Source organism: Mesoplodon densirostris, chromosome 5 (assembly GCF_025265405.1).
Source record: "Mesoplodon densirostris isolate mMesDen1 chromosome 5, mMesDen1 primary haplotype, whole genome shotgun sequence".
NCBI lineage: Eukaryota > Metazoa > Chordata > Mammalia > Artiodactyla > Ziphiidae > Mesoplodon > Mesoplodon densirostris.
The window spans coordinates 15,911,344-15,983,432 of NC_082665.1; the positions used below are offsets into that span (position 1 = coordinate 15,911,344).

Below are 72,089 nucleotides of genomic sequence, written 5' to 3' on the forward strand. Positions count from 1 at the left end.
TTTCCTACTTACCTCTGAGAGCAGCCAAGGGGGGGGTCACACAAGTTTCTGCAGCTCAGACACATCCAGCCGGGAGTGGATGTCAGACTCCCCTTCCACCAGACACCATATCTCTGTGTGAGGTTCGCCCGGCAGCCTCTTCACTTGACTTGTAGGATCAGAAGCTCCCCTTACACACTCCACAGCACTCTCTGATGAATTCACTGGAAAGAATCTAGTCTCTCAGGGAACCCTGAGGCTTCTCTTATCCAGGCTGGAGACCAGAGATTGTCTGGCCAAAAGCCTCATTTGGCCTCCGCTAGTAAGCCCTGCACAAATGTGTCTATGCTAACCTCTTTAATATGTGGGAGCACTTGTCTCCCACTGTCCTCAGCTATGAGGCTTGAACTGAAATTCTAAGACAGCAGAGTCCCATGACACTCCTGTTATATATAAACCTGTATTTTCTTTGATTTATCACCGTTAGTCTATTTAGCACTATGCCATAGAGCTTTCTACAATGATAGAAATGCTCCACGTCTGCACTGTGCAAAATGTCAGCCACCAGCCACATGTGGCTATTGAGAATTTGAAATGTGACTAGTGAGACTGAGAAATTGAATGTTTAACACTACTTCATCTGAATTAATGTAAGTTAAAGTAGCCTCTTGTGGCTAGCACGTACCATATTGGAGGGCACCAGTCTATATAATAAGAAGACTAAAACTTATTACATGCTAGCTACGTACTAACTGGTCTTCTGAAAGGAATTATTCCATACATTGTTTCATTGGATTTTTTACTATAGCCATACTAGATTGGTATTTTCTCTATTTTTTCTTTATACCTTAAGCCAAAAATAATCTTCAATGTATAACCAACTAAAACTCACTTAATGCCCTTCAGTTCTTTTTTCAAATGTCATCTTCTCGGATGACTTTCCGTTGTCAACCTGTGCAAATCTGCCACCCTGCTCTTCCTTCTGTGCTTATTTTTCTCATGCCCCTTTTCATCATCTAATATACTCTGTGCTTTATAATTCTGCTTATTGTCCATCTATCTGGACTAGAATGTAAACTCAGTGAGGACAGAGGTTTTCATCTTTCTTTAATGGATCCCTGGAGCCCAGAACAATGTTTAGTCGTTCCTGCCGGAGCTTACTAGGATTTTGTCGGGTGTATGAATGAGCTGCCCTCTAGACGAGACAGATCCCGCTCCATGAAATGCCCTCTGTTCTGCTGAGCCCTTGTGTGGTTTTGTAAGTGGAGATGGTCCAAAGCCATCCTCAGAGGCTGAGACTGGAGAGAGCTGAATGGGGGCTCCCCAGGGCAATCAGGAAGAGAAGGAAAGAGAGGGGAGCCAGGGGTGGCATGAGGCTGAGACCCAACAGGAGGCTGGGCAGACTGTGAAAATCTCCCAGTGGTGGGGAAGACCTCAAGACAGAGCTATCTCACAGCGTTCACATTGAAGCTGTCTGTATTGCTGTGAAGTAAATATATTTCCCAATTTTTCAATAAAGCCTACTCTACCCATACAAGTCTAGTGCTAGAGGTAATTTTTTTATTGAAGTATAGTTGGTGTGCAATATTATATGCTACAGGTGTACAATAGTGATTCACAATTTTTAAAGGTTATACTCCATTTACAGTTATTATAAAATACTGGCTATAGTCCCTGTATTGTACAATATATCCTTGTAGCTTATTTGACACATAATAGTTTGTACCCCTTAATCCCCTAGCCAAGAGGTATTTTATTTGTTTGTTTGCTTACTTACCTGCTTATTTATTCATTTGGGTGAAATTAAAGGGAGTTATTGAGTTTAATGGCTCCATCAACAATGTGTAAAATGCAGCACAAGAAAAGATAAGCTGAACTATTTGGTTGGAAGCAGGTGCCTAAGACAGGGTGACCATGAGACTCTAAGCCAATTCAACCACAAATACCCACGCTCACTCTCGAGAAATCCACCCCTCCTTCCCAATTTAGGGAGAGCATTTAATAAATATGTGTTGAATAGCTGATGAGGACTTCCATAGGGTGTGAATGAGTTGGAGTCAATCTGACTTTGATCTCAAGGGCCAGAAGACGCACAGATAAGGAAACTATGGGAGAAATGAAGCGCAATTTCCTATGGCTGTTCAGTGATGAAGTGTCAAAACCAGGCTTCAAAACTATGTGTCTTAACTCCAGGTCCATAATCTTTCTATTCGTCCCCATTGTCCTCTTTCTGAAAAGGCCTGGATTTGTGCCTGAGTCATTGCCTAACTTGTGCAATTCCTTTAGTCCTTAAGTGCATACTTCATTTTTTAGCCTATTTAAAGTATGTTTGCAGCTGTCGGCTCTCCCAGACCCTAGTGAACACAAGGCCAGTCTATGAAGTGCTTGGACTAGCCAAATTCTCTTGCTTATCTTAGCAGCTTGATCTCCTTAACTTATATGGGCTCCACTCCTCATTCTTGTAAGCTTCAAACCCCATCCTTGATTCCACATCAAGCTCCCCTCCCAGAGGCTACTCAATTTATCTGGTTGGCTGAAACAGGGCTGTCTGAGCAGATACCCAGATTTCTAGGAATGGTATGGAAGACTTCTTGGCCTGTTAAATTTTCCACAATTTCCCACAACAGACATCTCAAATATCAGGTGTTGAGCACAGTAGGTGAGGTCTTCTAAAAACACAGATAAAAATCTCTGACAAGCCCAAAACACAGTGTTTAAAAAGTTATTGTTTTTGGAAAAATTTACTTTAAAGGTACTAGTACTGGTCCTGTTCATTTAAGATTATCATTTAAATCAAAGCAAGCAAAACAGAGTATACTTATTTCACAGAGGAAAATTCTTTGAAATTAATAGTCTAAAGCAAAAAGACTCTAAGTTTCTGAGATGGATCAAAGAGGTATTACTTTAGGAAGATTAAATTATAGTGGATATTTCCATATTTAATAGTGCTCTGGGTATTATTCACAGGATTTCCTCGCAAGAGATTAATACCACACCAGAAACTTGCTTAACAAGACGGTATCTAGAAAATTATTAAGGTCTAGTCTCCTCAAAGAAGGAAATTAACTGTTTAGAAAACAGCTGGCTTTCTGGACAGTGAGTAAGTGTAAACTAAGCGGGGAGAAGGAAAACAGTGTCTGCTGAAAAGACAGTTATTTTTAAATGAAAAAGAAATATGCGATCATCAATTTTTTAAATGTTTTCCATTCTCTTTTCTTTTAAACTTCTAGAACTGTGCAAATAACAGAGGTGAAGGAGAGGAAAAAGAAGTGTTTGGGCTTAAGCACAAGGTAATACTTTGTTTTTATTTTTTTTTATTTTTTAACATCTTTATTGGAGTATAATTGCTTTACAATGTTGTGTTAGTTTCTGCTGTGTTACAAAGAGAATCAGCTATACATATACATATATCCCCATATAATACTTGGTTTTTAAACCTGAACCTATGTTCCCACTAGGGGCAGAGTGGGAGGCTGGGAAGGCTGGGTTCATGACCTCATGGCAGCCTGCTCCTCTTTTGAATACCTTGCTGTTTCTCTCCTTGTAAGCTTTCCAAAGCCCGGATTCACTGCCTCCATGTAATTCCTCTCCACATTTTCCCCTTAACCTCCTACGCTCTGGCTTCTGGGAGATCCTCCCTTAATCTCTCTACTCACTCTGTCCCTGGAGAGGTGGGAGCTGATTGATGAATTTGGGAAAAAATAACTGGCTGTTCTCCACTCGGCATGGCCCTTCTCCCTCTTGGGATACACCTGTAGCACCACTTGTACTCATCCCTGCCACCATGCTGATAAGAGTAGAGGCAGTATAGGTGGTGTGGTGCTGCTTAGAGGAAAATCTCTCTTCACGGAAACCAGGAGTAGGGAAACGTTAATTCCCTCCAACAGGAAACAAACTGATAACATAAACGTGCCTCATTCTGGAGTTCACATCAGGCTTTCTAAGCTACTCGTTTGACTACTCTTTACTGAGATTTTATTTTGGTTTTCCACCCACCATTCCTTCATTTTATTTTTCTAATTGCTCATAACCCAGGAAGGGAATATGAAATGCTCCTCTGGAAACCCAGAGGAGCAGGGCAGGGGGTTGGGGGGGGCAGTGTTTAGAGATACTGAGAAATCAAAACCAGAACAGAATTTGGTAGTGAAGTATACATGTGATCTGGAACCTCGTGGCCCCATGGTACACACTGGAAGCCAGGGAATTTTAACTTTGGTGTTGCCTGGAGGCTTGGACTAGGCCCAGTGGGTTTTCACAATAGCACAGGTAGCCTAGGTGAGAGGTTTTAATCCAGTCCGTGAGCCTTTTGAACCTGGAGGGTCATTGTGGCTTATGGTATTTTACTCATAAAACGTGACTTTCTGTGGAGTCCCAACTGCCCTTCTTGGGCTTTTGAAAAGGCTGAGTGGGCATCTTTAAGCCACAGGTGCTAAGGCCTCAGCAGAGGTGTGGGTTGCCCCTCACAGGGTTAACGGCATTCCTTCAGGGACTCAGAAGTAATGGCTCCATGCCAAGAGCCTAAAGTGACTCAGGTAATAAGGATACACACAACATTATCACAGTACTTTGCCACAGTGCCACCTGGTTTTGAAAACGAGCCAACATCCAACCATCAGAGCAGTTATCCCAGGAAAAGTCACATGCCCAGAACACAGAACCCAGTGTACCCAAAGGCCGTGGTAGACGCTCAGTGGCCCGCATAGATTCCTTGCGTCAGTTTTCCTGATTCCAGTCAATGCCCACTTGCCAGAATCACCGCCTATGAACTTAAATTCAGTTGGCAGAAACACCCTCACACACACACTCCAGTGGAGTGCAAGAGGCCTTGGAAAATGGGAGCAACGTGGCATAAATTAACTTGCAGGCTGCAGGCCTGTGGGTTCCTCTCCAAACAGCTGCAGCACTGCAGCCTTACAAGCAAAAGCCCAGCAGCAGCCAGCCTTCAGCCCAGGCAGGTAGCCTCAAGGCGCCACTGCTCAGTTTCCAGGGAAAAGGACTCCACAGCGCTGTTAGGCATAACTGGGAAGAATATGTGTTGCTTTGCTGCTCTTTTCAAGGCCTCTGGGTCCCAATGCCCTAGAGAGTAGTGGTATGGTTCTAGCTGTTAACTGGTAGTGCCAGGCCAGTGTCACCCACACTGCACTTACTGCCCCAAATTCCATTCTGCATGCAGGCCCAAGGAGGGAATGCAGAGGGACCAGCTTTGGATCCAGGTGGCTTATCTTTAGTTGCATCTGGATTGCTTAAGTCCACGTGAAGGAAAAATTATCCCTGGGAAGCAGCTTTCTTAGGTCTAAACATTGCTTTGCAAGAGGCAGCCTACACATCACTGAGGCTCAGGCCTGAAAATCCTTGTTCACACAGGAGTGCGGCCCCGGAGCCCCTAGAGGGAGCCCTCACTCAATCTGTCCTGGGTGCCAGAAATACCACTGCAAGGGGAAATGTAAATGAAGGCACTATGCAATGGTGAAGTCTCTCCCCCAGAAACGATCAATGCATAAGGCCAAAATTAAGCCTCCACTCAGGATGCAATATCACCCCCAGATGAGACTCACAATTATTGGATCAGAAGACCCTGATCTGGATGCAGACAGCTCTGGGCAGCTGCTCGAAGCTTGATTACAATGGCCTGGTTAGAAGTTGAATGTAACATGGTAGAATTGACTCCACAGATAAATTTTTTAAAACTGAGGACTGAAAGAGATACTACCCCTTACAAAACCCTACAGCTCTAGCCAAAGACTAAAATTAAATCAGAAGCAAGGCTAAAATCTGTGCTTCTTTGAACACCTGACTGCTGGGAACTTTCTTTTCAGGCATGATAATCAACTAATGAAAGACTCTCTCATACAAATGCCAGAGTCATACTGTTTATTGATCAAAAGACCAAAATTAGTAGACTCATTATGAGAGATGAAAAAATGGAAATGGAATGTACAACTCTAGTCAATCAGAAGCAATTTCAGAGAATTTTATTGAACTGTCATTTTATTACCAACATTTAACATTTCTAGCTTTGCTACATTTGGATAAGCACATTAGGAAGAAAATGTAAATTAAATACTATGAAAGTTCACTTTTAATGAAACATGATCTTAACAGATATGGATATATTAATTTAGTGGTTTCATTGCATTGTTAGAAAATTATATTATGAAAGATACAAAAAAATCAATAGCCGTTATTATTTCTGTTTATTTTACAATCAGTATGCCATCTTTGCCATTACGGCTTTGAAATTTCATTCTGCCCAACAAGTTTCAAAGAATAGTTTATTACATGCCTTAATAAAACAGTTAAAATATTTACAGATTCAAAATAGATGTTTCATAACTGAAAAAAGTTCACCTGAGAATTCATTATAACATTGCCATTTTTTGATTTTTTTTCCAAGTTGTTAATGTGGCTGAGTGTCCACATGCAACCTGTATCGTCTACTGCACCAAATATATTTGATTCCTTATTTTAAATTAGTTAAGCATTAAGCTATAGTAAATTATGTTATAAAATGTACAGATGGAGAACTTAAATTTATATCCATATTTGTTTTCAATATAACAACTTAACGACAAAATATTTGCTATAGCTGCAGGATTCAAATAATGAAAAAAAATTTAAGGTATGGTTATTTTATCAAGTTAGACCTAACAGCTTTTTAAAAATCATCAAGCAGTGAGAAGGCTAACTCATAAAATAAGGAACAATGATCATGTAAATATGCAATATACAAACTGAAAAACACTTTGCCAAAATTCTGCATGAAGGAAAAGATATACACTGTATACACATAATCCTGTCATTTGTCTTCGGCAGCCTCAAAAAAAAAAAGAACTTAAAACAAATTTTCTTAGAAAAAACTTCTTTAGAAGTTAATGTTAAAATAGGCATAAATGCGTAACGCTATGCAATATATAAAAACTTCCCCACTTTATGGCCAAAAGACAAAGATAAAAAATTTTTTATCTATCTGTCCCTCTGGATTACAACTTGAAAATGATATAGGTATGAGGTAGTGTAGTTACTTGTATTACATGCTGGCTATTAAAAGTAATGCTATATTTTATGAAACATTACACTTGGCCAATAATCAGAATATCATTAAAATAAACCCTTAATGCTAAACTGTTTTAATGTAGAGAGAAATTTAAACCAAGTGCCCTAAAAATCGTATTTAAACTCTGGAGACAACTAGGTTTATAAAATAGAAAGTAATCTTTCAAAGCAGTTATTTACAGTAGCAATTAAAGCAAAAGATTGACATTTGCACATACACAAACTGATGTGACAAACAGTTGAGTGTACACTGAGGTAGGAAATCAAGGAGTCCATTGGCTTGTATAAGATTTTGCATTTTGTAAACCAGAAAAGGTTTTATATTATTTTAATATTTTGAAGTTAAAATTTAAAATTACAAGTATCAAAGAAATAGCTACATGGGGGTATATATATATACACACAAACACGTACACATTATCATTCTTTTGTAGTACGGGATGCATTACCATTGGATTATCATTCTCCCTGACAAATTCTTGAGTGTACTTATAAAAGCCTCTAGAAAATAAACAAGGCCCAACCAGTTTTCTCTTACAACAACTAAGCTGATAACAGAGATAACATACAAACCACTGAAGATACTAGCAGTATCTTCCCAGCGCCACCCGCCCCCATGAAAAAGGGTAACATTTGACAAATTGCTCTGAAATATGAAGTCTGGTCCCCACATCCCCTCACAGCAGAGGCCTACTGGCTTGCGACTCATTCCTACACGGCAGGTGACGGTCTCCCACATCAGCTACACAAGCCCTTCACTAGCCTCAGGATGCAATCTACAAAAGTCTCCTCTCAGGTGTCTCACGTTGGTGAAATGAAGTACTTTCTAATCCAAACACTAAAAATCACTCTCTGTACCCTTTCAAACTGGATTCTGCAAATGTTTCTGTGAATGTGAATATGAAATTTTGTTTTCGTCATTGAGAGGTTCATAGCTTTCGTGTGACTCCCAAACAAGCCTATAACAACAGCAGAATGGCTAAGAACCATGGTAAAATGTTATGGGGTAGGGGCTCAGATGATCAAAACACTATTGTAAAACAGGATTGAATAAACACAAAGACTGATTTTAAAATGCCCAAGTCCAAAATGATTTGTGTGCCCTTATATACTAGATTTGGGGAAGAGAACAAGATTAAATCTGGCTTCCAAATTCAAACCCACAATGGAACAAGATCAAGTTTCATCCTATTTCACAAACCTGCATGGTTGCTGTAGATACATTTTTTTCTATCATAATGCTTTTTACAAAGAAATCATAGGACTTCAAAAAATAGGATGGAAAATGAACTGCCACTCCTGATCAATGTAGGCAATCTTCTTACCCCACGATATCTGGTTTCCTTGCATGGGTGACTTATGGTGGGAAGGCCGACAGCCTTGTATCTGGGGAGCTCTCCACGATTCTAGGGAGGCTAAGACAATGCTACCAACACATGAGCTCATGCCACTGTATCCTGAGTCTTATTTCTTCTTCCAAAGTGACAAGAATGTCAGGAAACAGAAAGATCATGATGGACTCAGATGTGGAAGAGACTGAAAAGAGAAAAGAGGGAAATGACACTTATCTACTGCTGACGCAGCCAGAACTCCTTGAGAGCCGACACTGAGGAGCAGCAGAAGCCTCTGCCTTAGCCCACCGACTGCCCGTTTCCTAACCATTCCCAGCGTAGCTCAGGACTCACAGTGCAGGCCAACCAATCTCCGGTTTTAACAGGAGCTGAAGAGCAAAGTGCCGGGATTCAGGCAAGACGATTACGTCATGTGTTCACGCCGCAGTTCTACACCAATGTTTCCAAGGAGCTGACACCCTACTTCTCAGTAGCACTGAACCCTATCAGCGTTACTTGGGGAGAAATTTTCTTTTAAACCAGTATGTTGTAAGAAGGTCAGATTATTAAACTTTGGCAGGCTACTTCTTGATAGTAAGAACTATCTGCCGATGTTTCAAGGTGTTTAAATGTTGTTTGATACGCTACAGTTTTCATTTTCTTATTTATTTTTAATACTGGGAAGAGTCATTACTAATAGTTATTACTCTTTAAAACATGTGAGTTCTCAAAGCCTTACTACATTTCCACATATGATTTTTCGGTATCCAGGAGGCAAGTCATTTCTGCATCTCCTGTGGAAATCAAGGAAAAGTCAAGGGTTGACTTCAGAGGAATTCCCTTAACAGCAAACTACAAGGGGAGAAAAACGATATTGTTAAGAGACAGATGGCTACGGCTATGCCAGGCTTCCAAGACAATGTCAAAACTTCAGTAGAAAATGAGACGGTCTGAAGGAAGTGGAAGCAAGTTTACTCATCAGTAGTACATTTGTCGGTCATCTGCTGACAGAAATCCGAGATGCCACCACTCTGGCGACACTGCTCCCCGGGCCCAGCCTGCTCCGAGGGGGCGCTGGCAGCTGCCCGGGACTCCGGGCCCCAGGCACCACCCGCCTCACCACCCTTGGCACTGGGATAGCGAGGGCTCTGCTCCCCAGCAGGCGGCCCAGCTGCAGGCCCTTCAGGCAAACTCAAAAGCGATGGTAACGTGAGCTCACCATCGGGAGTACTCTTTCCTTTGTCAGAAATTAAAAAGGAAAGTGGGCAATCGGAGGCCGAGTACTTGGCGAGTATCTGTATTTGTTCTTGACTTAGAGCTGCTTCTTTGCAGACTTGCTGGCAAAGTCCAGTTAGGTTCTGCTTTGTCTCGCCCAGAGTGGACAAAATGTGATCCCTTTCCTTCAACAAGCTCTCCTTTTCGTTTTGCTGTGAGGGTGAGAAAGAGAATACAGTGAATTGTGTTTATGAGCTCAATCAACATTCCTAAGGTGAGCAAACATTGATATCCACAGTGTCTTCTCATTATATAAGATCATGGGGAATTTTTCCTGTCAATTCAATTCAAAAATATATTTAATATCTCAGGTCCATAAGCCCCCATCCAAAACTCTTAGGCCTACATGTATCTTGGGATTCAGAATTTTTCAGATTTTAGAAAGAAAATACAGATGCACACACAATTCCTCTAGCAGGGTCTGAGGTAGCACCCCACTATCAAATGTCTTCACATTTCTAAATAAAACACATGAAAGTATCCATGCACAAAGTAGATTAAATATAGACTCTACATACCCTGTCAGCTTGTGTCAGTTTTTGGGCCAAGATAGTTTGTGACAAACTTACATGATTTTCAGAGCTTTTTGGATTTGTGGATTGCAAGTAAATGACTGTGAACTTTTTGGATGGAATGCAACCAAAAAAAGTACAAGCACAGTGATCATAACTCCTGCGAGATTCTAATAATGACAGACATTAGTTGGACATTTACTTTGTGCCAGATATTGTGCTGAATGTTCTGAAATACGTAACCTCAGCTACGTAATCCTCACAATGACTCTGTTGATTTCAGTAATATCAAACCCATTTTATAGATGGGATTCAGAGTTTAATATGCCCAGAGTCAGAAAGCTAGTGGGTGAGTTACTAAAGTGTGAAGAAAGGAGAAGGGGAGGGGACTTGTGTTTGTTAATTATTATTACTACTGGTGTTGTTATTATTTTCATTTAAATGTTTATCCCTACAGGAAAGTCAACCATGGAATTTTGTCCAAGTTTTCCTGGTTCCAGTCTTTCTGTCCGCCATCACTAGTTGCTGCTGACGGTGTGTTTTTTTTCTATCAATGCCCCACCTCATCCTTCCTACTCTACCACTGCATTGCTCCTAATCTAGTATGAGCTAGAAAACCAAATAATCAAGCTGTTTATAAGGTAAGAGTAAATAAATATTGATAGAGGGTCAAAGATTTCTCTTGTGAAATTTATGACAACTCTCTTGGCCTTCTGCTCACTGGCAGCTTCAAGAGAGCTGAGCTGTTAAATGTTGCCAGTTAACATTTAGACAGGTTATTTCATAGTAATCATCTACAATGGTCAACCTTTAAATAGATGCTTTTCTGGGACAAAAATAGCTAAAAGGTTAAAAAGAAATCTGCTTTGCACAAAAGTACTGTTGTGGTTTTATGTAAAAGTTTTTCTAAAAAACTGTGTGTGACTCCAACTATTGGTAGTTAGTTTTTAAATATTTCAAGGCCATCTAATAATTTGAGAAAATCTGCAATGAATACAAAACACTAAATTTTTATATTGCAAGGTATTCTCCAATTTGTTGTGGTTTGAAAACATAGGTATATGCCAAGAAAAGAATATATTTATAAAATAAATAAAAGCAAGATCAATGTTCAGGAAGTACATTTTTTCTTACAGTAGGTTTGTCAGTTGTAGCCTTCTGATAAAAATGAGTCTGCTGGTGCCTAAAGAGAGAACAGTGCCTACCACATGGCCAGAGAAAGAACACATTTAAAGCAATCAGCACCCCCTTCTCCTTATGGCCCTTCAGAAGCCAATCCAAATGAGTATGGAAACAAAACTTTCAGAAGAAAATGAGAAACCTTTTTCCTTAGTCATAACAATATCAGCCATTGACTCCTCTATCAAAGTTAAGATAAATCTCTGTTCTAAACAGCAACAGACAAAATTTCAACTGTTGGCTGGTTTTTTAAATTAAATATGGTTAAGGAAAATAATGAATATTTGACCTTCCTCCCAGAAATTAGAACTACTGCTTGACCTACAGATACTATGAAGATGACAAATATTTTATAACTTCCATATCTTTTGATAAATATCAATACAACCTTAAATATTCTCACTATTACCTCACTAAATAAAGGCTGACAGGACTATAAGTACGTCCCATACAAGATGGCTTGCTTCTTTACAACAATTAAAACCAATAGGTACAACCCAGAAACTCTACCATGATTATTTCTAGAAATTAAATGTTCCCTTTCTGTTCCTCCATACTTTGAGCTAACTCCTACATGGGTAAGTTTCCAGGCAATTAGCTGATTTTTCCATTTCACTCTCATTTTAAAACACAAATTTACTTCAATAGCGCTCAGTTTAACTAAAGCAATTCAACTTAAGAACTTCATGATATCATTATTAAAGATACCTCCCAAACATACTACCAGTGTCCTGCTACCTATTTCTTCAATATACTTTAATTTTCTTATAATGCAACTCTATAAATCATAAGTGTGAAGTGCTATGGCTTTAATCACAGATCTATTTTTGAAAAATGAATCCTGGTAGTATTCTGCATTTTATGGGAAGAAAACAAATTTACATCCAAATCCACATTTTCAACAGCTGGTGTACAATATTCATTCAATATAAGAAGTAAAAAAAAAAAATCAAAATATAACTCACCCAGTAAAGATAAGGAGTGGAAGAATTTGGCACCAAAAGAGCCAGGTGACAGTGACAATTTACTTTAGATTAAAGGGTACTCACTGCTAGAAAATGGTGACTAATAGTCCCTTATGATGCAAAACCTCTGAATAGACAGTTCATAGATATATAAAAATGAGCCTTAAAAATATGAATACAAGTGCTCAGTTTCACTCATGAGAGAAAAATAAAAGCTACCATGAGATATCAATTCTCACAATCAGATTGGGAAAAAAACAAAAGCTGACAATAAACTCTCCGCTGAGGCTGTGGGCAGGCAGACACACATATTACTGCTGGTGGGAAAGCAAAATGCCATAACCGCTACTGAAGGGAATTCAATAATATCTAACAAAATTGCATATGATATTGATCCAACAATCCTACTTCTAGGAATCTATCCTGAAGACACATCTTCTCAAACATTAGAGAAAACAATGTTCAAAGTTCTTAACTATGGCATCCCAAATGTCCACTAATAAGAAACTGGTTTGGATTAACTGTGTGTGCTACAGACAGCCACAACTGAGTACTATGGAGCTTTAAAGCAGAATGACAACCACTGTGAACTAAGAAAAATATTTCCTGGAAATCACTTCTTGAGCAAAAACAGTAGAATACAGAATGGTATATATAGAATACTTCTCTGTAGCAGAAAGGGTAATAAAAAATACATACAAAACATGAACCCGTTTTTAGAAAAGAAACACAAGGGAAAAAATCTAGAGATTAATGGTAATAGTTGCCTACAGGAAATAGCTATGAATAGGGTATAGGGAGAAAATGGGATCAAGACTTTGGAGTAGTTTTTTAAAACATAGTTTTAACTTTTAAACCATACAGATGTTTTACATATTCAAAAATTAAACTTAAAAAATGTGAAGAGTAAATCCTAGAAACAGATAGAAACAAATTAAGTTAATTGTATATCAAATTGCTAACATAAAGAACTACTTAGAATAATTTCAAATTTTAAACTTCAGTAATACGGTATATATTTAAGGGCAAAGAAAAAGCAAAGAAATTTTAAATTTTACTCAATCTCTTTATTATTGATAGTAATATTGACATTATAATTTTATGACATATTTTATATGTATGTATTTATCAAATAGTCAATATATTAATATAATTGGAAGCCAAGATTTTCCCTATAATGAAAAGAGATAAAATATAAATACAGAGGGCTTCCCTGGTGGCGCAGTGGTTCAGAGTCTGCCTGCCGATGCAGGGGACACGGGTTCGTGCCCCGGTCCGGGAAGATCCCACATGCCGTGGAGTGGCTGGGCCCGTGAGCCATGGCCACTGAGCCTGCACGTCCGGAGCCTGTGCTCCGCAACGGGAGAGGCCACAACAGTGAGAGGCCCACATACCGCAAAAAAAATATTAAAAAAAATAAATAAATAAATACAGGGACTGCCCGGGTGGTGCAGTGGTTAAGAATCCGCCTGCCAATGCAGGGGACACGGGTTCGAGCCCTGGTCTGTGAAGATCCCACATGGCGCGGAGCAACTAAGCCCATGTGCCACAACTACTGAGCCAGTGCTCTAGAGCCTGCGAGCCACAACTACTGAGCCCGCGTGCCACAACTACCGAAGCCCGCATGCCTAGAGCCCGTGCTCCACAACAAGAGAAGTCACTGAAATGAGAAGCCTGCGCACTGCAACTAGAGAAAGACCGCGTGCATTAATGAAGACCCAATGCAGCCAAAAATAAATAAATAAATAGGGCTTCCCTGGTGGCGCAGTGGTTGAGAATCTGCCTGCTAATGCAGGGGACACGGGTTCGAGCCCTGGTCTGGGAGGATCCCACATGCCGTGGAGCAACTAGGCCTGTGAGCCACAACTACTGAGCCTGCGCGTCTGGAGCCTGTGCTTCGCAACGAGAGGCTGCAATAGTGAGAGGCCCACGCACTGCGATGAAGAGTGGCCCCCGCTTGCCACAACTAGAGAAAGCCCTCGCACAGAAACGAAGACCCAACACAGCAAAAATAAATAAATAAATTTAAAAATAAATAAATAAATTTATTTTTAAAAAAATATATATATAATCAAAGCAAAAAGACAAAAGTTCTAAACTACTAAATTTTGACTAGAAATATCTGCATGAACTCATAATTTCTAACATTTTTTATTTATTGAAGGATAATATACATCTTGAATGCACTCATGATTTTACACACACACACACACACACACACACACACACACACACACACTTCCCAGAAGAAGCAACACTCCAGCAGCAAGCATGCTTTCTACAGTCTAATACCTGCTATAAGAAACCAGGGATTTTTAGAGAAAGGGGTGATTCCCAAATCTTTGAACAAGAGAGGTACAAGGTGAGCCTATGACATGCTGTTCTAAATGGCACAGAAGCACTAATGGGGTCATGCCAAAAGCACACAGCACCTGGCAGAGGAGGCTGGCTCTCCCCAGGCAAGTCTGAAAAAATGTCAACATCAAGAAGACCGATGACTACTATGGGTTCTAAGAAATTAAATTAGAAAAAAATTAATCCATGAGTCCACAGTGATACTAAAGAGCTGTGGTAGGAGGGAGGGAAACAGGAGGGAAGGTAAGTTCTTTTTATAGAGGAATACCAATAAATGTAAGTGCAATTACAGAATTAGAGAAATCATGATTTTGCAACACCCATTGTAAAGGCCATCAAAGTATGCTTAAAACCAAAGGGCATAGGAGTGCTGGGGAAGTGGATATTTGTAAAGTGCCTAATAAACACTCCACAGATTACTAAACAATTACAAAGGCAAAAAAAAAAATTGGAAATGATCTGGCAATTCCCATGCACTCAGGTGGGACACCCTGACATTGTGCCTCCCCAGCTGACGCAGTATGAAGGACACAAGGACGAACGTTTAATCTCAACCTAAAAACTCACACTTTCACAGTTTACGTGAAATACAAGGAGTGAAGGAAGGTGTTAAATAAAACCAAGGGGAAACAATCAGACAAACTTTAAGAGTAGACATTTTATGAGAACACTGGCCTAGACTCTTCAAAGAGTTACTGTCATTAAAAAAATAAAGGAGGGGGCGAGAAGGAGTTATTTGTTCTAGATGAAGAGACTAAAAAGACAGAACCAAATGCATCATGTGAGGATAGGATCTTAGTTTGAAAAGGAAAAAATAGCATATAGATGAAATATGTTTTGGGAACAATTAGGGTAATCTGAATAGGAACTATATATATTGTTTAAGATTTATTAATTTTCTCAGGTGTGACAAAGATATTGGTAAATATATGTGATAAAGATATATAAAAATGTCTATTTCTAGAAGGTTCATGTTTAAGTGTTTACGGGTGAAATGTCATAATGTGGTAGGTTTCAAATGATTCAGAAAATAAAAGTAGAGCAATAGAGACAGAAAGACACTGAGACCAAGATCACCCAACTGCAGTTAGAAAGAGTCCAAAACTGACTAAGAGGGACAGAGAGAGAGATAAAGACCCATAGACCAACCAAGCAGAGCAGGGGGACACACACCTGGCCAGAGAGACAGAGACTAAGACCCACAGAAACAAGGAGACAGCAAAGGCGGCAAAATGTCAATAACTGTTGAATCTACCCAGGGAGTATACGGTTGCTTATTGTACCATTCATTTAACTTTTCTGAAAGCTTGAAAGTTTTAGAATGGGGAGGAGGAAAATGAATCTCAAGAAAAAAATGAAAACACATAAACCTGGCTCCCTAGGACACTACAAGCATTTTACTGACAAGGACTATGTCTCATTGATCTTTGATTTCCTGGTACCCAGTACATTTAATATGGAGTGACCAGCAGATGCTTATAGAAAAGACAACTACTACTATTTCTTGAGCCCTGAACACATGCTGGGCAGTACAAAGAGCTTTCCATCCTTGAAGGTATCAGATCCTCGCATCACACCTGAGGGAGGTACTATTCTTATCTCCATGTTATCAATGAGGGAATTGGGTATTGGAGGTGAAATTATTTCTCCAGGCCACAAAGCTACCAGTGGCCAGGCAGAGTTTCCAGCTGTTTGACTCCAAAGCCTCCAACTGACTTTTGTGTGCTAGTGCAGTAGGTTCTCAAAATTTAATGTGCATATAATAAAGATTTACCCAGGAAACTTTTATAAAATGCATGTTCCTGGGCCCCTCCCACAGGTCTGGGATGGGGCTAAGGCAGGTGCATTTTGAGGGGGCACCCCCGGGTAACTCTGATGCCAATGGTAAAACCACATTTCAAGACAGGCTGCTAAAGGGCCTTACAGAGTGGCAGAGGGCTGGTTCCAGAAACCCATGGGAGGGTTTGGAGACGACAGTGCACACGTGACTAGAGCAGCCAGTAAAATGTGACTACAAAAGTTTTTTTTTTCTGCGGTATGCAGGCTTCTCACTCTCCCGTTGCGGAGCACAGGCTCCAGACGCGCAGGCTCAGGGGCCATGGCTCACGGGCCCAGCCACTCCGCGGCATGTGGGATCCTCCCGGACCAGGGCACGAACCCATGTCCCCTGTGTCGGCAGGCGGACTCTCGACCACTGCGCCACCAGGGAAGCCCGAAAAGGTTTATTTTTAATAAAATACAATCTTCACAACAAAATTCAAAACACTAAAGACAGATGAGGTCATTTTACTCCTACACCGTCATAATGGACAAGGGAAATGAAACAAAATGGTGTGTGAACACCTCAACCCTGAGTTCCAGAGCTTTGTGAATATTGTGATTTCTGATCACTTATAAGTTGATATCAATCAACATTTAATATCTTCTAAGAGAAATTACATTTTGGTAATTTAATTTTTTTTCTTTAAAGAGCAAGTTTCATTTCAAGGTTACCTTTGTTTCAGACCAAAATGGTATCAGAGACACATTTTCTAACTTCTGAATTAATCTTACAGAAAAGCATAAACATGGACCTTGTCAAGAATCCTATAGAGACAAGAGCCTTGTAAGTCAAACACATAACAGAAGTTGAATGATTTCTGAACTTTGTTCAAGAGCTTATATTTATTGGTAAAAAGAAAAGTTATGTTTTTGGTTTATAGATTATGCATATTAAATTCTTAGAGTCAAAGCAATACTGAATTAATGCCTAACCTCTAACATGTTATCAAATTTAAAATACACATTAAAAGTCAATGTCATCGATTTATCAACCAAATAAATACACACCTTTCCTTTTCTTCAAAGGTTTTGTTTTTGACTCTGACAGAACTTCTTGTTGAGAAATACAACTCATTAATTTATTGAATTCGAACTAACATCTCCCTTTGGCTTTCCCAGCACATAAAGACTATAAAAGCACCCTTTACACATGACAACTATCCTACTGACCCACCCTAAAGACATTTTCGAATCCCTATCCTTACTGTAATCAAGTACTTTTTTTCATGTGCTGATCCATCCACAGTCTATTAGGCTATTACTTTTAGGACCAACTACAAAAAGTTCACAGTCAATAGCCAAAGACCAAAGCTTACAAAAATAGGGGACCCTTCACTTGAATATTAATACCAAATGGGCATACTGTGAATTTATTAATATTTAATTCAATCAATCATTGGCTATATTAAAATGGATGTTTCATTATGAAACATGTAATTTCCCTTAAATAGGTCTGCTAATTCCACCCAGACCATGAAGACTGGAAAACACTGCTTGTCTACTGCTTCCAAAAAGTGACATCCCGATTAAAAAAAAAAAAAAAAAAAAATCTGTCCCACTCTACCACATTCTTAACTCTCCATACTACTAATCAGGAATGTGTGATGGAAGCGTGGGGGTAACCTCTCTCTCTACAAAAGACAACAAGGTCCATAGTATCACCAAAAAACCAGGGTCTAAGTTCTAAGTAAACTTCTTAATGTAATAAGTATCTTAAGCATCAAACTCTTTTACTTCTGGAAAAGGGCCAGCCAGCTTGTAATTCTAATTAGCTAATAAGTAGCATATGTTCTGCTTATTTTCATCTGAGACAAACATCTGTGGCAGGACAGAAATTTATAGCATGTCTCTTATAATTTGCAACTGGAGTTTGCCTGTATAAATCACTAGAACCGAGAGCTGTATGAAGGACGGAGCAGAATTCAAGGAAGCTGAAACACAAATTAAATCATTCTGATTAAAAAAAAAAAATTTACTGTGTCTCCCCTGGAGATTCTAGAAGAGGAAAGAGACCGAGTTCAGCCTGGCGCACATCTGGGTAATGAGACCCCTGTCGGGCTGTCTGCTCTACCTGCCCAGATGTGAGCTCCTGGCAGCCACGTTTTCTGTTTCTGTTGTTTGTCCCTGCTCTCTAGTCACAGAAGAAGACACCCGAACCCGAAACAGGCCAACAGGCTAACTCCTTGGGAATTTAGAACTGACTAGAACTGTAGGCTCTGCCTGGACTGGTCTCTGGAGGAGAGGGAAACTATTCCTGAGCTGTGCTGTAGCCACTCTTCCCATACACACTTGGTGGCACACACAGCCAGAGAAGGTTCTCTGGGTTCCTGGCAGTTTTCTACTATCTTGTTCTACACTATTTAGGAGGCCTGGCTCCATTCTTTGGCTTCTAATTGAGACACATATAAATTCTTACAACAAATTCAGTAATTAATGTTTCAGATGGTTTCTGTTTCTTGCAACCAAAGAGTCCAAATTAATACAATAGGTAAATAGGGTACTGACCACTCTGGTTTCTTATTTCACAAGGACTGCAGGAAAATCAAATATTCCCTTTTCTTGGAAATTATCCAAGAGTTATTCCACTGACCATATGAAAGGAACCTTTCCATAATGAGAGAGGCACTATAAGGGTGAGGTCCAAACCCAGAATTTACAGTTTAGGCAGAGACATTAGGAAAGGAGCAATTAAGGGAGAGAAAACTGGAAATTGATAAATAATAGTATAGCAATAAGAAGAAGAAGAAAAAGGTAATATTTATTGAGTGCTTACTATGTCCAGGCACTCTTCCAAGTGCTTAGATGTATTAATTCATTTAATCTTCAAAAATACCCACTCTATGAAGTAAGAATTAGTATTATCCCATCATAAAGAGGAGAAACCTGAGGGACAGAGAAACTGAACGGCCTGCCCAGAGTTACAAAGTGCCACAGACAGGCACAGAATTCCACACTTTTAATCACTGTATCTCCCACTGCTCTCTGTTGAAGCAAAGGCAGAGGGAGCAGGAAGTCCAAAGAAAGTCGCAAGACCTCTTCATCCTAGATATCTGAAATTCAGTAAAAACATCAACTGTCCAGCAATCCAACGTCTGACTGCAATCAAAAAATATAAATAAGACCTATGAGTCATGAAATAGACTAGTTCTAAAGGGTAATAGTTACTCTCCAACATATTTGCATAGTACATGTCTAAAATAAAGTTACTGATGAAACAAACTCAATCGATACAAAGCGGTTTTTTGTTTTGTTTTCATTTTTGTTTGTTTTTAGGAGGAAGAAAACCATATAAATTCTACTGGCAGCTAAAAATCATCACTAGCTGAGGGGGAAGACAAAACTAAAAGAAGCAGGTAGAGTAGTACTAGTGCAAGTTTATTCAATGTTGATTTCAAATAGCACTATACAACCCAACAGTCTAGAAAGCATCTCTGTATTACAGTACAGAATAAAAACTAAAGCTAAAATGCTGTACTCTGTCTAAAGGCAGGTAAGTGTTTAATCCAAAGTTGGATAATAAGAAAGGACACTAGTGCTTGCAGGTATGGACGGATACACACCCTAAGAGCACTGGGTAAATGTTACTGAATTTGTCACTTTTCTTCTTTGGTCTTAACAACTCTAATCATTCAGCAATATCATATAGGTTTTTTAATATCTCTCATGCCTCTATGTGTAAAACATATGGTTTCCTTTTCATCTCCTTATACAGTTTGCTTCATCTTTTTATATAGTTAAACATCTTCATCTTTTTGCCTAAAGTATATCACAATACTATATAAATAACAAATTTTTATTTTTCCACTTTTCTGAAGGCATATAAAGGCAGTGTCTTTTTTCTAAATTGTTGCTGTTTACTTACTATTCATAGCTAGAAACATTCATGTTTAAAGATTTGCTACAATCGCAATTTTAAACTTTTACCAATAATTAACAAAGACCCAAAACCGAACATTCAATGAATGTTTTTACTACTTCTAGGCACTTTTTCCCTGATGTCTCTAACCTTATTTTTAGCTTTAGCTGGCCTGCACTATTAGTTATCTTTTTTCATACAATGTTTCCTTCTATCAACCACTAGAGTACAGAAAAACATGGGTGGAAATTAATCTACTTTTTGGGTTAATTTGTGTTTTGATGCTGGAAGAGAAAATAAGATTCAATAAAGTAAGCATTCTTCTCACTTAGGATCTCATTAGATCTTAAAATGTTCTGTTTATACCAGCATGTAAATTCTTTCCCTTAGATGAAAGATCCAAGTTGGCTGGTTTGTTTTGGTATCAACCAAAACAAGTTACTAGTTATTAAAACTAACAACTGGAACATCAGTTTTTATAGACACCAAACACAGCACAAAGAGATTAAAGTGCTTTATTAATATCTTTAACCCTTACTCAACCACCAAGAATTAGGTAGATGGTAAAATTTATCCTTAATCTATAAATCATTTTTTTAAAAGCACACAGAAATAGTCCTCAACTTACATATGGTTGTATATCATGATAAATATGCAGAACACTTACTCAAGTAAAATAGTCTATGAAAACCCTCATTGTTTTTTATTTCCTAAGCTTTCTGAAAATGTCATATAATTTTCTTAAAATGATAATTGGTAAATTTTAAAATTAATGTATAATTGAGCATTATATCTGACTTAGGAATTGAAATAGCTATTTCCTGTCTGGAAAAAAAAAAAAAGAAAGAATGAATTGTTGGAATTAGAATAAGAAGAAACTTGCATACTTACCAGCTTCTCAATTTCTGACTCAAGATTCTGTATACAATCAAGTTTTCTCTTGCGACAGCGCTGTGCAGCAATTCTGTTTTTACTTCTTCTCCGAATATCATGGATGCAATCCAGTTGTTCTGGAGTCAACTTGTGCATTTTCAACAAGGATTGAAAATCATTTCGAGAGAGCGAAATTATTCGTTGTGCATTAAATGGTAGTTTTACCTAGAAGGTGAAATAAATGTTAGTAGTTGCTGTATTTTGTAGTTTCTACTTAAATCTAGGAAGAGAAAGAGATGCACCTATGTTTTCCAGGGAACTTCATTTAGACGTTAAAAAAAAAAAAAACCCCTATTTCCAATTTCTATACAATCCTTTATAATAAAGACTGATAATTTAATTGATATTCCGATTCTATTTTAGAGAGGGTTCAGAAGACAAATTGAGAAGCAGATTTTTTTCAGCAAATCAAACATTATCAACACAAATATTAATGTATTTAAGATGAAAAAACAGAATTTAAATTATTTTACTAGGGGGCATGTTAATACCCATAGATATCTTTAAGGCTCTTTCTAAAGTATTTTTAATGTATTTTTACCCAAACCAAAAAAAAATCTATTTTATTCTTTGATTTATATTACTGTGTAGCACTGATTTAATACTGGTATATTAACACTAGTAATTTCTAAAGCATTTCAGAAAATTTATTTTTCTGTCAGGAAAATGGCAGTTTCACATAACTCATTTCACTTGCCAATGTAGGAATGGTTAGAAAAACCCTATGAATATTTTAAAGTCATTTTCAACATACTTAAATTTGAAAAAAATAAGAAGATAATTTAAAAACATAACAAAACTGTGGGACAATTTAATTGTATTAATTATCAAAAACACAAATGAAACATTGGTCAGCTTCTTTGGTAACTTAGTCTTTCAAGCTGACAGAAATTATTTACATAAAATACTCTAAAATTTCTTAAATGTTTTATTTTTAACATTCTTTTCACAGTTCCAAACACTGGATTTATAAATATCATATAAAAATCTATAGATGTAACTCATGCATACATATTACTTCTTAAATTAAACCACCAATCACCTCCTTCCACAGCCAAGGGAAAAAAAAACCTCTTTCATTGTTTCAAACTATGTCATCCAACAGCTATCAAACCAAAGAACATGATAAAGAACTAACATGCCCTTATTATTACTGGAACTATAGTAATGTTTTACAAAAAAGCATCTATCAAATACAAACATTTGTATTTGATCAAGCTTAGTATGATTAATACCATACCATCTACATGTAATTCATGCTAAATCATTAAGACAGTCTTTAAATTAATAGATGAAATAACTAAGGGAAAATAAGAAAAAAAACTCATAGCTCTGAGAAAACAGTGTAAGGAAAACTCTGTGGGGGGTGTGATAAATTGGAAGACTGGGATTGACACATACACACTACTATATAAAAAATAGATAACTAATAAGGACCTATTGTATAGCACAGGGAACTCTACTCAATACTCTGTAATGACCTATATGGGAAAAGAATATAAAAAAGAGTGGATATATGTATATGTATAACTGATTCACTTTGTTGTACACCTGAAACTAACACAACATTGTAAATCTACTATACTACAATAAAAATTAATTTAAAAATTATTAACTAGTTATGTACTCAAATAAAAAAGAGGGGTGATCAAAAAAAAAAAAAAGGAAGAAAGAAAACTCTGGATCAGAAGCCACATTCTTACAACCAGCCACTGCTAATCATTGCCAAGTGACTAGTCCCAAGTCTAGACATCCATGTGGCAGTGAATAAGACTGAATATATGCTGTATTTAACCAGAAGTTATCACATAATGTTATAGAATCATTTTTCTTTTTCCTCTCGGGACCTGGCATTTGATTTAAACAGTTAAACAGCCAATGGGTGAATCCATAACCTGGTTAACAAAATAAATATACCTACTTGAAATAAATGAACAGAGAAGTCCTTCAAAGTTCATCACGCACTCCTGGTATTTATCACACGGTTGTATAATTAACTGTGTATGGGCTTCCTCCTCCCTCTCTGAGCCAGCTCACATCCCCAGTGATGCAACAGGAGCTGACACATTAATCCCAATTAACCGTGGTAAAACAATGACTTAACAACACACTCATTTTCCGCTCACCTCACATTCTTGTTCTCTGGCTGAACAGGGTTCACTGTCTCCTTCCGTATCCGTCTCGGAGTCGTCCCCCAAGCTAATCACACAAGCGTAGGGACAAGGTTCCTGCTGGGGCTCTGAAACATAGTCATCGTTTCCAATTTCCAAGTTGCTAGAACAGCCTTCGGTACTCAGAGTACTTATGAAAGGGCAATTGACAGAACTCAACGTTGTGAAAGTCCTCTGACCTGGTTCTGGGCTCTCACTAATCCTGATACCTAACCAGGGACACTCAGACCGTTTCTGGGAGTAGATCTGTTCTGAGCCATCTTTGGCCACAGCAGGGGATAACTGCACTTGGCAAGGAGAGTCCGTGCTGCAAATGTCACTCCAGAAGCCTTTTGCTAGGTGTTCTGCCACTTCTCGTTCCACGCTACTCAGATCACTTGAGGTGAGGCTACTATCTTCCCTGGGGCCAGAGTCAGATTTCAAATCTTGACTCTCACTGAAAGTTTTCTCTTCTCGAACATCTGAACCTGACAAAGGCTTTTCTGTTAACACTGTCGTGTTTTGCATACCAGCAAAATTCAAGTCACCATACTGGTCATACGTGTGTAAAAGAGACAGAGAATAGAGCCCATGGGGATCTGTAGAAGTGGGGGGAAAAGGAGTCGCTTCTGTTTTTCCTGATGGGCACTGAGAAGCAGGATCCTTCTTCTTGGCTTCTTCATGTTCCATCGCTAATTTTCCTTCTTCACATTTTAAAATCACCTGCAAATCTGCACAGTCCTGGATTCCTCCTAGACACTCATTTTCGGATGTCTCATTTGGCTGAACAGAAGAAGTGTGAATGTCTTTGACACTGGATTCCACAGTACGGACTCTGTCAGTTCCAAATGCTTTCTGGAATTTTCGGTATTTGGGGCATAAAGATGGCAGAGCCAGAGCAGCATCCTTTGCTAAGCACATGGATTCACATGTTTGACTGGCACTGTCTTGTAGAGGAGGAGATACTTTTGCACTGCCTTGATACCTACGGAGTTTACAGTGAGGAGTCTGAACATTTTTATTTTCCAAAAATTCCTCCACCTCATCAATTTCTAAATCCCTCTGGTCCAAAAGTGAAAATCTAAAATCTGGTTTCTGACAGGATGATGAGAAGCATTTTTTTCTTGGGCATTCTTGCTGGTCTGCAGTGGAGTCCAAAAACTTGTATTTGAGAAACTGAAAGCAGGATTCCTCAATATCAGGTACACCTAAAAATTCCACACACTTGTACACTTCATCCACATTGTCCTTACTTAGTATCAGTTTAGCAGTGTAGGCAAACTGAATTAAAGGTTCAAATCCTTTAACTGTCACCTGTTAATATACAAAATAAAAACAAATGCATCACATGAAAGCTGTCTATAAGTACAAGAGAAGTAGAGGGTGGCAAGATGAGTAACCTCTTTGCGATATTTACAAAACGGGTATTTTAATTTGGTAAGAAAAAATATTCTTCTAGGAACTATAAAGCTAAGGGAATCTAGAAAAGCATGCTTCTCACATCTTGTTCATTGGGACCACACTTTTCACTTTATAGACTCCACTCTTAAAGACCCATGGAGTATGATTTACTCATATGAGGTAAAGATATAAACACTACCACAATTTTCCACATTAGCTGAAAGAAATCATCTATGGAATAAAGCAACATGGATACAATTTGCAACACATAGTCAAGTGCCAGGTGTCTGTTGCCATCCCAGCCCCATATGGTCACTATATTCCAAACAACTATAAACTACAACTGCTATAAACTACAAAAGTGAAAATTTTAAGGATGGCAAACAATATATCCAAGGCACTTAAAGTAGTCCTGGTCCATGGTGAATGCACAGTAAATGGTAATTATTATCTTTATTTCATGCCAAAAATTTCTAATAAAACTTTTAAAGATTCAGATTCAAAAAATGATCTAAGTGAAGGTCTAAAACTCATGCCCAGTACTGTTTTAGCAAAGATCCATGGACTCTAGGTAATAAAACTTTTCAGCAGAAACTTGCACATTTACACTGAACCTGCCTCTGCAAAGTGAGGGGCAAATGAAACCTTCTGTAGTGCAGGGAAAGCCTCATTCTGGGCTCAAAATACAAAATTAATATTAAAACACTGAATTCCCATAAGAGTGATCAATATATAATTTTTTGTGATCTTCTTAAAATACTGCTAAACTGGGAGTACTTAATTAGCTTTTACATGGCTAAAATAAAAAGTAGCAACACCAAATACTGATGAAGATGTGGAGAAATTGGATCATTCATGTATTGCTGGTGGGAATGTAAAATGGTGCAGCCACTTTGAAAACCAGTTGGGTAGTTTTTTATAAAACTAAACATGCAACCACCCTATGTCCCAGCAACTGCACTCCTGTTCTTTTATGCCAGAAAAATGAAAACTCATGTTTGTACAAGTGCTCACAGCAACTTTATTTGTAACAGCCAAAACTGGAATCAGCCTGATTTCCTTCACTTGGTGTATAGCTAAATAAAAACTGGTATACCCACCCTATGGAATACAATAAAAAGGAACACACTACTGATGCATACAACTTTGATAAGTCTCAAAGGAATTGTGCTAAGTGGAAAAAGGTCACATACTATTATGATTCCATTTATATGACATTTCTGAAGTGACAAGACTTTAGAAAAGGACAGATTAGTGGTTGCCAGGGATTAGGAATGGAGCAAGGGGGTCAGGGAGAGCAGACAGAGGGCAGGAAGGAAGTGGGTGTGATTATAAGAGGGCAACACAAGGGATCCTTGGGTGGGTGCTGAAACTGTTCAGACTGTGGTGGTGGATACATGGACCCACTCAGAAAATGAAACTGTATAGAACTTCATACACACACACAATTTAGTACAAGTAAAACCAGGGAAGTCTGAATAAGATGGGTGAACTGTATTACTGTCAGAATCCTGACAGTCATGATATTGTACTATAATGTTGCAAAATGTTACTATCAGAAGAAACTGGACAAAGTGCAACAAGGGATCTCTCTGCATTATGTCTTACTGCTACATGTGAATTTATAATTATCTCAATAAATATTTCAATTAAAAAAATTTTAAATAAGTTAAAATAATCAAAAGAGGCTTTTAAGACAGTGAGTTACACAATGACCTTTTCAATCTGTCAATATGATGAAACACTTCAAATATTTGAAAATTTGATTTACATTAAAATTAGAATGAATGAATGCATATACACACACATGCATGCATATATACCTTTCCTTCCATGCACATGAATCAAATTTTTCTCTACTTGGAAAGTCATATTAAGTAATTTGAAACTACAGACCATAATAAGGATAGCTCCATTATGATACGTGTTGCTACTTTTTAAAAAAAACAATGGCTAACCTATAGTTAGCCCTTCCTGTCGTTGTCCTGGTTATCATATTATCTGCTCTGACCTCTGCCACAGAACTGACAACCTTTTGATTCCCCAAACTGTAGCTACAATTTCATGTATGTACGCACGGCCAGCGATAAGGTAAACTGTAGACTTAGTGTCATCACAGAGCAGCCCACACACACCTGTCGTACACAGAGAAGTTCTACATACTTTGTCCAAATTCCTTTTAACAACTTCTAATGTGTGTCCCAATGCCACAAGGCTCAGCATTCTTCTAGCTGTAGTTACTAATGAAATCAAGCAAGCTGTAACAAGAGTCAGTGTATACCCAGCACTCCTGCCCAGAGAGAGGTCTCTTGGAGGCAGGACGGTAACAAGGACTTAAATATCTAGGTGCGTGAGCTCCACAACAGGCTGGTGGGCGAAAGGTGTGTAAGAACAAGGCTCTATAAGTATGACACAAAATCACCTTTCTTCTACCAACGCATAGCCACAATCTCAAGAAGAAAGGGAGAGAAAGAACACTTCTGGAGTACCTAACAGCCACATGTAGACAAAATGAGGAGGCTGGAATGCATAATCTTCTAGGTTTCCTCCAAATTCTAAAATCCCTAGCTAACAGCTGCTTGAAAAACTAATACATCTGACAACTCTGACTCATAGTGAAAACAATAAAGCTAAGCATCACGGGGAGGCTGTCACCTGCAACTCACTCCCAACCCATATCCATGAGGGCGGGTCCTCGAGAAATGGATGTTTTAGAGAACCCTAATCCCTGTCAGTTTCCCATCCAGGAAAAGGTCCAAAGGGAGAGAAGAGCACACGGTATGGCCTCTCCCAGCATGGCCTCTCTGAATGTCTGTAATCCACTGGCTGGGTCGTTTCATTAAAAATAACAATGGGTTGGGAATCCCCTGGCAGTCCAGTGGTTAGGGCTCTGTGCTCTGCCGAGGGCCTGGGTTCTTTCCCTGGTAGGGGAACTAACATCCCACAAGCAGCACAGCAAAGCCAAACAAACAAACAAATAAATAAAATTACAGGGGGTCAAGTTATTCAACTGCTCAACAAATATTCACGCACATCCAAAGTTAATCATTTTACGTGTAAAACGTCATCATTTCTATGAAGAAAGTTAAAGTAATGTGCTGTTGCACAAGCCGGGAACTGCTCCTCGGCCTGAGGACAGGGATACTGGGTCTTCTTCTAACTTTATAAACCAGGAGAGATTTAATTAAGTTAAACTGAAATCAGGACGACCTCTCCTACCTCTTCCGGCAGAGTGATGCGCAGGTCGGCGTCGGCCTGGCCCACGAGCCTGGAGTGGAAGTAGGTGCTGCAGGCAGCCAGCACGGCGCGGTGGGCGCGGAAGGGCTGGCCCTCCACCAGCACCGTGACGTCACACAGCACGTCCTTCCGGCGCTGCTCATCCAGGCTGCGCAGCACGTGGCCGCTGTGCACCGACGACTCGTAGGCGAACACCGCGTTCTCACCCAGCGACATTCTGCGTCACAGGTGGTGTCGGGAGGGTCCGAGAGAGCATGCTTCTGACGGTCATTAATCCTGCCAAGACACAGACCAGGTGTCACTCACAGAAAACCTTGGTAAAGAGGTTTGTTAAAGTGACACTAGCAAATAACGATTAAAATACTCATCACTAAAACTCAACTGAAAACAACAGCCTCTCGAGAGCCTGGAAGCATTTATTCACTTTACCTCATTCAAAATTGGTTCTTGATAAGCAGTTTTTCTAACTAATTTTAGGAAAAATGTTCTTAGGGTGAGGGAGGGAAGACCTTTTTGAAGCAAGGATTTCAGGGCTCTCTGAAAATGAGACATTTTGTACGGAGAAAAGAGCACACAGGGCGGCCAAGAAATTTCTGGGTGGCATCCCAATCCTGTTGCTTTAAGATATTAATGGGCATGTGTACAGATCACCAGAGGTCACACTTTGGGCTTCAGAACAAGGGACACGTAATACAAAAGGTAAAGTCCCTCCAACATGAAGAAGAAAAGGAATTCCCTTGATTGAAAGCCTCAAATCTGTCAGGCCAGATCTTAGTAATGAGTCTTTTTCAAATAACAAGTCTTACTTGACACGACAAAATGTAGGCAACAAATAGGACTACTCCACCTTTAAGAACATGGTTTACCACACACAGAAACTCTTGGTTTTCTCAAAATGCTAAAACCTAAGAGAAAGTTATCAAAAATGTATATTTTTAAAAATACATACTAACATACGGTAGCCTCCAAACTTTTTTTGATCCATACATACTACTGGCAAAAAAAAAAAAAAAGACAGCCCCAATATACGTATGTTTGTCCATATATTTCAGTCATGTACCATTCTTATATATTACATATGTTATAAAACACACAGAGGCTGAATGTAAGAGGTTGAAAGAGAAGCTCTAATATTTTCTTCCGGCCCCCAATGGCCAGCAGTGAGCACCCCGAGGTGTGTGTGCACACCCCACCATGGCAACCACAGTGGAGGCTGAAAAGCTCCTCACAGGGGTCATCCCTGTGTCGTTCACTTTTGCTCTTCTGACACCTTATTCACAGCCTGAAATGTGAAGGTCCACAAATGTTCAGTGACTGAATAAATGTTACTGTTTTCAGTTGCTATACTCCAAACAAAAATGAAAGGAGAAGTAAGAACTACTAAAGTTCAGACAGACCAGGCCCAAATCATGGGTGAATTCCATCTCAAAGACAGGGTGTCTTAGTAACAAACACATGAAGTGCATCCATGAATTCTAGTTCACTTATGTGTTTATTTTTAATGTGCTCATTATAGATGAAATGTTAAGTTCCTCAAAAATAGTCAACTACAGTAAAATCTCTCACTATGTGGTTAAACTCTACCGAAGGTCAAGGAATCACAATCTATCATTTGCTGATTCAGCACACCACATGAAACCATAGCAACTCCAAAATCATGCCCTAGGACTAACTCGACTTTGGGTTGTGCCCACAGGAGAGGGTAGTAAATTCCCTTTAGCAATGCGTCTTAATATTTCATCTATCAACACAAGGAATTAGTGTTAGGGGTAGTGGGCAGGAACCATCATTCAAAGAAATTATGTATCTTGTGTGTGTGGCAGACCACTGCCCTCCACTTTATCTGAAACTGTATACCCTCCCCAGGCAAGCCAGATTCAACAGCTGACCACATGCCTTGCTATGTCTCTGCACAAGTAAGTCCCCAGCCTCCTTATTCTTTCCTATCCTCTGCCTTGCAAACCCTTAAAACTATACAAATCTTACCCTCCTACTCTGTTGGTGGTAATGTAAATTGGTGAAGCCACTATGGAAAACAGTGGGGAAATTCCTCAGAAAATTAAGAATAGAAGTAACATATAATCCAACCATTCCACTTCTGGGTATTTATCCGAAGAATATGAAAACACTAATTGGAAAACATATACACACTCCCATGTTCAATGCAGCATTATTTACAATAGCCAACATATGGAAACAACATAAATGTCCATGAATGGATAAAGATGTGGTATATATATACAATGGAATACTACTCGGTCATAAAAAATGAAATCTTGCCATTTGCAACAATACAAATGGACCTTGAGGGTATAATGTTAAGTGTAAATAGTCAGATGTAGAAAGATAAATACTGTATGATCCCACTCATATATGGAGTCTAAAAGAAAACAAAAACAAAATTTGTATATACAGAGAATAGACTGCTGGTTACCAGAAGGGAACAGGGTTAGGGGTGAGCAAAATAGATGAAAGTGGTCAGCTGTACGGCTGGTGATGGATGGTAACTAGAGATTTGGCGGTAAGCACTTTGTAATGTACACAGATATGGAATTATAATGGTAAACACCTGAAGGTTATATAATGTTTATATACCAAGTTTACCTCAATTAAAAAAAACTATATTGAAAGACACTGAGGAACACCTAAATAAATAGAGAGATATGTTCACATAAAACAAAGACCAATTCCTATACCTTCACTCTAGAGCTGCTGTTAGGCCACATGTGTTTGTGTGGCCCACTGCCACCAGTTTGCTCACTACTCGCCTCAAATTCAAGAGAGAGAATTTACTCTTGGGTCAACCCCCCTGTTGTGCCATTTTCTGTGACGGGTTCCCTCATAAGTTCATGGTCAGCTTGCAGATTTGGGCCATATGCCAACACCAAGTCCCATCAGCTGCAGCTGAGAATCAGGCAGTTAACAGCCACCCGGGAAGACCCCTCTAAGAAGGGTCAGTCTCCCTTAAAGTGGACTGATCTTGCTCCCACCAGAAACCTGGGACTCATCGCTGACACCTCCCACACTCGGCCCCAGTGTCCAATCTCTTACCGAGACCTGGTGCCTCGACCTCTTACAGCTGAGACCCATTTGTCTCCTTCTACACCGCCACGACTCCAGTCCAAGCCGTCACACTGGCTCTTGCCTAGACAAACACTGTTTATCCTCTTGCAATGTCTTACAAGCTCACACATGTACAAATACAGTTATATAAAATGAAAAGTGGCACAAAGTTTCACATATCAATATTTTACCCTTACTAGTTCAAAGTAGTCTAATTTCTACTCTATTCTATTTAAAAAAATTGCAGTTGTGATCCACTCAAATTTCAAGAACCAATAATGGACCATGACCTCATACATTGAAAAAACAAGCCCACTGGCTAACAGAACAGGGTCTAGAATCATACGCTGTCTGGGTTCAAATCCCAGCTCTGCCACTTACTCACTATACGGCCTGGGACAACCTGCTTAACCTTTGCTGGGTTGGGTCTTGTTTTCCTCACCTGTAAAACAAGGATAACAGCAGCACTTCACTGGGTTGTTGTGAGGTTTACATGAAGAAAATGAGGGTAAAGGGTTGAACACAGTGGCCCAAAGCAAACAAATTATAAATATTAGCTATTAATTATGATGATAATACAAATAACAAAAGCCTCAGCCCCCTCAAGCCCCTCTTGATCCTCTCCAATTTATTCCCCTATATCATTGTCTCCCTTGCTGAAAACCCCACGTCTTCCAAATTTCTTATGATCAATTCTAAATCCTTAGCATGCCCTCCAGACCTGCCTGGTAGGGTTTTCTATTAATCCAGCCTTGCCTCAAAAGCCTTTGTCTCCCTCTCTCACTATTCTCCAGCCTGACCTTCCTTCCTTCTCACCCAAAGGCACCAAGCTCCTTCTGACCTCAGGACCTTTGCACATGCTCTCCCCACTCCCTGGACTTCTACTCTTCAGCTGACTAACTCCTCACCTTTAGGTCTCAGCGTAAATGTCAAAACCTTGCCTGACTTGTTCTCTGCCATAACTCAAGCATATAACAGAGTACCTGGCCCAATGAAGGTACTTGCTTCTGAACAAATGACTTTGCATTTTTAGTATAAACCCAGAACCCCAATCACCTACATCTTCTTCCAAACACAGTGCAGTCAGCTATTCCAATACATAAGGGAATAATGCCACTGAGCCAAGTACTCAGAGAAGATTCCTTGGATGGGTTTTCCAGAGTCAGGAGGAGCAAAAGGGAGGCCCAGCTCTGGGAGCAACTGGCCAAAGGAGAACAAAGGTTGGCAACTATAAACACAGCCAATATAACTACCCGAACTTGGCCTCATTAGCATGGAGCACTACAAAAAGTTGTTCTGAAATTCCATTTTCCTAATTCTGAAAGCCATCTAAGTGGTCAATAATCCAATTTTACCAAATAACAATAACTAAGTAATGACTAAACCAGGTAAGAATGGCACACATCCTTCTAACGTCTGTCACCTTCTAACATTTTTCAAAACTAAACAGTAAGATATAATACCCCCCCAGAGCCTGCCAGACCTAAAATTCTGTTAATTTCTTAACACCAAATTCAGATTCCTATGTCACACGTGAATTTTTCTATATTCTTGGAAATAGAATCTATTGTTACAGTTCAAAATAAGGTTTACTGACCTGAGCAAATTGCTGATTCATTCAGTAATGCTGATAAAGGATGAACAGGCATTTTAAAGCTTCCTGCATCTCAATTTGGAAATAACTTCTACTCTCTGCTCAATATACACAATATAAATTCAAGTTTTAATAGTTACTTCTTAATGTTTTTGCTTTCAAAATCATTTTTTAAAAGAAATAAGATGATGTTGCTTTATCACATTTCATTAACTTTAAAGATAATGTACTTAAAAAAAAAACTTTTAAAATCCTGAGGTGAATATTGGATCATGGAGCCAGATCTACAACGCTTCATAACAGAAATTCAGAATAAAGATGAAGTTCCACATATACAGAAGAGCTGGACGTTTATTCTCCTCAAGTCTCACAGGACTTCATTGTTTTTTAATTCTCAGTGTAGCAGGGCACAGGGAGCAACCTAACACCAAGGATTCATATAAAAAAGACTATCATCAGAACATCCTTCATCTTCACTGAACAATGACAAATGTTCTTTCTCCAAGTGCCTACCTGTGCCACATAATAAACTAGGTCCCATGAAAACACTAACAAAAGACAGTCCCTATGTTCAAGACGAACACAACCTGGAGATGTTCAAAATGAAAATGGTACTTTGGGGTGAAAGAGATGACAATGATCACTATAAACAACTTCCACAGGAATGTGGGCATTCCTAAAGGTATTTGCAGTAAGACTTCAAATAAAAACTACTTTTTGGTCAATTCTCATTTAACCATAATATTCAATTAATGAGAACGACTATTTTCAAAATAGTTGTTAGCCAAGGGGGTGCGTGTGTATGGCTGGGCATGAGAGACTGGTGACCCCAGACATCAGAAATGGCACAACAGACAAATGTCTTGGCCTTTATATAAAGGCAGTGCCCTTCATCTGCAGCCTGGGTGAGTTCCTCCCATCTCTCCTTCTCCTTCTTTCTTGTGGCCATTTGGAATTTCTGCCTTTTTCTCCTTACTGCTTCTGCCTGCCACCACCCATCATCCTGTCAATTACTTTTGCCTCACTCAATTTCAGGGCAGGGTCTTTGGAAAACAGGCAAATTCTTCCTACCACGCCATCCTTCTTGGCTCCCTCTTTAGCTTCAAAATCTGCTAAGCCAGTACCTGTTACAATATACCCAAGATACCAAGAGTTTAACTGTTCTTAAATTAGGTGAGTCTTATCTTCTATTTTTCAAGAGGATGGCAAAGACCAAACAGTATCATGTGTTTACACCTTCAGTCCTTTATCTTTTCTTTAAAGGCCTTTAAAAAACATTTTTTTTTAATTTAAGGTGGAGATGCTCATAGGAAAGAATCTTCTTAAAGATAAGGGCTCTTCTTGTTATTATCCCCAATTTTGAAAGAACCTTAACATCAAAAATTCTATGGGAGTTGAAATCACAGACAATAACTTAAATCTGCATTCTTCCAATGTTCTAAGACCTGACTTACCAGCCAGAAAGAGCCAGTAGGAATAAATCAGAACCAAGATTTGTTATTTTCTTTAATCATCTGCAGATCCTAAATATCACGCTTGTTTAAACACTGTATCTGATAATCACATTTTCTAAATCCACTTCTCTCAGCCTTATGAAAAAAAATCTTAAATATGACTGGATAAGGTACATGGATGCATATACCAAAAAAAGCTAAAGAAAAACAGAAAACATAAGTTTGAATTGAGGTAAGTAGCACAGGTGCTTATAGCAGCACCAAAAACGATGACATGGTGTTTTAAGGACTTCTACAGTGACATATGGGAAAACAACCTGACAATCTATGTTAAAATTATGTAACAAAAGATGCTATAGCTTTTTAAAAATGGAGGTGGTGTGGTGAGGGAGTCACTACAATTTTTGCAGCTCATGGCTATTACAGCAAATGTGAGGTTCCATAGAGAGAAAGTTGGATTTTTTTCCATTTACTTTTCCTATTATTGAAAATTATATATTTAATCATGGATCCTGTTATACTTACTTGGTCTAATTCCATATGTGAAATTATGAAGCTAAAATTATACTTAGAAGGGAGAAGTTTGAATGGTTACAGAAGTTTACAGTTGTTTATGGACTCACCTGGTAACAGATCAGAAACAAAAGGTTTTTTTACTTCCCAAATCAAAAAATTCAAATTTGTTAACTTCTGGGTAATAAGTTTAAAATAGCTTGGAAGGGAATAAAGGAAGAAAAAAGGAACACAGGAAATCCAAGTACCAGAACTAAAACAAGAGTAACAGATTCTTCTGTTATACCTTCTTACTACAAAAAATGTAAGAAACAATGAAGTCTTATTTGTTTAACAGATTTGGCAGCTATGTGATCTTAATAGGACTGTTACACTTCAATGCAATATGACTATGTTATGAAAACATGAACTAGCAACTAGAATTGGCTTATACCGGTACAGCTTATTTACTGAATTATATATTTTCTAACATGCACTTGTCAGTCACTATTTTATTTATCCACTTAAGAGGTATGATTTTCCTTGAATGAACTGCACTGTTTAAAGCAGAGCATTTAATGAGTTTTGACACTTGTATATGTGAATGAAACCACCACCACAATCAAGATAAATTTCTATCAATCCTCAAAATTCCACATGCCTCTTTGAGGTCTCTCCTTCCCTGTTCCCCTGGCTCCAGGTAACCAATGATTTGCTTTATGTCACAGTCGATCAGTGTGCATTTTCTATGATTTTTATATAAATGGAATCACACATTATGTACTTTGGCTTCGGGTTTCTTTCACTCAGCTTAATGTCGATCAGGTTGCAGACATTAGATGTTTGTTTTTTTTTTATTGCTGAATACTATTCCATTATACGTATGTACCACCATTTGTTTATCCATTTAATGGTAGATGGACTTTTTATTGTAATAAAGATGAACAACTACATTGTTTCCAGTTTGGGATTACTGTAATAAAGCTTCAGTGAACATCTGCGTGGACATTACTTCATTTCTCTTGGGTAACTAAATACCTAGAAGTGGAGAAGCTGAGTGACATGGTGGGTTTCTGTTTAGCTTCTGAGAAACTGCTGAACACTTTCCAAAGTAACTGTATCGTTTTCATTGCTACCAGCAGTGTATGGCAACTCCAGCTGCTCCACATTCTCACCAAACTTGGTATTGTCTGTCTTTTTAATCTTAGCTAACCTAATAAATATACAGTGGTATAGAGCTGTGGTTTTAGTTTGCATTTCTTGATGGCTAATGATGTTCGGCATCCCTACAAATGCTTATTGGCCATTTGTATATCTTCTTTTGTGAAATGTCTGTTCAATTCTTCTGCCATTTTTAACTGAGCTGTCTACTTCTTTAACTGTAACAGCCAGTAGAATTTTGATTAGAATTGCAGTGAATCTACACAGCAATTTTAGGAGAACCGACATCTAACAAACTGAGTCTTCTGATGCATGAACACGGCATATCTCCCCATTTATTTAGGTCTTCTTTAATTTCTCTCAGCATTATTCTGATGTTTTTTAGTAAAGAGGGCTTGCATATCTTTTGTTAAATTTATTCCTAAGTATTTTACGGTATTTTGTAGATACTATAAACGGATTTGTTTGTTAAACTTCATTTTCTGGTTTTCTGCTGCTACTATGTAAACATAAAATAGGGTTTTTTTTAAATATTAACCTTAAATTCTCTGCAACCTTACTCAATTCTTATTAGTTCTGACAGTTTCTTTGTAGATTCCTTAGGATTTCTATGTACACAATCATGTCATCTTCAAATAGAGACAGTTTTACTTCTTTCCCCTCTTTACACTTACTTCTTTTTTCCCCTTATTGCAACGACTGAATAGTGAGAGTGGTGAGAAAGGGCATCCTTGCCTTCCTGTAAGGAAATTTTTCAATGTTTCACCATGAAATATGATGTTAACTGTAGGTTTTCTAATCTGAGCAACTGATGGGCAGAAACGGGGGTGTACTAGTTACTATCCCAGTTAACTTAGGACTCCTATAAGAAACTCAAAGGGGAAAAAAAAAAAGGAGAGTGAAAACTTCCAACAATTCCCCTGAAGAGTAAAATTCCCCAACTCACTCAGCACCCGCATTCCCACACCACTTTCAAAGTATTCACCCCAGACATCTATAAGATCCCATAACAAGGGGCTAGAGATAAGACAAAGATTAATCATCAGAGAGCACACCTAAGACTGACTCTCTCAGAACCTCACAAACATGGCAGCTGGCTGCTCTAGAGAACTCCAGAGGTGGACAGCACAGAATAGTATTTTATAGCTTGATGGCAACCCTGCCAGTTGGGCAAATTACTTTACATCTCTCTGACAATTCCCTTTTTTTGGGGGGTGGGGAGAAGTAAGGGACAAGAATAGTACTTTTTGTTTGGAGGATCAAATGAAATAATATACATAATGTCCTTAAGACAGTGCCTGACACACACAAGTGCTCTGTAATTGTTAACTATTACTTGAATTTGATGTTAGAAATGTTTCTGGAAACACAAAAGGTCCCAAATAGACAAAGAAATCTTGAGAAAGAAAAACAGAGGTGCAGGAATCAGGCTCCCTGACTTCAAACTATACTACAAAGCTACAGTAATCAATACAGTATGGTACTGGCACAAGAACAGAAATATAGATCAATGGAAGAGGATAGAAACCCAGAAACAAACCCACATACCTATGGTCAATTACTCTATGACAAAGGAGACAAAAATATACAATGGAGAAAAGACAGCCTCTTCAATAAGTGGTGCTGGGAAAATTGGACAGCTATATGTAAAAGAATGAAATTAGAACATTCTCTTACACCACACACAAAAATAAACTCAAAATGGATTAAAGACTTAAGTGTAAGAACAGATACTGTAAAACTAGAGGAAAACACAGGCAGAACACTCTTAGATATAAATTGCAGCAATATCTTTTTGGATCCATCTCCTAGAGTAATGGAAATAAAAACAAAAACAAACAGGACCTAATGAAACTTAAAAGCTTTTGCACAGCAAATGAAACCATAAATAAAACAAAACAAAATGACAACCTACAGAATGGGAGGAAATATTTGCAAATGATGCAACCAATGAGGGATTAATCTCCAAAACACACAAATAATTCATACAGCTCAATATCAAAAAAACTAATAACCCAATCAAAAACTGGGCAGAAGATCTAAACAGACATTTCTCCAAAGACATACAGATGGCCAAAAGGCACATGAAAAGATGCTCAACATCGCTAATAATTAGGGAAATGCAAATCAGAATTATAATGAGGTATCACCTCACACCGGTCAGAATGGCCATCATCAAAAACTCTACAAATAATAAATGCTGGAGAGTGTAGAGAAAAAGGAACCCTCCTTCACTGTGGGTGAGAATGTAAATTGGTATAGCCATTATGGAGAACAGTATGGAGGTTCCTTAAAAAACTAAAAGTAGAACTACCATATGATCCTGCAATCCCACTCCTGGGCATATATCCAGAGAAAACCACAATTTGAAAAGATAAATACACCCCAACGCTCACGGCAGCACTATCTACAATAGCCAAGACATGGAAGCAAACTAAATGGCCATCGACAGAGGAATGGATAAAGAAGATGTGATACAAAGACACAGACACACACACACAGACACACACACACACACCATGGAGTATTATTCAGCCATAAAAAAAGAATGAAATAATGCCATTTGCAGCAACAAGGATGAACCTAGAGATTATCATACTAAGTGAAGTAAGCCAGAGAGACGAAAGACAAACATTATATGATATCACTTATATGCGGAATCTAAAAAAAAGAAAAGATACAAATGAATTTATATACAAAACAGAAATAGACCCACAGACATAGAAAACAAACTTATGGTTACCAAAGGGGAAAGTTGGGGGGGGGGGAGGGATAAATTAGGAGTTTGGGATTAATAGTGTGTATCTACACACCATTACATATAAAACAGATAACCGACAAGGACCTACTGTATAGCACAGGGAACTATACTCAATATTCTCTAATAACCTATACAGAAAAAGCATCTGAAAAAGAATAGATACACAGATACAGATGTATAACTGAATCACTGTGCTGTACACCTAAAACTAACACAACATTGTAAATCAACTATACTTCAATTTAAAAAAAAAAAAAAAAGAAAGAAATGTTTTTGAGTGGCACAGGGTGATGGTGAAACCATAAAGAAAAAAGTGTAATAGCATGTTACTTAGCTTTCCAGTGCCCAATATTGACATAGATATAATAACATGAACACTGTTAACTGGTTTTCAACTTTCAGAATAATGGAAGACTTAATTATGGTTATTAAACGAAATGTAATTATTAACCTTAGTAAAATAAAACGTGTACCCTTGAGACTTAAGGAGGGAGCCCCTGCCCTACTTATGTCACAAAGCCCTTCGTAAAGGATAAAGTGCTAAACACCAAATATACAGAATTATGAAATGCAAAAGAAAATCAATTTTAGGTATTTTAGTCCAGCTGAGAGATGGACTCAGACAGAACTGAAAGGAAAGGTAGTATTTCTATATAACTTATAATGTACAAAGTTATATGTACAAAGTCAAAAGATACTGCCTTAGATTAATGAGACTGAATTTTAAAAAAGGTGGAGGGGGGATTGTAGAGGTGACCAAGAACAGAAGTGGAATGATTATAAATACAGCTGATGGGATGGCAGAAGCAAACAAAATCAACATCTATGGTAAAAGAAAGTAAACAGATAACATCTTAGGTTCATAAATAAAATGAGGTATAAACGTCTTAGAGACACAGAGGTCTGTGTCTCTAAAAAATTAAATAGCAGAAATGGGTAAAGATGAATATTATCTTTGAAGCAGAATTAGGTGTGCAACAGATGAAGGTGCTTTATGATAAATTTATTGTTTTTAAATCAAAAATATGTAATACTTTGTAAAAACATAAACTTAAAAGATGTTTAAATAGACAGTAAACAAAAAATAGTGCAACTCAGTTAAGGCTAAACTGTTGATAACTTGGCTGTAAGTCTTAATGCAACTTTGCAAAGATTCTTCAAATAGAAAAGGAATTTGATAAAGAGAAAAATCAATCTTTAACCAAAATCTTAGATTATTTTAACAAAACTAGGCGATAGGAAGGGTACAAAAATATTGTAAGATTTCTTCTTGTTTGGGAACAATGTTATACATACTGTTTAACATTTCATATTGAAAAAGATATCAATTCAGATAGAATCTTTAAAAATGTAAGGGTATCTTTTAGGGAAACAAGCTGTTAAAACTTCCAAACTGGAATGCTGGTTCTCCAGAATCTAATGAAATCTACTGTATTTCCACCAAGAAAACCACTCTCATAATAAAATTTTGCAGCTACTTTCGATAGAACTAATGACTTAAACCATGAGCTGATTTTTTTAAAATTAATTTTTATTGGAGTATAGTTGCTTTACAATGTTGTTGCTTTCTGCTGACAGCAAAGTGAATCAGCTATATATATATATATATATATATATATATATATATATATATATATATATATATGTATGTATGTATGTATGTATCCCCTCTTTCTTGGATTTCCTTCCCATTTAGGTCACCGCAGAGCACTGAGTAGAGTTCCCTGTGCTATACAGCAGGTTCTCATTAGTTAGTTTTTTGTTTGTTTGTTTGTTGTTTTGGGTTTTTTTGTGGTACACGGGCCTCTCACTGTTGTGGCCTCTCCCGTTGCGGAGCACAGGCTCCGGACATGCAGGCTCAGAGGCCATGGCTCACGGGCCCAGCCGCTCCGCGGCATGTGGGATCTTCCCGGACCAGGGCACGAACCCGTGTTCCCTGCATCGGCAGGCGGACTCTCAACTACCGCGCCACCAGGGAAGCCCTAGTTAGTTATTTTATACATAGTTTTTATAGTGTATATATGTCAACCCCAATCCCTTCCACACCCCTTTTCCCCCCAGGAGCTGATTCTTTAAGGAAACCAATAAAATTGAGAAACTTCTGCAAAGTCTCACCAAGCAAAATATGAGAAAAAAATGAATACACTACATTCCCATTGGCATACAAAAATACTGTAATGGCTCTTTTCTTAAAATAAAATTTCTTGACCCTCCCCACATCCTTCTAACTACAGTAAAATTCACTGCTCTTCTTTATAGTAGCACTCCCCAAAAAAGCTGTTTATATTCACACCATCTCCACTTCCCTCTCTCCTAATTTCATTTGAGCCCACTAAAATCAGACCTTTTCCCCTCAACTCCATGGGAATTACCTTGTGAGGATCTGCAGCCTTCACATTGCCAAATGGCAAATTTTAGGTCTTCTTAGATAGCATCTCAGCAACATTCAACAGGGTGATCATTCCCTCCCTGAAATCCTTTCTTCACTTGGCCTCTGATTTACCACCTCACCAGCAGCCCCTTGTCAATTCGGTGGATCCTCCAAACCTCTAAATGCTGGAGAGCCAGGGCTTGGTCCTCAGATCTCGCCTCCTCTTTGTAACACTCCCTACGAGAACTCATCCAGACTCACGGCGTGGACACGATCACTCATGGACTTACTGTACACTCTCATATTTATATTTGGTCTAATCTCGACTATTATCTTGAACTTCATACTCATGTATCCAACTGCATACTCAAATTACTACTTGTATGTCTAACAGGCGTTTCACATTTAACATGTCCAGAAACCTTGGTTCCTCCACCTCTAGTTAGGATATGTATCAAAATGTTAACGATGGTTACATCTAGGTAATTTTTGTTTGCTGTTTCTGCATTCAAATTCTTAACCATAAACACATATTACTTTATAATCGGAAAAATGTTCAAAGAGACAACAAACCATAAACAAAAAAATATGCCTTCGGAAAAAATGCAATTCACATTTATTTCAGCTGTCTTGAAGGTTCCCAAAGGATGTCAATTACTTTTTTCCCCCTTGATAATGGATACTTCCTCCACTCATCAGGATATTGGTTTGTCACTATCTAGAAAATTCATGAGCAACTCTAAAACACAGGGACCTCCACTGATATCACAGTAAACACAAAAGAATAAATTAAATTTTATAGAAATTTAAAATAAAAAGATGCTTTGATGTGGAAAAAGAGAGCACTGTTACAGGAAAATAAGGAGAAAAAACCCATCAAGTCAGGTCTAGCTCCGTGAACACGGGCAAATGTGTACCCTTGAGACTTAAGGAGGGAGCCCCTGCCCTACTTATGTCACAAAGCCCTTCGAAAAGGATAAAGTGCTAAACACCAAATATACAGAATTATGAAATGCAAAAGAAAATCAATTTAAGGTATTTAAAAACAACCAGCAGGATGATATTGGAAAGAATGGGAAGTACTGGGATATAATTAAGGTTCTGCAGACATTACCAACGGTGTGATCTATAATATACCTGACCTCACCCTTTAGGTTCCCCATAAGGAAAACAACATCAACACTTACTCTAAGGACTGAATGGCTGGGCGCATTTAATAGCACAGTGCCTGGCATGAGATCATTAACATTTTATTATTATTATTGCCATCTTTATCCAAAATATGACCAAAAGAATACTGCATTTTCAAAGGTTCTACAAACCCAAGAGTTAAACTACAAAATACAGAGATTCCTGAACCTTTAAGAATGAAATGTCAGTAAGCCTAATAAAGATCTCAACAAGATAAAAAGAAAATATTAAAATTATCCAAGTCTGCTCAAGAAAACTGATAATTTCACAGACCCAAAGAATTACCAACTGAAAGAGCACATTCACCCAATACAACCCACTTCCACACTTTGGTTACAAATGAGGAAACTGAAGCCCTTAGAGGGTCAGTCACTTAGAGGTTAAAAAGTTCTTCTGCCCCAGGTCCAAATATTACATTTCAATTCATATGACATGGCCTGAATAGCAAGGTTGTTTTGAGGGTGGGGGTAAAAGTGAGGAGGATAAAAAAAACAAGACAGGGAAATGTCTCAAGTATTCTGTGTGTGTGATGAGAACAATGTTAGACAAACAGATTAAAAGGGGATTTATGGAATGGAAATTTTTCCTTATTACTCAATATTTAGTTTATTAATTTCTGATTAATACTTCTTGGATTACATAATCTCATATATCGTTAAAAAGAATGTGACACCAAACTATGCTGAACTTAAAGTTTGTAGTTATACCCAACTACGTATGGAAAATTAAACGAAGGACTCAGAGCTGGAGATATTTCACCAAAAGTCACTTTCCATATAGAATAATAAGTGTTCATGTCCCACATTCATAATGAAATATTCATACGTTATTTTGTTTTCAAACTGTAAAAATTATAACCGTGATTCACATTATTTACTTCTGATTGCCTAGAGGAAGTGAAAGCCCTAAAACTAGATGTAGGTCAGAATGACCCTCTGTAGGTCTAAGACTTGACAAATATAGCATGCAAAGTAACTGAAAAAAACAAGCAAACCACCAAAAAGGTGCCCTTCAAATTCCCAACCATTCCTTAAACACCTTCTCACCCCAACTCATAATAAATTTGAGTCAAAAAAAAAGGATTAAGAGGAAAAAATGTTAAGTAACAATGTTAATTAAATAAGGCAGCAGTTACAGTAGAGCAATTAGAATATGAATCACAGATATGAAACTTTTTAATTTTAGTAGAGGTACTAAATTGAAACGCTTTATTTAAAGATAACCTAATCCACTAATCACTGGTAGGCACTATAGCGCTAGGTATCTCAATATACATAGCTAAAACTAAAATTTTAAAATCTATTTCTTGTTATTGATGTTAACTTGGAAGTCAAAATTACCATCTCTAAAATGGAGATTAACAAGCTGTAGACTTTCTCAGATAGCTACTTTCCAATATACAGTCACAAGATTTAGTCACATAAGTAATAATTTGAAGCCCGTAAAAAAAAAAAAAAAAAAAGCTGAAATATTTCTCAGTTCAAATATTATTTGAGGAACAACTGAGTAGGTAAATACTATTGTTTTCCTACCTGAGATGAAAATTATTTTCGCAGTATTGTCTTTCTAAATTCTATCCAAAAAAGTAACACCATTTCAGAAGCCTACCCTAACTATCTATCATAGCTATTCGTTATTCTCAAATAGAAAAAAACTATTAGTAATCATTTTCTGTTTTATGAATTTACAACACTAAGTATTTATGTATTTACATTATTTGCTTGCCTTTCCCATCCATACAAAGCACCAAAACTTAGGATTGAGAAGAAGGAACAAGAATGAAACACAAGTCCTTTGAACATATCAAAGTGCAGTAAACAGTTTAGGAGTGCTACAGGAACACTGTATAAAATTAAAGTGGAATTATTCTTGAAGTCTGAAAGGAATGGCAAATAAACTAACCACAGGACAGCTTTCCCTCCTAGAAGAAGAATGAGTGTGTAAAGAGGGAGTGATATTCCTGTTTGTATCCCAGATTCAAGAATGTGGGTTCCAAAGAATGCTGGCCTATCCAGGCAATGAATCAACCATTCCATTCAAACCAGACTAGCCTCACCACTCACTGAGAGCACAGACATCACAGATGGGCATGCCCTACAGAGTAAGAGAGACAGTGGTCCTCTTGGTATAGACACAATCAGAAGCTACAAGGTATTATTATATATTCTTCTTTCCCTGAAAGTATTAGGAGAATAACAGAGAACCTTAGAACTATTTAGAGCAGCAGTCCCCAACCTTTTTGGCACCAGGGACTGGTCTCATGGAAGACAATTTTTCCACGGATGTCAGGGGGGATGGTTCAGGCGGTAATGCGCACGATGGGACGCAGCAGATGAAGCTTCGCTCACTTGCCCACTGCTCACCTCCTGCTGTGCAGCCCAGCTCCTAACAGGGCCCAGTACCAGTCTGTGGCCCGGGGGTTGGGGACCCCTGGTTTACAGTACTGAAAGAAATGTATTCCTACTACATGTAACTTTTTGGATAGAACGGGCAAATATTCAATTTTAAAATCATTTTAAAATAAAACATTTATTTGATCTGACTGTAAAAATAATACTTGATCATAGTAGCATATGTAAGAGGGAAAAAATCACCAAAAACTCCAAATCCAAAGACAACCACATTTTCTTTTTCTACTCAGAAGTATGTGTGTGTAGTGTTGATATAAGTAGCAGGCAAGGATGACACTGTGGGCCATCCAGTTCCATTCGCACCCCTCATTTTCTAACCACATCCTGATTGTGCCCACAAATCTACTCTCTACCTGAGGCCATGAGTTTCTGGGGTAGCAAACCCTAGTCCCAACCCAAGATGAATTGCAATCCATTTAAGCCAATCACAGTGGTCCCACTTCTCTTGACATTGACTGATTTAGGCGTAAACTTATGCAATGCTGGCCCCACAAAGGAGAGGCTGGGGTGGTATTCACTATGAGGTCTTTGGGAAAGGCTTTTATCACTAATAAAGAGATATCACAGAAAAAAAAAAAAAAAGTATTCTTCCAAGAAACTCAGTTATATTTACTGGTACACTTGAACTTGTGCCAGTCATCTTGCAACCATAAGAGGAACTAGCCACAGACAAAAGAAAGACATATCCTGCATTTTCAACCTTTTCCCACTGACCTTATTTTTAAATACATACAGACGCAGACACACAACCTTCTTGACCCAACCTCCCTCAACTAAAATCTCTCTTCTCTACTCTTCATTGCTATGCTTCTCAAAGGAGTGGTCAGAACAAGCTGCCTCCTCCACTAAATTATGCATTCATCACTGACATTCCTAAGGCTTTCTTAATTTCCCAAAACTTAAGCTTCTCATATCCTATGGTTTCAAGCCACACCTTACATGTTGCTATTTTAGCAATTAACGCATGCTATAGTAATGGTCTGCCTGTCAGACTGTAACCTCTGAAAAATTCTGTATTGCCAACATCTAGAAAAGTTCCTGGCGTATCAAGACACAAATATTTGTTTCATAAACCAAATGTAAACCCAATACCTAACATGTAGGCATACCATGAAGGTTGAAATGAGTTTAGCAACCCTACTATCTACTCACACCAGAATATGTATTTGAGTGTAAACTGCGGAGAAGAACAGCATGCACAGGAAGATAAGAGACCAAAGTGCCTTGAAACTTAAAAACACAATTATTCTTTACTCCCCAGGGATCAGAGAGCTGGTCAAAGTTAACTCAGTAGGAGAGAAGAGGATGTTTCCACACTGGTGTATGAGAAGCAATGGCAGGGAGGCGTGCTAGTATCTGAGCAGCTCTGCCACCGGTGAGCACTGCTGCCAACCTGCTCCAGAGAGCAAAAGGTGTCCCAGACCTCCTGGGGTCTGGAACAGGCAAAAAACCAGGCCAGTGACAACAGACATGCACTCAAAGGCAAAACACATTTTTTAAAAAACCCAGAGAAATATATCTAGAGCTTGAACAGTAATTGCAACAGTCCAAGAGACAATGAAGCAGGCAAAGTTGGTTGTAGCTACAGACTCATCCCTAACCAGCATTTCCTTTGATATCTCTGGATGACAACTGGTAATGAAGGAATGAAGCAAAGATCCCTATTCAGCTGGGCAAAATTCTTTTCTACTTCAAAAGTCTCTTACTAATGTGGGAAAACTGATTAAAAGGGCAATGTCTTTTTTCTTACTTCCCCTTCTAATTTTAGTAGTAAATCCTATCTAGAGGAGCCCTTCTGGGAACACTCCTCAGAAAAACAGAGTAAATAAAGAGACATTAGGTGCTTTGAAAATGTAAAGTGTCTTGGGCGAAGATTTGACAACCACTTTACATTTTATAAAATAACAGTTCAGTGCAAAATACTCACTAATGAAATTACTGATCTTACCAAAACCCACTTACTCCAAATTGACGAACTAATAATTACAACCTAATAAGTTCATTGAAAGATTAATAAATCTTTTATAGCCACCTATTTTATAGCAAACTCTCTGATGGATAAGTACATCTCCTCACTAATTTAACTGACTTCCAAAAAACGTTGGCACATTTTAGAGAAGGAATAAGGCATTAAGGATATGAAGATACCAGCAAGTAGGGTCTTCCCATTTCTTCAATAAGACCCTAAGAGTTCATCTCCTTAGGCCAAAAACATCTCCCCTGGGAATCCTAGAGGCTGACCAGCCAGTAAGAAGAAGAGATGAATGACAGGGTAAAAAAAAAAAAAGGCAGAAGAGGAAGGTAAGACATTCCCCGTACCAGCTTTAGTCTATAACCTTAGAGGTGAGATACTGACAAGGTCCAGGCACAAAGGAACTGAAAAAATGACCCCACTATATAAAACACTTTTTAACGTAATTCCACTTTAATGGGGGATGGGGAAGTGGAGTGCAGCTAACCACTATGACTCTGATTCAATCTAAGAAATGACAAATTAAAAAAGTGAAAATGACTTTACCAGACAGAAGCTAGGAACAGTTATTTTCTTACAAAAATATCCTTTGAGGACTTTTCTGGTGGCGCAGTGGTTGAGAGTCCGCCTGCCAATGCGGGGGACATGGGTTCGGGCCCTGGTGTGTGGGGGGGTGGATCCCACATGCCACGGAGTGGCTGGGCCCCTGAGCCACGGCTGCTGAGCCTGCGCTCTGGGGCCCGCGAGCCGCAGCTGCTGAGCCCATGTGCCGCAACTGCTGGGGCTCGCACCCCTGGAGCCCGTGCTCCTCAACGAGGGAGGCCACTGCGGTGGAAGGCCCGCGCACCACAGCGAAGAGTGGCCCCTGCTCGCGGCAGCTGCAGGGAGCCCACGTGCAGCGGCGAAGACCCAACGCAGCCAAAAGTAAATAAATAAAATAAATAAATTTATTTTAAAAAAAAAATATATATATATATATCCTTTGATTACTAACTTTCCTAAGGCATTAAGGAAATGACTTAAATTTATTTTTAAAAGAATATGATTTTCACACAGCTTCACCTGCACTGATGTAACATTTTCTAAACTGTGCCAGTACTGAGAAAGGAGCCAGCAAGCAGCCCGCCAACTCCACTGCATGCCCACAGTGCTCCTAGGACAGTCATTAACAACCAAGATCCTGGCAACCACTATTTCTTTGCTCCTTATATTTGCTTGGGGACAATTTTTATGATCCTACTAATATTCTCTAAACTGTCCCTGATCCTAAATAAAACAAAGGATCTGTTCCAGAGGAGTGATCATATTAAAGAAAAGTATTACATGTATAAGAGGTTTAGCATCTAGACAACCCAAATTATATTTTGCTCAATCCAATTCTAAGTCAATTACGAGGAAAAAGAAGTCAGAAGACAAATTTTCTTTCTATCTCAGGAGATGAACTAAATGATTTAAATCCAGGTGCTTCCTCAATCCTCACATCAATGATGGAAACAGAAAGTAGAATTCTAAATGATCAAGGGTTTCAATTCGGTACATATTTAAAATAACTTAAGAGGTACAACATATACTGTTTTCTCTTTCACTCTTTTAAAAATCCCCAAGTTTCAAAACCACAGAACTAAAATGAATCCATATTATACTACTAGTGCAGCAAATGACAGTTTACTGAACAAACACAGCCAAAGCACGTTCACTGTTCCATGGAGATAAACAGAAGACATGTATCTTCATTAAGAAACTTACACTCTAGTCAAAAGGATGGTCAAAATGTTTGACACAACCTTTCTGAATTACTAACGGGTGCAAGAAGCCACGTGATAAACATATCTACTGTTTATCATGGTTAATTTTTCTATATTAGCACAAACATGTCATTTAAAGAAAATACAATACTTAGAAGTAACTGGCAGGTAAATTTACATTCCAAATGTTCACTGCAAGTCAGGAATGAGAATCAAAAAATGAGTTCTGTCCTGATGTTAATAAGCAGGAAGGGGGTACACAGGTTACTAACCCTGCTGGACCACAGTGTCCTCTATTATAACATGAAGAATAGATTAGACGCAGGATGGCAGATGTTATTTCTTCAAAAGCCAATTCCAAATAACTGGTGAAAACTGCCTCTAGAGCATTTTGCTGAGGCTGTTAGATTCCTTTACTAAAAAGCCATGTCCTGTGTTACTTGCCCTCAGAAGTTGGGTGTGTGTTTGAGATGCTGCTACTGATTTGTCAGAATGTTCACTTGAGTTGTTTTCCCAGTAGCAGCCACGTGCTGTACACCCACACTTCTCCTCACTCTCTCCTCTGATCAGTCGGTGAAATGCAGCTCAGGGAGGCTGCAAAATGTGGCTGTGTAACCAAGCACTTCCCTGATTCTGAAGAACAGACAACAACAACCAATGCGTACTGACGTTTAATATGGAGCCAGCACTGTTCTAACTGCTTAACACATATTAATGCACTTTGCAACAACCCCTATGATGTAGATTCTATTATCATCATCCCATTTTACAGATGAGAAAAAGAGGCACAACTAAGTGAAGTAACTTGTCTAAGGCTTCACAGCAGGTAAGTAACAAAGCAAGAACTTGACCTTCGGCAGTCTGGCTCCAGATGGCCCACTTTTAACGACTTTGCTTACTGCTTCTCTGTCAACTGTACAGTGATCAAATCTACAACTTCAGTTTTCCTAATGCTATGCACTAAGCCAGAAGCCCAGGTTTCATGGTGGTGTAAGTCTATATTTTATCTGCAGTCTGGAAATGTTTACTCTCTCCAAGGGGCCTGGATTCTGGCAAATAGTGCTCAAATTACCCATACCTTGAGCTTCGGCATATTACCTTGTTTGGCATATTTTTAAAAATCATAATAGTTTCCTAAGTCACCCATTCAGCCACACAAAATACACCTTCCATTTAGTAGAACCCTCAGGAAATGTGAGTTTAGGGTTAAAGCAATTCTCCCATTAACAGAACATTAGTCAGAAAATTGGAAGGACGGGATGATTCTTAAAACGTAAGTCTTGGAGAGGATCAGCACTGTGAAGAGAAGTAACCGGGGGAATGCCACTTCCCAAGTGATTTGCTGGATATGAAGTCTTATTAATCCTTGTGAAAGGGGCCCCTTGTAAACTTGGCCCCCAAAAATGCAGACTTCAAGGAGTAACAGTGATCTTTCAAAGAATTTGTTATATACAAATTATACTCCAATGTGCAGATTATCTTCTGGTGGTCCCATTATACCCTTTTTAGCTATTACTACACTTCAAATCATACCCATGAAACAAACCAACCGTCTGGCTTGTCTCCAAATTCAAAATACATGGTATTATATGTAACAGGCAACGATGTATTTGTTATTTCCATTCTCCACATCAACAATGTAATAAGAAATTTACACTTAAACTTCTAATCTTTAAAATACAGCATAAAAAGAATAGAACTACATGTGAAATAAAAATTAAAATGAATTAAGAACATCTGAAAGAATGACAGCTTTTAAGAGGAAATCACAAGTTTTAAAAAAAGTACCCCAGTTGTGGAGTGTTACTGGCAGTGGTTAACAAACTCTATGTTCCCCAACAGAAAAGGGGTGGCATAAACCCAAGTTATATAACATGCAGGTACTACTGTTACCCTGTATTTTTTTTTTTTTTTTTTTTGGCCGTACGTGGGCCTCTTACTGTTGTGGCCTCTCCCGTTGCGGAGCACACCCGGACGCGCAGGCTCAGCGGCCATGGCTCACGGGCCCAGCCGCTCCGTGGCATGTGGGATCTTCCCGGACCGGGGCACAAACCCGTGTCCCCTGCACCGGCAGGCGGACTCTCAACCACTGCACCACCAGGGAAGCCCTGTTACCCTGTATCTTGAAGATGAATGTCTTTCTTATTTTATATAAAAGTGAGTTTTCAAAAAATCAAGGGCTTATTATTTTCTTCCAAATGAATCATCTTGCACTCACCTTAGAAACCCTAATCCCTAAAAAATTCATGATTTTTAATCTCTTCTAGTCCCAAATGTAATGCATCTTTTTCTATTACAAAATGTTCTAATGAGCTACCATCAGTAAGAATCAGTCATTCTTCTGACCACAGATAAGGGTCAGATCCCCCCCCCCCACTCCACATTTCCCTTCCCTAAACTCTGTTAGCAATAGGGACTGTATGCTTGGGTCCTGCGCTCATTTTTAAAGCAAGAAGTAATGATCCGAGAAGGAAAGACACCAGCGCCATCACTAAGACAATGAGACAGATACCCATATGGTTTGCCTTTCACCCGACAGTGCTTTCAGACAGTGCTTTCGAGACTCGACCCAAAGAGACCTGTGAATTCCACCCACATTCTCCTTCCCCTCCTCTCTGCCACCAGAAACTACTAGTGTATGTATGAAAAGCCAGGGGCCATGAAAACCATGAGGAAGGCTCCTTTTGTGTTCTCCTAAAGAAATCTTTATGAAGAACAAATTAAGTTCACTTTCTGAAATGTATAAACCACAAAACAACAAAACCACAAAAGGGAAACAAAAAACTAAGTACAATAAGAAGAGTAAATATTTTTGTTACAATACTATTAAGAAGTGACTCCTAGCTGCAAATTTCTTCCTCAGTTTTAGCTCTCTCCAGCACAAACTTCTCAGGCAGTAGGTCACGAGGCTGCTCTGTGTTTACCCACCACCTCAGCGCTCCTTGCCCACTTCCTAAGAGCGCTGGCACCTCACCCACTGATTACCTGTATCAACACAGACAACCCCAGCTTCAGGCCTCTGAAGCAACCCCTCTTGAGTGCTCCTTGGCCTTTTACAGTGGAGGCATGTGATGAGAGTATCTGCACCAGCTGTTCCTAATTACCTCTCAGGCTGGGGCGAATGACTCAGCAACCCAACTTTTTTTAAGGAGTCATCTACCTTGTTAGCCAACCAACATATTGAACAATGGTAAACCACTTGACAGAGCCACAGGTTAAACAACAATAATGCACGATGCCATGCCATCACTTAAACCAAGGCCATCCTACTCCCAGCTGACTCACCAAGTGTTCTTTTTCCCCAGGCTTCTTTAATCCAAAGGCTGAAGTGGCAAGCGCCTTCCAGCCCAGCCCAGCCCTTGCACCACTACCCAAGACCAGGAAGAAGCAGCCGGCCTCTTCCCATTTCTCTGCTTGACCATGTGAAGCGCTCAAGCGCTCTGACACTAACACCTCCGGTGTTTCCACCCTTTATCTTTCGGAACTGCTTGAAATGCAAACCCTCCTGGATATAAGCAGTGTTAAACTACATGAACAAAGACCTAGTCGTGGCACCCTCCAGACCCAATACTGATAGAATTCTCCCGAAAGATAGGCATCCCTACAAAATAGCCTTTGTTCCTTCAAGCGTGACACTGGAGCCTGTTTTTCCCACACACGTTCTTTCACAATCATTCACTACTACGCTATACCTTGAATCAGCCCAAATTCAACGCAGAAGGCTCACTGCACAAAAACCTTCTGTACAATTCTACTCAGTGACATTAAACTGCCGTGCAAGAACGAGAAAGCCATGGCACTCGCGTTTCATTAGACTAGCACAAAGCTGGTGTCTCTACGATCAACACCCACTCTCACCCGACTGTGGGAGTCTTTAATTACAACGCGCGGGCAAAACTCCAACAAAGGGAGCCCTGGGATCTCCGGGCCCCCAAACCAATCTTCGCTAAACCCAGCCCCGCAGGGTGGTGTTTTTTGCTCTAGCCACGAACTCGGCCTTTCTTACGTGATTACAGGCGCGACCTACACCCAGGCTGGGCAGACGGGAGGCAAACAGCTCGCCGGACGCGGCGGCTGCCGAGCGTGGTGGGAGGAGACGGAGGGACGATACGGAGCCGGGCCGGCCGCGCGGGCGGTGCTGATGTGTCACAGCCCCGGCGGGCCGCGCGCCGGCTGGGGGTTGGGGGGGTGCCGGGCTCGGACCCGGGTGCCCGAGAGGAGGGGGAGGGGGAGCGGGCGCCCGGGCCCCAGCACATCGCGGCCCCCCGCCCGCCGGCCCGGGATAAAGTACAGCGCGGGCTCGTAAACAACGGCACCGGCCGCGCGCGGGGCCACGGGGCGCCGACCCGTCGCCCCTTCCGGCGGACGCGGCCACTTCCAGGAACGGGAGCCGCAGCCGCCACCCGCGGGCCCCGCTTAATGCCCCCTGCCCAGAAAGCAGCCACCCCGGTCTCCCTCACCGCCTCCCCAGGACCTGCCCGCGGACCGCCCCTCACAGGCCGGCGGCCCAGACCGCGCGCGAGACGCCGCCGCGCGGACCCTGCCGGGGAAGGGCGCCCGGGACAGGCGAGTCACTCACCAGAGCCGAGGCACGACGCAGCCCGACTGACGGCAGCGAGCGAGCCTGGCGGGCCGCGCGGGCAGCTATCAGGTGACTCACTCCCTCTCCGCGGCCGGCCGCCCCCTCCCTTCTCCTTCCTTTCCCTTTCCTCCCTCGCCTCCCCTCCCTTCCCCTCTCGTTCCCTCCCCTTCCCTCCGCAGCCGCGGCCACCGCCCCCTCCTGGCGCCCAAGCCCCGCCCGCCTCGCGAGGTCCCGCCCCGTAGGCCTGCCTCGCGAGACCCCGCCCTTCCCGCTCCGTAGCGCCTAAACCCCGCCCTCACTAAAGGCCCCGCCCCGCCAGCCAGGAAGCATCGGTACGCGGATCCCTGCGGCTGCCTACGCGTAGCCAGAAGCCCACACGAGGGGATGCAGGGAGGCATCGCGCGAGCCCTGGGCAGGGCAGGCCTCGAGGAGGCGCCGGCGGGGTCCCGCAACCTCCGTGGGCAGCGCCCCTTTGCGGGCACAGCCCGCAGCCTGAACGAAAAAGCCACCCGAGGACCACCTCCTCCTTTCCTGCTGAAAGCAGAAAGAAAAGCCTGACGGCCTGCTCGCTCTAAGTGTTGCCGGGATACCCGGAATCGAGTGCCAGCGGACACCAGCAGGGAGGACGAGAGCCGGCCACGCCCCTCCCCAGACCAGACCCCCTCAGGGGTAGCTTTTGGCAGCCCCCGCAGCAGAGCTTCTCCTCTGCCTTCTCCAGGGGGTGGTGGGGCGCCCAGGTTCGCAAGGTTTTTGAGCTTCTTGATAGGGATGCATCAAGTGCATCCAGGATTTTGTAGAAAGCGTCTGGCCGCCCTACTTTTGTCTGACAGTGAAAACAGTGGCCTCAGCTAACAGGTGTTCCCTTTACGTGGTGGCCGCCAGGAAACTTGGAACCAGGTTGAGCGCCCAGGGGTGTCAGCCGGCTCATCTCAAGCTCAGGTCAGGCTTTCATCTTCTGCTGCTTCTTCCGGTGTTCATCCAATTGTTGGTGTTAAAATTAAGTTCCCAAGCCATTTAGCATCTCTGGAGTTCAAAGCACCGACTGTGCGAAAAGATGTGCACCTGGCAAAGCCTACACTTATCAATCTAAAGGGAGACCCAAGCGCTCTGGCACTGTGCCAGCCGACCTGATTGGAGTTGGGATCTTGTGAAGGGATTTTGCCGTTGGCTTTTGAGTTCAGGTCGAAAGACAGAAAGAAGTCGATGGCTGGACAGCATCAGCACCAGGATGTGTGGGCTCATTCTTACACACAGGAAGACAGCCCTGGACCTCTCAGGGCAAAAAAAGACTGCCAAGTTAATGAAGTCAAGTATTATCACTAACATGGCTCCGTTTGTATTCACAGGCGGTGAGACTTAGGGACGTTTGAGTTACATCCAAAATACACGAGAAAATGATGAGTGAAATCGTGTGGGAGTGCAAGGGGTAAAGTGATTCACCGTGACCTAGAATTTGGGCAGTAGGTAACGTTTGCATTGGGTCTTAACTGGGAAGAATGGGGCCCTGCAGTCCAGGGAGGGAAGAGCATATGCAGTAGTCCAGACGTAGGAGGCAGATGGCATTTCAGGCTACCTGAGTTCATGGTGGGGTAAAAATATTTAGTTAGAAAGGAGGAAAGAACAGTTGGAAATAGACATGAAAGGACTGGGGTTCTTACATGCACCTGAACATTTTTGAGGCTTCATTCACCTTCCACCCAAAGCCAGTGGAATTCTAGTCTTCCTTCCTCCCACACCTTTGCAGTTTCTTCGAGAGGAAGAACAGACCCTTCTTCTTTGCAAGGAACTCTTCCTTCTGTACTCTTGATAAATGGCAGTGAAAGTTTCTAGCATATGCTCTGATATGTTAAATTGTTTGAAAAGTCTTACAAAGGTATGTCAAGGTGTTGAGAATACCAAGGCTGTTAGGAGTTACTCTCAAACTTTAGTGTTCATAAGAATCTCTGGATAGCCAGGACATGGAAGCAACCCAAATGTCCATCAACAGAGGAATGGATAAAGAAGATGTGGTACATATACACAGTGGAATATTACTCAGCCATTAAAAGGAACAAAACAGTGCAATTTGCAGAGACATGGATAGACCTAGAGACTGTCATACAGAGTGAAGTAAGTCAGAAAGAAAACAAATATAATATCGCTTATATGTAGAATCTAGAAAAATGGTACAGACGAACTTATTTGCAAAGCAGAAATAGAGACACAGATGTAGAGAACAAACTTATGAATACCAGGGGGGGAAGGGGGGATGAATTAGGAGATTGGGATTGATATATATACACTACTATGTATAAAATAAACAACTAATGAGAACCTACTGTATGACATAGGGAACTCTACTCAATGCTCTGTGGTGACCTAAATGGGAAGGAAATCTAAAAAAAGAGGTGATATATGTATATGTATAACTGATTCACTTTGCTGTACAACAGAGGCTAACACAACATTGTAAAGCAACTATACTCCAGTAAAAATTAAAAAAGAAAAAAGAAAGAAAGAAACTCTGGGGTACTTGTTAAAAATGTAGATTCCTGGTCTCTGCCCCCAAAGATTCTGGTTTCATAAGTCTGAATGTGACCCAAGGATCTGCATTATTTTTAATAGTTATGCAAATGGTCTTCAAACATCACTTGAGAAGTACTGAGTTAAAGCTTATGGTATATATTAGGTGCAGGGCAAAAAAACAAAATTAGAGAATGATATAAAACCAAGTCAGAATGGGAAGGGCCTCATGCACTGTGCCTACAGTTTGAACTTTATCCCATGGGCTGAAGGGAGTGTGTAGAGGTATTTAAGTCATGTGATGATAGTTTTTAGAAACTAATTCTGGAGAACCTCATTCACTCCATTTCCATTGCCTTAGCTCCTTCTGTCTCTAAATATTCATTCACTAAATCAATGATATTTGGAGGTTGAACAAATTGTTTTAAACTGTAAGTGATTACCAAGATAAAACAAGAATAGGTTGCCACAAGTTGAAAAACTGCCAGTTCACACTTCTTCCCTCAAAAATGATTATGAATTAAAGCCCTACCACCCCTAGCCCTAGGTTGAAAGTTTTTTGTAAAAAGTGAACATACTTCATTAGAAGACAGGCTTCCTTGAGCAGGATGGGCAAACACACCCTAGTGTTTACCTGCTATCTGAAATGAAAGGTAAGGTGAAAGGAATGTAGCCTCTGACTTGGGATATTCACAGCTTCTAAGATTTAAAAAAGGCAGAAATTATAAAGCTACAAGGGTATATTGTACAACACAGGGAATACAGCCAATATTTTATAACAATAAATGGAGTATAACCTTTAAAAATTCTGAGTCACTATATTGTACACCTGTCACATATAATATTGTACATCAGCTATACTTCAATTTTTTTTAAAGGCAGTAAAAGAGAAAGAAAGAACACAATATTGGAGCAGAAGAACTTAACGTGACAGGGGCCAAATTGGTGAAAGAGGTGCTACTTGAATACCAGATTTAATGACAACCAAAGTGGCACAGTGTAGGGTCCAAGTAGGGAAAAATTCTTGTGCCTCCAAAAACCAACTGGAGTAACTCTTTGTCACTCTCCCCATTGAGAAGGGGAATCTGTTGTCCATCCACTCGAATCGGGGTTGGCCCTGTAACTGCATAGCCAAGAGAACACTGCAGAAGTGATGCTCTGTTAGTTCTGGGTCTAGTCTTTGGATTGGCATCTCCCACTTCCTCTTTCTTGGCACCCTCCTTCACAGACAAGTCACCATGCTGTGACAAGCCCAGCATGGGACATGTATAGCCTCTCCAGGCAATGGCCCTAGCAGAACAACCAGCCAATAGTTGGCATTAAATGTGTCATGTGAGTGAGCCACCTTGGTTGTTCTGTTCTAGTCAAGTTTATACATGACTCCAGCCCCAGCCAAAAGGAAAAAAAAAATACTCTGAACGGAGCCCATTCAACTCACAGAATTATAAGATAATAAAATGAGTGCTGTTTTAAACCACTAAGTCTTGGGGTGATTTGGTTAAAGAAAATATCTGATGATGAAGTAGGGCATGAAAATGTAGTTAAATTTTGTGAGAAGACCCACAAGTGCGATGGTCAAGGCTTAGAGGAAAGTTCAGATAAATAAAACAGAAAATATGTAGAAGAGACCGGTTAATTTTAAACTGTGTTAAGCTCCTTGATCTGAGGTGACACTTGAGATTTTCCTCAATTACAAATTAATTGTACCCCCAATTTCTCTCACTCTGCCGTGTATATTTATCTACTGAAGTAGAGAAATTGTTATTCTCTCAGAAGCTAATGCTAAAAATCATACTCAAAAAATATATATATGTGTATATACATACACACATATAAATGCTTACGGGTAGAAGGTGAGACCCTCAGGATTCTGAGTGTAGCCTGACTGCTCTGCACAACTGGGGAGATGAGAGAAGAGAGTTGGAAGCAGCAGACTGCCCAGAGTTTGATGTAACCAGTCCCTCAAGCCCAAAGTAAAGTCACTAAATGTTTGGTGCACGTGCCCTTCCTGTGGAGCCAGTGATGTTTGTGCTTGGTGCTGAGTCAGAAACAGCAAGTAGAGCCTTCAGGCACAGTCACATGTCTGCAAAGGGCAGAAAGGTCCAGCCTGATGGCTTTGTTACCTGTATTTGTTGAGGTTTACACCCAGAATTATACCTGCAGCTCTTGGTCTTTTATTTTCAAAATTCATGCAGGTGTTAAATTCTACTTCATAATATATTTGTCTTCATAAAATTGTTCTCAGAACAAATTTTTTTTTGGCTTCCCTGGTGGCGCAGTGGTTGAGAGTCCGCCTGCTGATGCAGGAGACATGGGTTCGTGCCCCCGTCAGGGAAGATCCCACATGCCGCGGAGCCGCTAGGCCCGTGAGCCATGGCCGCTGAGCCTGCGCGTCCGGAGCCTGTGCTCCGCAATGGGAGAGGCCACAGCAGTGAGAGGCCCGCGTACCACAAAAAAAAAAAAAAAAAAAAAAAAAAAAATTTTAAGTAAAACTGACACAACTAGCAGAGGTGCCGTATTTTAACTCATAGTTTCTTTCACCTCTGACACGCACTGTTTCATTCACCTAGAGCAGCGGGTCTCCACAGAGGCCGGTTTTGCCCCCCAGGAGATATTGGTATTGATATGGGACAGGGGCGGCAGGGAGGAATGCTACTGGTATCTAGTGGGTAGAGGCCAGAGATGCTGCTAAACAACCTACAATGCACCAGGGAGTCCCCATGGCTAAACTGCACTGTGAATATAGACTCCTTATTCCCCATTCACATCAAAGAATTCTCAGGCCCAACGCATCAATAATGTCAAGGTCGAAAAACCCTCAATTAGATGTACTCATGCTCCAATATGAGAAATGTGTACATAAATTAAAAGAAGGAATAAAGGGAAATAAATAAGTAGAAAGAAAATACAGTGAAACCAGGGAAGAAGCTAAACGTACATATCACAAAACAGATATCCGTGACAAAGATGACCTCCAGAATTCTCTGCCGTCTCCTAGCAGCCAGGTAAAAAGGGAAACCTGTTAAGTCAATAATGAGCTACCTAGAGGTTGGATAGGAGTGATCACTGTGGGAGGAAGAAGTACTGAACTCTGAGAGAAGATGAAAAAATGGGCACGGGCTATGACCCCCATCACAACAACACATTTCCTGGACTGGGGTGCCAGATGTAGGAAGTGCTTTGGAAATAGAATAGAATGAGTAACCTCTGAGATTTAAAAGTTATCAAATAAGATAGACCTATGGGGTCAGAGGAGAGATACACATACTGCCGTAAAGAGATAGAACCGTCACTTGGGGGTGCTGGATTTTCTCCACTGGACACTCCTGATTCCCTGTACAGTCTCCCCTACCCTGCTCTGTGCCCCGGGAAGCTGTTCTCTAGGCACAGCATCCAGAGGGTCCCCTGCTTCCTCACTTCTGGTCGTACTTGGATAACCAGAGGTGTCAGCAGGAAGGCAACTGTCTCCCATCCCAGGCGGTAGGTTGACTCTAGCTATGTTCCTCTAACAAAGGCCCAGCGGCTCTCGGGCAACCTCTACGTAGAGCTACAGCCGAAGCAACATCTTTCTATGGGTGGTGATAACTCCCCACCTTGGTTAGCCCCAGGGTGCGTCGCTGTCCCTTGGCAGGTTACTTGCCCAGTCCTATCTGTTTCCTGCCTTCTGGGACTTATTCACCAGGTCAAGACTTGGGGATAACCAGAATGAATATATTAACACATACAAGGAAAGAATGTGACTGCCAAGAAGAGGAGTTCATCAAAATCTGAAGCCAACAAGAGGGGAGCCAGAAACAGGCAACACATCCCTGGCACTGGGGTGTGAGGATGAGGGTAGGTCAGCCAAGGACACAGTAGAGGTAACCCCTGCTTTTCAAAAGTTCATTTTACACCACTTTGATTTTACAGAATACCTACATTAGTACTTATTTTTGTTAACCAAAAGAAATCTAAAGAGGACTTTTATTTTTACAAAAAAGGAGAAAAATGAAAATAGCATTCAGCTTCTGTTTTGCAGTGAGCCTTTATAGAGGCAACGCACATCCTGAATGTCAAGAGTGGCGCCACCTAGCTCCTTCCCCGGGAACTACACTCAGCCTCTCAGCATTAAGCCACCATAGCTTGGAACTGTGTCTGAGCATCTGTGTTTTATCTCAGTTTATTTTGTGCATTCATTAGCAAGATGTGTCCTAAAGTAATTACTTCTTCACTTTATGCCATTTCAGTTTATGAAAGGTTTCATAGAAACATTCAACTTTATCAGAAAGTGAGGAAACCTGCATTTTATTCCCAGGCAGGACATGGGGAGGATGGAAGCTGAGGGCTGCCCGTGTCTTGGTTCCATTAGATTAGGCACCTAGGTCACCCTATTTACATCGCTCTTTGATTTCTTTCTAATGGTTTGGTTTGCATATACATCTGCCTACAGGGAGAGATCTGATTAGTGAGCATCAACATTTGGTACATTTGCTGGCAATACTCTCTTCATAAATTAATAACTCATCTTTCCGGGTTTCTTTCTGCCTCTGTAGCTTTGGGTGAGTGTGCATCTGAAAGACAGATCACCACTGATATGTCCACAGTTCAGGTTTCTGATCTGCAAGTACAGAATCGTACTGAGTGTGACAAGGTAAAGCCCCAGGTGACCTGGTCTAGGTGATACCTCCTTCACAGAAACTCTCTTGGTATTCATCACTAGTAACCTTAAGATCAGGGGCACTTTATTCCCCCATTTATGCCCCTTTCTCTAAATCCCTTTTTGGCAGATACTGCTAGTCGTCTACTCAATATCCATTCCCTCTTCTTCCTTTCTATTATAATTGAATGTGGGCTTAAAAACACTTGAAAACACCTCCCCGGACTCCCTTAGTCATGTGACCTAGTTCTGGCCAACCAGATATAGGTATATATGCACTCAATGGAACTTCCAAGAAAGCTCTTACTTTCCTGATAACAAAAGACCAAATCACCCAGTATGCAATTTTGCCTTCTGCCCTCTCTGCCTTGTATGATTGAGGTGGGGCTCTTCTCTCTCATCCTAGTGTATGAGAACCACACTCTAAGGATAGCAGGCCAGGAAGCTAGAAAAAAGCTCAGGTCCTTAACAGCTTCCTTGAGCAGCTGACCAGCCCTGGTTGTGGGGTTCACACCTCTTATCATACAGGAGGAAGAAAACCCTAGTCAGTTAAGGCTTGCAGAGTAGGGTGTCTATTACATGAAGCCAAATGCAGCCTTAACTGATAAGTTTTCTTAATTTCAAGGCTTTGCCAAGTCCCCCATATCATTCTGTTTAAATGCATGAACTGAGAACCCTGAAGTCACGCATCCTATGTTATGTGGGAATAAATGAGTTGTTATGATCATAGGCAAACTATGCATATGACCCCGGAAGCTAGAACAAATAGCAGTGAATAGCAGTATAATCATGTTGAGAGTATTAGAAGGACAAAGAATTGATATTATTATGAAATTACAAAGAATATTATATGTTATTGACTTCTGGATTGCCATATCCTCTTAGATATAACTAGGTCACAAATAAGACAACAGAGATGCAGTTAAGGCAGTAAAAATACTCTGATAAAATTCCAGGAAATTGCTCTTTTGAAACATGGGACAGCTGCCAAAGGGGGGGAAAAAGGAAGTTAAAATCTTTCAAAACAATTTCATGGATTTTAGCTCTGCAGAAACATTGGAAAGCATAAGAAATTGTATGGAATTACTCTGATAATTTAAACTCTTCCTCTTTTATTATGCATTTTATAACTGGATGATCAAAGTCTGCATCATAGTTAGATTACACGAATTGAAAGAGACATATCCACTTACAGCAGCCAAAATAAAGAAGTCCAAGCACCACAAGCAGCATGAGGTGTAGAGCCTCGGGCACTCCAGGATCATGACGACTTGCGGTGGGAATACGGGAGGATGGGGGTGATGGCTGCTTCTTCTAGACACCAGGGAATGCAGCTGGGTCTGGATCCAAAGCAGGTTCTCCATATTGACCAGGCCCGGAGGACAACGCCCACCTGGAGGACAAAGCGGAGCGCAGAAGGCTGGCCACCCTGTGCCTTTGGATTGGAGAATTTAACCCATTTATATGTAAGCCGTATGGCTGACAGGGTCTTGTGCTCCAGCCAGGTATCAAGCCTGAGCCTCTGAGGTGGGAGAGCCAAGTTCAGGACATTGGACCAACAGAGACCTCCCGGCCCCACATAACATCAATCAGCGAGAGATCTCCCAGAGATCTTTGTTTCAACACTAAGACCCAGCTCCACGCAACGACCAGCAAGCTCCAGTGCTGGACACCCCATGCCAAACAACTAGCAAGACAGGAACACAACCCCACCCATTAGCAGAGAGGCTGCATACAATCATAATAAGTTCACATACACCCCAAAACACAACACCAGATGCTGTCCTGCCCACCAGAAAGACAAGATCCAGCCTCAACCACCAGAACATGGGCACCAGTCCCCTCCACCAAGAACCCTACACAACGTGCTGAAACAACCTTACCCACTGTGGGCAAACACCAAAAACAATGGGAACTCTGAAACTGCAGCCTGTGAAAAGGAGACTCCAAACACAGTAAGTTAAGCAAAACAGAGAAATACACAGCCGATGAAGGAGCAAGGTAAAAACCCACCAGACCAAACAAATGAAGAGGAAATAGGCAGTCTACCTGAAAAAGAATTCAGAGTAGTGACAGTAAAGATGATATAAAATCTTGGAAGTAGAATGGAGAAAATACAAGAAACGTTGAACAAGGACCTATAAGAACTAAAGAACAAACAAACGATGATGAACAACACAATAAATGAAATTAAAAATTCTCTAGAAGGAATCAATAGCAGAATAACTGAGGCAGAAGAACGGAGAAGTGACCTGGAAGATAAAATAGTAAAAATAATTACCTCAAAGCAGAATAAAGAAAAAAGAATGAAAAGAATTGAGGACAGTATCAGAGACTTCTGGGACATTATACACACCAACATTCGAATTATAGGGGTGCCAGAAGAAGAAGAGAAAAAGAAAGGGTCTGAGAAGATATTTGAAGAGATTATAGTTGAAAACTGCCCTAATATGGGAAAGGAAATAGTCAATCAAGTCCAGGAAATGCACAGAATCCCATACAGTATAAATGCAAGGAGAAACATGCCAAGACACATATTAATCAAACTATCAAAAATTAAATACAAAGAAAACATATTAAAAGCAGCAAGGGAAAAACAACAACTAATATACAAGGGAATCCCCATAAGTTTAACAGCTGATCTTTCAGCAGAAATTCGGCAAGCCAGAACAGACTGGCAGGACATATTTAAAGTGATGAAAGGGTAAAACCTATAACCAAGATTACTCTACCCAGCAAGGATCTCATTCAGATTCGACAGAGAAATTAAAAGCTTTACAGACAAGCAAAAGCTAAGAGAATTCAGCAGCACCAAACCAGCTTTAAAACAAATGCTAAAGGAACTTCTCTAGGCAGCAAAAACACAAGAGAAGAAAAAGACCTACAATAACAAACCCAAAACAGTTAAGAAAATGGTAATAGAAACATACATATCAATAATTATCTTAAATGTAAATGGATTAAATGCTCCAAACAAAAACACAGACTGGCTGAATGGATACAAAAACAAGACCCATATACATGCTGTCTACAAGAGACCACTTCAGACCTAGGGATGCATACAGACTGAAAGTGAGGGGATGGAAAAAGATATTCCATGCAAATGGAAATCAAAAATAGCTGGAGGAGCAATTCTCATATCAGACAAAATAAACTTTAAAATAAAGACTATTACAAGAGACAAAGAAGGACACTACATAATGATCAAGGGATCAATTCAAGAAGAAGATATAACAATTGTAAATATTTATGCACCCAACATAGGAGCACCTCAATACATAAGGCAAATGCTAACAACCATGAAAGGGGAAATTGACAGTAACACAATAATAGTTGGGGACATTAACACCCCACTTTCACCAATGGACAGATCATCCAAAATGAAAATAAATAAGGAAACATAAGCTTTAAATGACACTTTAATCTAGATGGACTTAATTGATATTTATATAACATTCCAGCAAAAACAACAGAATACACTTTCTTCTCAAGTGCTCATGGCATATTCTCCAGGATACATCATATCTTGGGTCACAAACCAAGCCTTGATAAATTTAAGAAAATTGAAATCTTATCAAGTATCTTTTCCAAACACAATGTTATGAGACTAGATATCAATTACAGGAAAAAATCTGTAAAAAATACAAACACATGGAGGCTAAACAATACACTACAAAATAACAAAGAGATCACTGAAGAAATCAAAGAGGAAATTTAAAAAAATACCTAGAAACAAATGACAATGAAAACATGATGACCCAAAACCTGTGGGACGAAGCAAAAGCAGTTCTAAGATGGAAGTTTATAGCAATACAATCCTACCTCAAGAAACAAGAAACATCTCAAATAAACAACCTAACCTTACACCGAAAGCAATTAGAGAAAGAAGAACAAAAAGCCCCCAAAGTTAGCAAAAGGAAAGAAATTATAAAGTTCAGATCAGAAAAAAATGAAAAAAAAATAAGAAAACAATAGCGAAGATCATTAAAACTAAATATTGGTTCTTTGAGAAGATAAACAAAATTGATAAACCATTAGCCAGACTCATCTAGAAAAAAAGGGAGAAGACTCAAATCAACAGAATTAGAAATGAAAAAGAAGTAACAACTGACACTGCAGAAATACAAAAGATCATGAGAGATTACTACAAGCAACTATATGCCAATAAAATTGACAACCTGGAAGAAATGGACAAATTCTTAGAAAAGCACAACCTTCCGAGACTGAATCAGGAAGAAATACAAAATATAAATGGACCAATCACAAGCACTGAAATTGAAACTGTGATCAAAAATCTTCCGACAAACAAAAGCCCAGAACCAGATGGCTTCACAGGAAAATTCTATCAAACATTTAGAGAAGAGCTAACACCTATCCTTCTCAAGCTCTTCCAAATTATATCAGAGGGAGGAACACTCCCAAACTCATGCTAGAAGGCCACCATCACTCTGATACCAAAAACAGACAAAGATGTCACAAAAAAAAGAAAACTACAGGCCAATATCACTGATGAACATAGATGCAAATATCCTTAACAAAATGCCAGCAAACAGAATCCAACAGCACATTAAAGGATCATACACCATGCAAGGAATGCAAGGATTCTTCAATGTACGCAAATCAATCAATGTGATACACCATATTAACAAACTGAAGGTGAAAAACCATATGATCATCTCAATAGATGCAGAAAAATCTTTTGACAAAATTCAACACCCATTTATGATAAAAACCCTGCAGAAAGTAGGCAGAGAGGGAACTTGCCTCAACATAATAAAGGCCATATATGACAAACCTACAGCCAACACTGTTCTCAATGGTGAAAAACTGAAACCATTTCCTCTAAGATCAGGAACAAGACAAGGTTGCCCACTCTCACCACTATTATTCAACATAGCTTTGGAAGTTTTCACCACAGCAGTCAGAGAAGAAAAAGAAATAAAAGGAATCCAAATCAGAAAAGAAGAAGTAAAACTGTTGCTGTTTGCCAATGACATGATACTATATATAGAGAATCCTAAAGATGATACCAGAAAACTACTAGAGCTAATCAGTGAATTTGGTAAAGTAGCAGGATACAAAATTAATGCACAGAAATCTCTTGCATTCCTATACACAAATGATGAAAAATCTGAAAAAGAAATTAAGGAAATACTCCCATTTACCATTGCAACAAAAAGAGTAAAATACTTAGGAAGAAACCTACCTAAGGTGACAAAAGTCCTGTATGCAGAAAACTATAAGACATTGATGAAAGAAATTTAAGGTGATACAGATAGATGGAGAGATATACAATGTTCTTGGATGTAAGAATCAATTTTGTGAAAATGATTATACTACACAAAGCAATCTACACATTCAATGCAATCCCTATCAAACTACCACTGGCATTTTTCACAGAACTAGAACAAAAAGTTTCACAATTTGTATGGAAACACAAAAGGCTCCAAATAGCCAAAGCAATCTTGTGAAAGAAAACGGAGCTGGAGGAAACAGGCCCCCTGACTTCAGACTATACTACAAAGCTATAGTAATCAAGACAGTATGATGTTGGCAGAAAAACAGAAATATAGATCAATGGAACAGGATAGAAAGCCCAGAGATAAACCCACGCACATATGGTCACCTTATCTTTGATGAAGGAGGCAAGAATATATAATGGAGAAAAGACAGCCTCTTCAATAAGTGGTGCTGGGAAAACTGGACAGCTACATGTAAAAGAATGAAATTAGAACAGTTCCTAACACCATACACAAAAATAAACTCAAAGTAGATTAAAGGCCTAAACATAAGGTCAGACACTATAAAACTCTTAGAGGAAAATGTAGGCAGAACACTCTATGACATACATCACAACAAGATCCCTTTTGACCCAACTCCTAGAGAAATGGAAATAAAAACAAAAATAAACAAATGGGACCTATGAAACTTAAAAGCTTTTGCACAACAAAGAAAAACATAAACAAGACGAAAAGACAACCCTCAGAATGGGAGAAAATATTTGCAGATGAATCAACTGACAAAGAATTAATCTCCAAAATATACAAGCAGCTCACACAGCTCACTATCAAAAAAACAAACAACGCAATCCAAAAATAGGCAGAAGACCTAAATAGACATTTCTCCAAAGAAAATATACAGATTGCCAACAAACACATGAAAGGATGCTCAACATCACTAATTATTAGAGAAATGCAAATCAAAATTACAATGGGGTATCACCTCACACCAGTCAGAATGGCCATCATCAAAAAATCTGCAAACAATAAATGCTGGAGAGGGTGTGGAGAAAAGGGAACCCTCCTGCACTGTTGGTGGGAATGTAAATTGATACAGCCACTATGGAGAATAGTATGGAGGTTCCTTAAAAAATTAAAAATAGAACTACCATACAACCCAGCAATCCCACTACTGGGCATATATCCTGAGAAAACCATAATTCAAAAAGAGTCATGTACTACATTATTCATTGCAGCTCTATTTACAATAGCCAGGACATGGAAGCAATCTAAGTGTCCATCAGCAGATGAATGGATAAAGAAGATGTGGCACATGTATACAATGGAATATTAGTCAGCCATAAAAAGAAATGAAATTGAGTTATTTGTAGTGAGGTGGATGGACCAAAGTCTGTCATACAGAGTGAAGTAAGTCAGAAAGAGAAAAGCAAATACCGTATGCTAACACATATATATGGGATCTAAAAAAAAAAAAAAAAAAAAAAAAAAAAGAAGAAAAGGTTCTGAAGAACCTAGGGGCAGGGCAGGAATAAAGATGAAGACATAGAGAATGGACTTGAGGACACAGGGAGGGGGAAGGGTAAGCTGGGACGAAGTGAGAGAATGGCATGGACTTATATACACTACCAAATGTAAAATAGATAGCTAGTGGGAAGCAGCCACATAGCACAGGGAGATCAGCTCCGTGCTTTGTGACCACCTAGTGTGGTGGGACAGGGAGGGTGGGAAGGAGACGCAAGAGGGAGGTGATATGGGGATATATGTATACGTATAGCCGATTCACTTTGTTATACAGCAGAAACTAACACAACATTGTAAATCAATTATACTCCAATAAAGATGTTAAAAAAAAGAAAAAAAAAGAAATCCACATCTATGCAATGAAGCTGTAGAAATTAGGAGATGTTGAATTCCATCCAGTAAAGGGAAATATGATTTTATACTAATAATTTGAGAAATTTTTCCTAAGTAAAAGGAGGCTTTAGAATTAATGTTAAACTTAGAGTTCTAAAAGCATCAATTTAAATTGATGAGAACATTAAAAAAAATTGCCTCCTGAGTAAATAAGATTTCCAGAAGAAACTCTATTGCAATGTTTTTTTATATCCCTTAGGATAAACAAGGAAAGGAAACCTAGGGCACATGTCTAATTAACTACATGTGCCCCTTTGGTTTCCAAAAACAAGCTCTAACATAATTTGATGCTTTATCCTTAGCAATGAGAAGTCAAGCATAAAACCATTTGCAAGTGCCACATGATGTGTCATAGAAAGGAACCAAAAATAATCATAGACATTTTTATCATTTTTAATAGACAAAAATCCATATTTCTGTTATCAGATCCAGAGAGATCAAGCTTTGCCTTTTGTACTTCTCTACTTGGTGCCTGAAAATTCCTTGGAGATTAATTTTGGGGGATAAAGGTTTTGCATATTCAGAAGTTCTCTGTTAAAATAAAAATTGTTTCAAAGGCAAGTACCACCTTCAAGCCACCTTCAAGGACAGTCACAATTACTCTAGTGAGGATAAGCTTATAAAAATACTCATAATGAATGAGGTTCAAATGCATTTTTACAGGAAAGTGGAAGTAAGTAGAAGAAAGTTGGTAGCTATAATTGGGAGCCATGCCACTTAAAGAAGTATGATGGGGCCAGGAAGGGTAGTAGAGGGCATTGAATGCTAAATAGTAGGATACGGACAGAGACTTTTTCAGAATTATTGCAAAGAGCTGGCACAGCTTTTGGAAACAAGTGTTACCTATTCAGTAAAATTTTTATTAAAAGTCCATCTTTAAGTATGATGCTGAAAATAACATCCTAAGAAGTTATAAATTCATCATGATTAGTAGAAAAATAAAGGACAACAAATGTCATACAAGCATAAAAACAGGAAACATTCAGCTATATCTATCAGTCAATATACTAGTGTGTGTAATTAATACTAGATAATTTACAAAGCATTTTCATGGATTTTGTTTCATTTAATACACCATCCTCTAAGGTAGATAATACAGTAATTATGCCTTTTTTTTTGGGGGGGGGGGTACGTGGGCCTCTCACTGTTGTGGCCTCTCCCGTTGTGGAGCACAGGCTCCGGACTCACAGGCTCAGTGGCCATGGCTCACGGGCCTAGCCGCTCCGCGAATTATGCCATTTTTGAAAGGAGGAAGCTGAGTTTTCAGGTCAAAAGCTAGCAAAGAATGCCCTGCAGCTCTTTGGGCTCCTTGACTAAGAGCCCTTCTCCTCTATCTGAAATAGTTTCCCTGAGGATCCCATAAATTAATACAAGTAGATAAATTTGAATCCATGGATTTCAATATTGTCCTCTTACATTGATTTATATGCATGTTTAAAAGCTTTACATTGTACAATGTGCAGTTATAGCCTTTATTTTTTAAGTACGAATTGTGATCATTTCTGTAAAAATTGTCTATCAACTCTATTATAGAATGATTTGTGGGAGATCTGTAAATCAATTTTACCTATGATGGTCAAAAATGGCAAAATCTGGGGGCTTCCCTGGTGGCGCAGTGGTTGAGAGTCCGCCTGCCGATGCAGGGGGCGCAGGTTCGTGCCCCGGTCCCGGAGGATCCCACATGCCGCAGAGCGGCTGGGCCCGTGAGCCGTGGCTGCTGGGCCTGTGCGTCCAGAGCCTGTGCTCCGCAGCGGGGGAGGCCACAACAGTGAGAGTCCCGCGTACCGCAAAATAAAATAAAATAAATAAATAAATAAATGGCAAAATCTTGGCCTCTGTGGAGTCCTGCTGGAAGGGTGTATGGAGTAAGCCAGGGAAGGCCTAGAACAGAAGCTGGGAGGAAGCTAAATTGGGCTTCCCGCTACCTACTAAGCTGCTCTTCCTTGCTAATGACCAAGTTCAGGCACTAATTATTTATTAGTCTTGGGTCCTTATTAGTCCAACTCAGGTTGACAGAGAGTCAGTGATGAGAAAGTGGATGGAACACAAATCAATGTAGGTTGCTTTTGGAGGGAATCCTGTCCTCATAGGGAGGCATTTCAGCATAGAGGTTACAAGCGTGGACTCTAGAGCCAGACTGTCTGAATCCCAGCTCTACTCCTTAACCATTTGTCCTTGTTTCTTCAACCATAAAGAAGGTAACGCTCTTAGGATAGTTGTAAATACTAGATGAGTTAATGTACAGAGAGCATTTAGAACAACACATAGCACAAACTGCATAAGTATTAAATTTATTATTCTGGAAGCCAAGAATATTTAGGCATATAGACAATTTGCTGATTCTGAGAAGAGAATAGATAGCTTGGTGCAGTAGGAAGATGATGACACAGAGGATTTTGTACCTGCGCAGTTATATGATGGGAATACTAATTTATTAGTGTGCAACTATCCAAGAGCTTTTTACCCAAACTTAAATTTAAATCTCAGTTATTAACTAGCTAGATTCTAGTGGTCAGGATAGGGAATGTATGTGTACTTTGAGAGCAGCACCTTCTAAGGTTAAAACAAAACCACAGGCACAACTTCTCCAGGAGTGGGTTGGGGGTATAGTGGACAATGTTGGTGACCCACCCAGGCCCTTTGGACCCCTTTACCATCCTTGTGCATCTCTCCAGCTTCCATGTGTTTTTGCTCCCAATGGCCAGCACCTGCACCCCTTCTTTAGCAGACTCCCCTCAGTCTACTGAAACTACTTCCCTGAACTCCATCACACATGCAGATCCAGAAATGCCTCAAATTGACCTCCCCTGGGTCGTAGTTAGCTGATGGGCACACGAGTAGGAAAGCCCAGCTCCCTTGCCTCAGTTGGTACAACTCCACGGTCCAACTTGATCTCCACATTTCCTCAAGGAATCAGGCTGAGCCTACTTTCTGCAGGGCTTTTGCCTGAGATGCCACCCTTGCTTGTCTTCCTCCCCTTCCCTATTCTTCTTCCTTCATTTCCTTCCTGAATTTCCCTGGGAGGAAATAATAAATAATAAATAAATTGCTTACACATGAATCCTTGTCCCAAGGTCTGCTTCTGGGAAACCTGACCTAAGACCTAAGTGAAGATGCTTTTTGTCTTATTTTATAATAAATGCTTGGTAATTGGGGCAAGCTCCGAGTTTAACTCTTGCCTTACCTCTTAGCTGTGCTAACTTCTATGTGCCTGCTTCCCATCTGTGAATGTTTTCAGTTTAAGTAGTGTTTCAGTTCTTCTTAACACAACCAGAACTATCTTAGATTTTGAGTTGCCTAGGTAGAGGAACACACCAACAGTTGCTGAATGCTGGGCACCGAGCTAGAGCACATTGATACATTACTGAATTTAATCTTCATGACAACCAAAACAGTGGAAGTATGCCCATCTCTGTTTTCATGATGAGGAATTTGAGGGTCAGAGAAGTAATTTATTTGTCCAGTATTACACTGAATGAGTATTTAAATTCAAGGAAGCTTATATAGAATGTTGAGTTATAAAAAGGAATCACAAAAAACATAAAATTCTATTATGCATAACTTTGTTGTATTAAGGATATCTGCATGGAAATTCTCAAAAGTAGACTGTAATCAAAAGTGACTTCCCTCTCAAGGGTCTCTCTCCTACTCTCACCTCCTCACCACCTGACATATCTACACACACAGTAGTTAAACAATGACAGTGTGTTGAATGAATGAGTACATGAGTGAATCAGCATAGATCAAGGAGGTCACATATTCTATAGCTTTTATTGAACTATAGAATTCAACAGACAGCCTTCTTGCTGCTGCAGAAAAAAAAAGTTCATTTATTAATTTTAAATATATACCTGTATTTGGCGGCTATCAAAGAAAGGCATAATTGGGAAATTCAATCACAGTGTTTGAATTTTTTAAGGTAATTTTTCCCCATGGGGATTTTTAATTTTGTCAGTTATGTGTCTGGTGAATTTTTTTAGAAGACAAACCTCTTTCCTACAGTTTACAGCAAATGGCTAGCTTTAAGTGGAAATCAATTATATTAACATATGTGCATATGTATTAAATATGTAAAAATAGTAAGGATGGAGAGATATCAGTGCCTGTGTTTTCATAAACCCTTTCAACTCTTCAAAACAGTGGAAAAAAAACATTCTGAGAAATAAAACTCTTCAATCACAAATTTTTTGGAAAAGTTGAGAAAGCGCAGAGGTATAGGAAGCAGACCCCACTGAACATTCTGCTAAAGGATTGCAATTCGAACATTCCGAGAGAAAAGGGAGCAAATGGAGAATGGTCTACTAAGTATAACGTGAAAGAAGGAAAATCAGGGAAGGCTGTGTTTGGGGGAGGGGGCTCTCAGTGTTAAAATATGGTGGGAAATTAAATGAATGAAGTAAAAGGAACCACTGCAGGAATGGAGAGAGACTTCTAAGGAGAACAGTAGTGATCATCTCCTGAGATTGGGGCCAGGAAAAACTCTCTGCAAGTTATGATTAGCATAATTAACAGGGTAAACCAAACAAGAACTCAAGTGTGTTAGTACAGGCCCTCCAAAAAGCAGACTCCAAGATGAGATTAAACATGCAAGTATTTGATGGGGAGGAATGCCTATGTGAAAGGAAGTAAGGAGGGAGCCAGAAAAGACTGGCAGAGTCATAACGCCCCAAAAGTCTGACCTTAAGCAAAGGAGAGCGGGGGAGAAATTTGCATGGAAGTGTCCTAGGAATGGGGTGCAGCCTAATGAAGGTCCAGCAAAGGCATCAGGATGTCCTTGGACCTAAACTGACACTTGTAGGAGTCCAGTGGCTCATGAATAGGTATGCCTTAATATTCCGCACTGTACTCCATCACTGGCTTTGAACAAATGTACTTTTCCATTCCAAAGCTTAGCAGGTGGGACCTTTGGTCCATTACACTTATGTCCAAGTTCAAGGTCTAGGAGGTACACTC

At 39.7% G+C, this 72,089-nt stretch overlaps 1 protein-coding gene across 3 annotated transcripts; it reads right to left on the reverse strand.

The window, feature by feature from the left end:
* Window positions 1-6,090: 6,090 nt before the first annotated feature.
* On the reverse strand, window positions 6,091-52,956 carry BACH1 (BTB domain and CNC homolog 1). 3 transcript variants are annotated; one of them, XM_060098565.1, is made up of 5 exons: window positions 52,842-52,956; window positions 28,030-28,323; window positions 23,386-24,723; window positions 21,218-21,424; window positions 6,091-9,790 (listed from the first exon to the last, which is right to left on the reverse strand). In XM_060098565.1, the coding sequence occupies exons 2-5, from the start codon at window positions 28,261-28,263 to the stop codon at window positions 9,335-9,337; spliced, it is 2,235 nt and encodes a 744-aa protein (XP_059954548.1). In that variant the 5' UTR covers window positions 28,264-28,323; window positions 52,842-52,956; the 3' UTR covers window positions 6,091-9,334. The 3 variants fall into 3 exon arrangements, with proteins under 3 accessions (XP_059954548.1, XP_059954551.1, XP_059954549.1); XM_060098568.1 differs by lacking the exon at window positions 52,842-52,956 and adding an exon at window positions 52,269-52,353; XM_060098566.1 differs by lacking the exon at window positions 52,842-52,956 and adding an exon at window positions 31,492-31,548.
* Window positions 52,957-72,089: the final 19,133 nt, after the last annotated feature.

Excerpts from the sequence above, each read along its gene's own strand:
- BACH1 (XM_060098565.1), bottom strand. The coding sequence starts at position 28,263 with ATGTCGCTGGGTGAGAACGCGGTGTTCGCCTACGAGTCGTCGGTGCAC. Across the intron at positions 24,724-28,029 it reads GCATCACTCTGCCGGAAGAG|GTGACAGTTAAAGGATTTGA; the intron begins GTAGGAGAGGTC and ends GTATATTAACAG. Across the intron at positions 21,425-23,385 it reads CCAGAGAACAAGAATGTGAG|GTAAAACTACCATTTAATGC; the intron begins GTGAGCGGAAAA and ends TTCACCTTCTAG.